This window comes from Vigna radiata, chromosome 2 (assembly GCF_000741045.1).
Source record: "Vigna radiata var. radiata cultivar VC1973A chromosome 2, Vradiata_ver6, whole genome shotgun sequence".
NCBI lineage: Eukaryota > Viridiplantae > Streptophyta > Magnoliopsida > Fabales > Fabaceae > Vigna > Vigna radiata.
In genome coordinates, this window is record NC_028352.1 from 17,887,156 (window position 1) to 17,959,244 (window position 72,089).

The 72,089-nt window shown below is 32.3% G+C and overlaps 4 protein-coding genes across 5 annotated transcripts; 3 read left to right on the forward strand and 1 right to left on the reverse strand.

Moving 5' to 3' along the window:
* The first annotated feature begins 6,719 nt into the window (after positions 1 to 6,719).
* Positions 6,720 to 14,377, forward strand: LOC106752763. The gene is made up of 5 exons (XM_014634523.1): positions 6,720 to 6,836; positions 13,496 to 13,757; positions 13,841 to 13,889; positions 13,989 to 14,115; positions 14,285 to 14,377. The coding sequence occupies exons 1-5, from the start codon at positions 6,720 to 6,722 to the stop codon at positions 14,375 to 14,377; spliced, it is 648 nt and encodes a 215-aa protein (XP_014490009.1).
* A 5,785-nt stretch (positions 14,378 to 20,162) lies between these two features.
* Positions 20,163 to 25,538, forward strand: LOC106756254 (protein IQ-DOMAIN 1). Of its 2 annotated transcripts, none has more exons than XM_014638594.2 (6): positions 20,163 to 20,179; positions 20,450 to 20,535; positions 20,795 to 20,971; positions 21,273 to 21,524; positions 21,648 to 21,761; positions 24,982 to 25,538. In XM_014638594.2, exons 2-6 carry the CDS (start codon positions 20,461 to 20,463, stop codon positions 25,249 to 25,251), a joined length of 888 nt encoding a protein of 295 aa, XP_014494080.1. In that variant the 5' UTR covers positions 20,163 to 20,179; positions 20,450 to 20,460; the 3' UTR covers positions 25,252 to 25,538. The 2 variants fall into 2 exon arrangements, with proteins under 2 accessions (XP_014494080.1, XP_014494082.1); XM_014638596.2 differs by having other exon boundaries at positions 24,994 to 25,536.
* Positions 25,539 to 27,193: 1,655 nt separating this feature from the next.
* LOC106756253 (transcription factor TCP4-like) lies at positions 27,194 to 29,909 on the reverse strand. The gene is made up of 2 exons (XM_014638593.2): positions 27,694 to 29,909; positions 27,194 to 27,599 (listed from the first exon to the last, which is right to left on the reverse strand). The coding sequence occupies exon 1, from the start codon at positions 28,885 to 28,887 to the stop codon at positions 27,736 to 27,738; it is 1,152 nt and encodes a 383-aa protein (XP_014494079.1). The 5' UTR covers positions 28,888 to 29,909; the 3' UTR covers positions 27,194 to 27,599; positions 27,694 to 27,735.
* Positions 29,910 to 66,627: 36,718 nt separating this feature from the next.
* Positions 66,628 to 67,464, forward strand: LOC106755886 (homeobox-leucine zipper protein ATHB-52). The gene has a single exon (XM_014638109.2). It carries the CDS (start codon positions 66,838 to 66,840, stop codon positions 67,414 to 67,416), a length of 579 nt encoding a protein of 192 aa, XP_014493595.1. The 5' UTR covers positions 66,628 to 66,837; the 3' UTR covers positions 67,417 to 67,464.
* Positions 67,465 to 72,089: the final 4,625 nt, after the last annotated feature.

Sequence of the window (72,089 nt, forward strand, 5' to 3'; positions counted from 1 at the left end):
ACAGAAAAACTATCGAAAACCATAAAATAAGACATGGTCTACGAAAACTAGATTTTAAGTTCGAGAATCGGTTACGTGTAAGGAAGGTGTTAGCACCCTACTATGTCTGCCCAAAGGCAGTACCTTTAATTAAATGTATAAAGTTGACGTGGTTTTCCAAAATATTTAATTTTTCCCAAAATTAAAAATATAAAGAAATTATTAGGAAACAAAAAAAAATATTTTTTGTTTTATGAACCCGACAAGGATTGACCTAACTCCTACGTATATTCATTTAATGGAAAATCAAGGATCACATAGCTCTTTATCTAGGAAATGGTTTGTGAGTTTGTTTAAAAAATATTATGAATTGTTTGAGATTTTTGAAAAGTGAACCCAACAAGAATTGACCTTGCTTCTACGTATATCCATTTGTAATGGAAAATCAGGGATCACGTAATTCTGGTAAAATGGTTTAGTTTAACAAAATTGACATTTTTAGTTTTAAATATTTTGTATTTTTATATTTCAAGAATTGTGGAAAAAAAAAAAGAAACCGGCCATAGGCCGACGTGTACTTATACCCTTTATTTTATTATTTAAAAAAATGTTAGGTTTAATTGCTTCTTTTGTCTCTAGTTTGGTTGAAGTGTGTCAAATTCGTCCCCCTTTTAGAAAAATGTCAATTTCGTCCTCATATAGAAAAAGTTTGTGTCAATCAAGTCATCTCCGTTAAAAATCATTGCTTTCAAAACTCACTTTATCCACTGCAAAATCAGGGATCGGACCCATGAAGTGGTTATTATTCAAAACTCACTTTAAGTTTTTAACACCATTAGTTTGTTTTTAATGGAGATGACTTGATTGACACAATTTTTTTCTATATGAGGACGAAATTGACATTTTTCTAAAAGGGGGACGAATTTGACACACTTCAACCAAACTGGGGACAAAAGAAGCAATTAAACCAAAATGTTATTTGTGTGTAGTAAAAAATATTCCTTGGTGGTTGCAGAACCCCTTATGTGTGAGAACTTATTTTCTTTTATACTCTCTCTTTCTATCTCATTATTTTTGCATGTCTCTCTTTATTTTTTCTGTTCTCTTTTTTCTATCACAGGGTGCGTATTTATATACACAAATTGTTGTAATATTATGGTAGTCTAACTTTAATTGTGAATTAATTGACAATGAACAAAATAGGGAAAGAAATTGTTTTGGTTGCAAGAAAACAAATTAAATAATATTCAAGACATTGATTATAATATATTTTCAAAACATTTGTCCATTTTAAAAACCATATTTTTCTCTTTAAAAAGAAACTAATGCAACAAATATATCAATATATTATTTTTAATTATTGTTTATAATTATTGCTTATAATTATTGGCATAATATTGATTCAAATTATTATCATATTAAACTAATATTTCAAAAATATTTTAATATTTGAAAATTACATATACATTTTTTTAAGGAAAATTATTTTGTTATTTTCTTCTTCCTTTTTTTTTCTTTACCCACCATTAATTATTATTCTCTTATTCTTTAATTTTAATTATTTACTTACCCCGGACGAAATTGGGTATTGACAATCTCAACCGAGAATTAACGCTTCAATAGCACAAACCAACAAACCGGTACAATAACAAAGAAAATAAAACAGTTTAAGGTTAGAACACCTCTCTTCTTACCTCAAGAGATGAAACTCATTTCCCTTGTAACCCACAAAGGATGAACAACTCTTCCAAATGCTTCATGAAAGATGACCAACTCCTTTGAATCCTCACAAAGGATGAACACCTCCTTTGAATCTTCACAAAGGATGACAGACTTTTAACTCAGCAACAATAACAACACTCAATCACACTCCCAGTGAAAGTTCTCGCTCTATGCCAACACGCAAAGTTCTTGAAGCCACAACACAAGGGTTCCACAAACCCTAGAACAATTATCATCACACACTGTAGATAAAAATTTCGAAATACACTTATTTCGTATGTTGTATATTAGAATGAGAGTCTCAATCTAATTTATAGAGATCTCACTCAAGGATACCTCCAAAAATCCATTGTAAGGTTTTTAACACGTAATAATCGATTATCCTAATATGGCAATCGATTATGCATCATTGAATGCACAACGATAAAAAACTTCCTTAAAAATGCTCACAATTGCTTGTGACAATCGATTATGGTAAGTCATAATCGATTATTGATAATCAATTATCATAAGTGGTAATCGATTATCTTGAGTATAAAATGAGGTTTCTTATTCAAAACGATTTTAAACGCTCCCTAAGGCAAACAATACACAGAATCAAGTATAAACCACATCCTATACATCAATCTACTAAAATACAAAAGCTTTAATATAAAAACCAAGTCTTCATAAGGATTTTCCTGCAATAAGAGCAATTTAGACTTTACTTAGAGACATCATCAAAATTTCTGCTCTTCAACTTTATGCTAACAATCTCCCCCTTTTTTATGATGATAAAAAAATCTTTGATTTAAAGCTTTTGGTAACCTATACTGATCTGTAACTCATACATAACTTAAAAAAGAGGGATTAATAGACAAAAGATAAATATAATTGAGCCTTTAAACATATATCTTCCCAATTTTGATCATTATAAAAAAGATTTATGTATATAAAATACTCCCCCTAAATTAAAGAACTCCCCTTAATATAAGCCATAAATAAATCAAACAACATAAGCAATATGGAAAATTTATTTTCTTATAATATAAAACATAACATAGCATATGAGAGATACAAAATGCAAATGAAATGCATGTTGGGTAACTAAAACTCATCACTATCATGGTCATCTAGAGGTTGAACTAAATCCTATAGAGCATGGACCCTATTATTTAATCTCCTAAGGAGAGAACAAACTTCCTCATGCCTAGAGGCTTGAAGAAGTGACTTATCAGATAACTGCCTAGGCAGACTCTCTACGAAATAAGAGTTACTGGCCAATGCAGAAGGTCCTGCTTCATCTTGAATATCGTCCATCTCCTGGTCATCATCTTCAGCTTCTGGATTCCCCACATCATCATGATGGATGTAGGTATTACCTTGCAAGACGAGATCCATTTGACAGAGGGTAGAACCGTCAATCTTGTTGCTTGGATGAGTGCTCTGGAATGCCTCAGTGGAGACATCTTTATACTCACAAATCCTGGAAACCAGTTAAGCATAGGGTAGAGGATAATTTATATACCTATTAGCCTTCATCATGGTGTCTTAAATGAGGCTTGGCCAATGAATCTTAATTTCATTGACTATCCCATAAATGATCATCAGGTCAGCTTCTGAACATTCGAGCAAGATTTTATGATGGAATCCCTCTTGGCACAGTCCTNTTTCATGTATTTTTTTACATTTCATTGTAATAGTAGTGTAGCTTGTAAGGAGCTTGGGTCACTATAAATACCCANCTCCTCATTGTATTCCTTACTTTTGAGATTAATGAGAATAGAATTTTCTAAATTCAGAAACTATTCTCTCTTGAAAGTCAATGGCTAGAGAGTCCAAAGACCTCTAGCCTCCTTCCAAAGCACACTTCATTATTTCATTTTTCCAATTACTCCACCGTGCTTCTCTCTCATCCACCGTTTGCCACTCCTTTGCTGCCACATATCACCTCGCTTGCGTCAGCGTGCCAGCGTCATCAGCTGAGGCCATTTCTCTCTCGCGCATCAGAGACACGAATTTCATTCTTGAGTCTTCTTCCTCGAGCCATTGGAAACTCTCNTCACAGGTTCCTCAGCCCAAACACCTTCTTCTTTGCAGATCTCACAGATTTACCACTTTCTTCACAAACTCATCACCTCTGGTCACTCTTCTTTCATTTTCACCGAACATCTTCATCCAAAACCTAGGGTTTCTTTCTTATTTTTCCATTTCNTTCCATTTTAGCCGATTAAAACCTTTGTTGAACCGATCCAAACCTTGTTCACCGATTAAACTTCGATTTCCACCGTTTAATCGGTCCAAATCCAGTTTCCCCTCTTTTCTAGGGTTTTATTGCGTTCATTTTTTCCATATTCGTCCAGTCAGCTCGATTTAGAGCTTCTTTACCGTCATTCCGCTGCGTCTTCTCATCGGAGAAGCTTCGAGGAACCTCTGGATCGAGTTCGCGTCGCGCCAATCGGTCAGTTCCTCAAGGCGTCTTCCATCATTTGAAGCATAGGGATATAGCAACCACACAATCAAATAGTGGATAAGCCTTTCATTACTCTTAAGGCCACCCACCAACAACTGCTTCCTGTTCACTTAGACATCAAGGTTCTTTAGAAAGGAGTGGAAGGCCAAGATTTTATTGAACCCGTCGAGCCCTTGAGTCAGCATCATCACATCCTCATCGAGTTGAAGTTGAGCCATAGTGGTACAAATATCATCATCCAAAATAATGTCAACTCCTTTAACTTTGGTAGAGTAGACCCCATCTTTAGCCTTCAAGTTGAATTAGAAAACATGAACCAGTTTAGGATATTATTTACCTTGTAACTCTAGTAGAGACTATATACCCTAATGACAATATGAGAGGTGGGAACTGGAATCCATAGGCATGAAACCAGTTTAGATCAAAAAAATTTGTTGATATCAACTTCCTTTCCTTCCAAAGTGCTATGAACTCACGGTGTTTTCCTCGTCGAAGATCCACCCGCTCAGATTACTAGCACGAGGTCTTGGATCTGTAGTGGTAGAAGGACATGATCTTCTTCTGGTAGGAAGTTTCCTCCGATCATCCATGTAGAAGGATGGAGTAAGGAAAATCTAAGGGGTTTAGAAAAAAATGCACAAGAAAAGACCAAGATAGCTCAAAATGCTTCAGAAATGCACACAATGCTTAAATGATGTGGAAACAATCTATTGAGATTGTTGATAAAGGGAGCACTGATTTAGATAAACCTTACAACGTCACAGTGTTTCTAGATTTTGATGATGACAACACATTATTAATAACACATGTCCTGATATGTGTTACATGTTCATTACTTTAATGTGTATGATTTCTTGAGAACATGTTTGTTTCTGTCTATGTGTGCATATTCACTGCTTTCTACATGATATATCATTTGTGATTGCATAACATATGTTTTAGAAAAGAAAACCACATGCACTTTGGTTAACCTTATATTGTGTGGCAAAACTGCAACTTTTAAGTCGACTTCATTATAAAGCAAGTTGACTAAAACTTGAGGCTTTGCACAAATTTTCAAAAACAGTGCTGTGAGTATTTTTGAAAAGAAAAGATTTTCAAAACTGCATTGAAGTGACATAGTCGAGTGTATGCGTAAGCTACTCGACTTAGTTAGTTATGTTTTGAATTTCTGTTGATGCTTCTGAACTATAACGACTATATTTTGTTTCTTTGACCAAACATTAATTACTAGTCAACTGAGTTAAATGTGCAATCAATTTAGTTGGTCTGACTGCTACTAAATGTTATAAATGTCATAATTGTCTGACTGAAGTCGACTGTATTAGTAGCATAGCCAACTTTGGGAGCTTCTGTTTGACAGAAAACTATAAATAGACGTGATTTTGTATTCTACAGAAAATTTTGGTAATTCTAACATTTTCATTCTATTGTTTCAGATCTTGATCTCTATTAGAAAGTGAAAAGCTCCAAGAACTCATTAAGAAGACCATGGTGATCATTCTTTGAAGAGTTGCTTGAAGAGCAAACATTGTGAGCGCTTAAGACTGCTTGATCATTCTGCAATGAAGGTGTTCATACGTGATCAAATTCTTCTCTCAATCTTGTGAAGATTGTGGCTGCCTTGTTGTGATTACATGAAGAGGACGTGCTACGTTCTGGGAACTTTGAGGATTGTTCAAAGTTGACAAAGACTATGGGAGAGGGGATATCTTGTTGTTCTTTGGGTGTTGTATGCCTATATTTTGGTTAGAGGGTTAGAGAGGTGTTTTATATTTTGAAGTGGAGGTCTCCATAGAAACCTTGTTGTAAAAACCTTGACCATTATAGTGCATTTGCTTCCGGGTACAAGAAGAACACTAGATGTAGGCAGTTTGGCCGAACCAGTATAGAAACTATGTTTGAATTTTCTATCCCTGAACTCTTTACTTTCAAGTTGACTTTATTTTCTGCATAGTCAACTATTTTACGCTGCACTTGATTTATCTTTTTCACCGAGATTCAAGAAACTTTTGAAAGTTTTATACTTTACGAAAAAGATTTTGAAAAGACTCTGATTTTTTATTTTCACCAATTCACCCCCCTCTTGGTGTTGAAACTAAGCTATTATATCTCCAACACAATCGATTATGGGCCCCTATATATAACAAATGGTCAAGAAATGCAAAAAAGAATCGAAATATAGCCATTACAACGACTAGAAAATGATTTCTAACAGTCAGAGTCGTCAAATAATCAATTATTACTCAAAATAATCTATTATTGTTTCAAAAACACAAAAACCCAGAAAAGTGATAATCGATTATGGCTTCAAAATAATCGATTATTGCAACCTGCCACAACTCTAAGGGACATGATAATCGATTATCAACAAGGGATAATCGATTATTGCACAAGAATTTTTGAAAACATGAAAAATGCAACAAACAAGACCCTTAAGAAATTTCTAGGATCCCAAATCGCTTCTATGGTCATAAAATCTATCCTTGGGCAATGCTTTGGTGAAAATATTTGGTAATTGGTGCTTGGTATCAACATACTCTATCTCACAATCCCCCTTTCGGATATGGTCTCTAAGAAAGTGGTGCCTGATCTCTATATGTTTGGTTCTAGAGTGCATAATGGGATTCTTAGTAAGATTTATGACATTGGTGTTATCACACTTAAGAGGTATATGGTCAAGGTAAATATCAGAATCCTCTAATTTTTGTTTGATGCATAGTATTTGGGCACAATAATTACATGCAACAATATACTCAGCCTCTATGGTGGATAGGGCTACACAACCTTGTTTCTTAGAATGCCAGGAAATAAGGAACTACCCAAGATGATGGAATCCTGTCTGACATACCTTTCTTAGTGTTCTCTTTTTGTATTTTTGTTTTTACATTTTATTGTATACGTAGCATAGCTTGTAAGGAACATGGGTTACTATAAAATACCTAACTCCTCTCTTGTAATTGGGACTTTTGAGATGAATGAGAATTGAGTTTTCTGAAACCAGACACAATTCTCTCTTGAAAGTCATAGGCTAGAAAGTCCAAAGACTCATTCTAGCCACCTTCCAACACACTACCTCCATTCTCATTTTCCAAATTGCATGGTGCATCTCCTTCACGACGTACTCCTTCCTCCAATCCGCTTAAGGCAAGCGTCAGGCTCCTTCAGCCACAGGTTCTCTTTCTTATCATCGTCAGTGCATCATTTTCCACTTTTCCACTCACGCATCCTCATTACTCACATTTTCCACTTCGAAGAAACCTCATCTGCTAGGGTTTCTCCCTCTCAAACGCATCATCATCACAGTAAACCTCTACTCCATTTCTCTCTTCACAGATTCCACATCTTTTTCACCATTTCTTCATTTTCACCGCTTGATCTAGTTTTTGGACCAATTAAAAACATCTCCTCACCTTTTTTTATCATTTTCCACCATTCAAACACTTTTCTCACTATTTAAAATCCATTTTCCAACATTTAAACATAGGTCTAGGGTTTTCTACGGTTCAAACCAAGTTTCTTTGGTTCTTCTTTGATTATGCTTCGATCTCGAGTTCTCCTCCGATTAGGTCTCGATTTTGGTTTCTCCTCCAAGTTATACATCATTCCGCTACGTCTTTGTTCGCCGAGGAAGCCTCGAGGAGTCCGAATCATGCTCGCGACATGCACATTCATCATTTCCTTGGAGCCTCTTCCATCACAAGAGGTGACATGTACCACTAGTTTTTTCTATCTATCTTACTACCGCCATAGTCTGCATCTAAAAATCCTACAAGACTAGGATTAGTCCTACAAGGATACCACAACGCAAAAGACACAATTCTCTTAAGGTACTTAAGGATACATTTAACTACGGTAGGGTGAGACTCTCTAATACTAGCTTGGTACCTACCACAAACACATACACTTTGCATGATATCTGGCCTACTAGTAGAAATATATAACAATGAACATATCATGCCTCTATACAAAGTTTGGTTTATGGGCGTACCTGATTCATCCTTGTCAAGATAACATGATGTAGCCATAAGAGTTGAAGCCTCCTTAGCTTTATCTTATTCAAACTTCTTCAGGATTTCCCTACAATGTTTAGTTTGAGAAAGAAACATACCTTTTTTTGTTTGATTGATTTGTAAACCAAGAAAGAATGTCAATTCACCCATCATTGACATTTCAAACTCACCTTGCATAGTCTTAGCAAAATCCTCGCAAAGATATTTATTAGTTGATCCAAATATAATATCATCAACATATACTTGGGTAAGCAGAATATGTTTTCCTACTCTTTTTATAAACAAAGTGGAATCAACTTTACCTCTATTAAATTTATTTTGTAGCAAAAAATTGCTAAGCCTTTCATACCAAGATCTAGGTGCTTGTTTTAAGCCATAAAGATCTTTCTTTAATTTAAAGATGTGATTTGGATATTTATAATCTTTAAAATCTGGTGGTTGTTCAACAAATACGTCTTCTTTTAGATAACCATTTAGGAAAACACTTTTAACATCCATTTGATATAATTAAATTTCATAATAGATGCATAAGCAAGAAGTGGGCGTATTGCCTCTAACTTGGCAACAAGAGCATATGTTTCATCATAATCAATACCTTCTTCTTGATAGTAACCTTTTCCAACAAGCCTAGCTTTCTTCTTTGTGATGTTTCCATCTTCATCCAGTTTTTTTTTAACACCCATTTAGTTCCTATCAGTTGATGAGTGCTTTCTCTAGGGACTAATTCCCACACTTGATTTCTTTCTAACTAGTTGAGTTCTTCTTGTATTGCAACACACCATTGATAGTCTTCTAGAGCTTCCTTTATGCTCTTATGTTCTAACTATGAAACAAAAGCCACAATCATACAATAATTTGCTAAGTTTCTACAAGTACTTACCCTTTTGAGACTTCTCCAATAACATTGTCCAACAATAATCCTCAGGGTTGCTGCCATGTCTTAGCTAAATCTTCAAGTTGAGGATTAATTGTCTCTTCAACTATTGCCTCCTGCAAGTTTTCTTCTTCACCTACATCTGATTCATATGATTCAAGAGTATCCTCAAGGTCCACAATTTCGTCAAAGACAAAATGTATAGATTCTTCAATTTCAAAAGTCTCTGATTAAAGAATTTATAAGCTTTGCTCGTTAGAGAATAACCAAGAAAAATAGCTTCATCAAATTTTGAATCAAATTTACCTAAATTTTGTTTAACATTCTTTAAAACAAAACATTTACATCCAAAAATTTTTAAATGAGAAACATTAGGCTTTCTTCCTTTAAATGATTCATATGGAGTACATTTTAAAATAGGACAAATAGGCATTATACTTAAAACATAACATGCAGTACTCACAACGTCAACCCAAAAATGTTTTGGAATGTTTGATTCATTCAATGAAGTTCTTGGAAGTTCTTCTAAAGATCTATTTTTCCTTTCTACATCCCCATTTTGTTGTGGAGTTCTAGGTGCAAAAAAATTATGAGCGATTCTAAATTCTTCACAAAAATTTCCAAATAATTCATTTTGAAATTCCCTCCCATGATCAATACGAATGGATTTAATTTTTAAATCTTTTTCATTTTGAACTTGTTTTGCAAACTTTTTGAAAACATTAAAAATTTCACTTTTTAGAGTAATAAAGAATGTCCATGTATATCTTAAATAGTCATTGTTGAGATTGTTGATAGGGGGAGCACTGGTTTAGCTGAACCCACAATCTTAGTGATATCTGTGTTTTTTATTATGACAACACATAGTTAATAAAAACTCATGTGTATGTACTTTGTTACATGCATATATGCTTAATGTGTTACATTGTTAAAGCATGTATGTGATATTATTTTGTTCAATGCATAACACTGTGATTGATATGTGATTTTACTCATGTATGCATAACATAAGGTTTTGGAAATGAAAAATCACAAGCACTATGTTTAAACTTTAAAGTGTGGCAAAACAACAGTTTTAAGTCAATTACATTATTGGTGAAATCGATTAAAATTCGTGTGTTTGCACAAGTCTTTTTCAAGTGTGTTGTGTTGAATTTTGTGAAGGAAAGTTTTAAAAAATGTGCTAACTGTTTCTACTTAATCGATTGTATGTGACTTGTATTCGACTAAGTTAGTTATTGTTTTGAAAACTGTTTAAATACTTGACATAACTGTCACAACGATCATATTTTCAAATATGTTGACCAAGCATTTATTATGAATCAATTACATTAAATGCACTTTCAATTAATGCATTTGACTTATATTTTTCTGCTATAATTGAGAAATACATTCGACTAGATTAATAGCCTAATCGATTAAATTGCGTATGTTTTGTGTAATATTATATATTGATGCATGGCTTGATTTTTGTAAGAAGAAGAATTAATCTTTACACTTTCATATCTTTCAGTGTACTTCGTGATATCTTACAGAAGAGAGAAAAAGCTCCAAGAACCAAGATCGATCGTGGTGATCGAAGTCTTGACAGTTTCTTGCGCAACAAGGTTGATTGAATTTGAACGTCTGATCACTCTGCACAAGGTGTCTATTGCTTGATCAGGAACTATTGTAATCATGAAGATTGCCTAGTATTCCCTATAGTGTTCACAGGAAGAAGAACTGTGTTCTTGACTTTTACGGTGTCTCAAAGGGTTTGACAGTAGAAGAGGGTGTCTTGTTTGTTGTATTACCTATATTAGATTAGTAGGTTAAAGAGGTACTTTACATACATTTTTATGTGAGGTCGCTATAAAAACCTTGGTGTAAAAACCTAGATCTCTATAGTGCATTTGCTTCCTGTGAGTGGAAGGACTCTATATGTAGGAAGGTTGGCCGAACCAGTATAAAAACCAGCATTTGAATTCTCTAATCCCTACACCCTACATTATACATTATTATGATGGATTTTACCCGTCATAATAGATCATCATAGTATCCTATTTTTCCACCAGTGATAGTCGATTAATTTGTTTTTGTATTTGATTAAGTGATTTGATTAAGTGAGTTGTTGCAATGCATACAATTTTACTTGCGATTCAAGAAAAGTGTAAAGACATCCTATTTTTCGAAAATATTTTGAAAACTTATATTTTTATGCATCATCAATTAACCCCCCCCCCCTTCTTAGTGTGAGAAACTAAGCCCTTCTTTTTTAATAATTGGCACCAAAGCTCGTTTTTATAAAATATTTGAAAAACAAATCGATTAATATTTTTGTTTAATCGATAAGATCTTAAAAAATGGCTTCTATTTTTGAAACAATGAGGAAAAGTGAATCTGCTTTTGAACTTTTGCATGTTATTTGTAATGCTAAGCGAAATTCAATCACTAATGGATTTTATGAGTCTTTTGAAGCAGGTTTCTTGCGGAACAAGAAAAATGGTATTGATGGGATGGAATCCATAATTGAAAGGATAAATCTCTAGGTTGAAAAGTTTACAAAATTTCTCAACAGGAAGAAAAACAACGAACATCAGAATAAAGAGAAGATCAAGAAAGAAAATGCATCTGGGAATGATCTTATAATGATGGCAAAATCCAAAACGATGAAAGCATGTTTGAACAAGGAGAGAAAGGTTCCATGTGGTATTTAGATAGTGGATGCTCAAGACACATGATGAGAGATCCATCAAAATTCACAAGCATCTCTTAGTGGACTACTGGTCACGACAATTATGGCGATAATAACAAGGTAAAATCATTGGCATTGGTAAAATTCAAACTTCTTCCTCATATGAAATTGATAATGTACTGCTTGTTGAAGGGTTGGAGCATAATCTACTTAGTATTAGTCAATTGTGTTATAGAGGATTGAAAATAACTTTTGAACCAAAATATTGTTTGATAAGAAATGGTTCAACTAGTGAATTACTATTAATAGGGAAAAGATATAACAACATATGCATAATCGATTTCAAAAAAACTTCTTTCAAGTCTGTTGTATGTCGTATGTCCAAAGAAGATGATGCATGGTTATTGCATAAGAGATTAACCCATATCAATATGAATCAATTAAACAAGCTGGTGTGTAAGGATCTTGTCATTGGTCTTCCTAACATATGCTATACTTCTGGAAGATTATGTGATGCATGCCAAAAAGGAAAACAAAAATGTCAATCATTTAAAAACAAGAGAGAAATGTCCACTAGCATGCCTCTTGAACTATTACATATGGATTTGTTTGGACCCTCAAGGGTTAGAAGCCTTGGTGGTAATTTGTATGGTTTAGTAATTGTTGATGACTATTCTCGTTATACTTGGACTTTCTTTATTTCTGCAAAGAGTGAAACTTTCAGGGTGTTCAAGAAATTTGATGTTGTTATACAAAATGAAAAACAGCTCAGAATAAAGTCCATAAGGAGTGATCATGGCAAAGAGTTCCAGAATGAAGCATTCAATGAATATTGTGCGGAAATGGGAATATCTCACAATTTCTCTGCACCAAGAACTCCTCATCAAAAAACTAAAGAACATAAGGATTTGAAAAATAATGCTCATAAAAAACTAAAGAAGAATTTTAAAGAATTAAAATCAAATCATGAAAAAAATTCTTGTAGAACATAAGGATTTGAAAAATAAAATTTTATATTGTGAAAAAGGTAAATATACCAAAATTGCATAATGTTTTTCTGTAAATAAAATAACCAACGTTGAATGTAGCAATAATTTAAAAATTAAAAAGGTTATTAAACATGTTCCTAAAAATAATTATAATTATTATGATTATAATTATGGTAATAAAATTAAAAAATTTTCTAAATATAATTATAGTTATTATGATTATAATTATAAAAATAAATATAAAAGAACCCGTAGAGTTTGGGTAGAAGAAGGAACTACTTGTAGGAACCCAAATGTTGTTACTTGTTTTTATTGCATGAAAAAGGGTCATACATTAAATAAATGTAAAATAAAACATTATGGTGTTCCATGTGGAGAATTTACTTGGGTTATAAAATAATTTAAATATTTGTCTAACTAATCCAAAGGACCCAAATAAGTATTTTTGGGTATCAAAAATTAAGGAAGAAGCTTTTGGGTGTGCACCAAAATTTGGTAAAGTATGGTTTTTAAAAGGTTTAAACCTCTTTTTGGTCCCTAAGTTATAAGTTGGTGTTCAGTTTAGTCCCCGCTTTTAAAAATGTCAACCTTTGATCTCTAAGTTATAAAAAATATTTCAAATCAGTTCCTGCCGTTAAATATCCACTAACGGAGTTAACTTTTTCTTTCTCTCTCTTCTGCTCCTCTGAATCTCTGTGAAGATAACAATTTTTTCTTTCTCTCTCTTATACTCCTCTGAATTTCTGTGAGAAAAAAACAGCTTTTTTGTAGACAATTTTTTTTTCTGCGAAGAGGGATGTGGTGATCGAGAGTCACGACAATGCGTTTTCGGTGAAGAAAGGGGAGATGCTGTTTGGGTATCAGCCGTTTGCGACTAAGGATCCGAAGATATTTGAGAATGCAGAGATGTATGTGGCTAATAGGTTCGTGGGGGAGGGAGAGAAGCTGCTGAAATACGTGCTTTGGTTGAACGGTCCTGAGACCGAGAACCCCAGCCTTCCCATGACTCCTCCTTCCGTCGTTGAATCCAACTTTGCCACTTTCTTCACCATAGGTAATCCTATTCACACTCACATTACATTCTTTTTATAAACCCTAAACTTCTATAGTTAACTATTTAGTTAATTTGAACTTCAGATTTCATGAAACCAGCTCACGATCAGTACGTTTACCGGCACGCCAATGGGTATGCTTTTCATTCCTAAGAGGTTGCTTCAAATTGGATTATGTTGGTATTTTCTTAAAAATATGTTCATTCTCTGTAATTGTTGTTGTTACCTTAAAGCTTGTGTGTGATTGGGTTGGCTCCTTCCCACGTTGCTTTCAAGGATGAAGGTGGAATCACGNCCGTNGATTTCAATGTTGGGAAGTCTGATCGCAGCGAGATGAAAGTCACTGGAAAGCGGAAGAAGGTACATTTTCCCAATTTTGAATTTTCACACTTTCTTGTTGTCTGTCTCTCGAAAGCAGTAGAAGAACAATGGCACTATTTCATGAAATTTTGTGCGTTTGAAAATGTTTTACTTTATGGAAATTTCTTCTTATTCTTCCATTATTAAATTAAGATATGTTTTCATGCAGAATGCACAACACTTTGAGTCCAACACTACTCTGTGTAAAATTTCTACTCCCAATCTACTCCCTCTCGTTGCATTCTACTACAGAAAAGAATAGAAGCTTTTGGTTCATGACTTTGCCAAACTTTAGATACAGTTCAGAGAGCTCTGTGTTGTGCGGTTCTAAAATGGAAGAGAAAAAAAATTGAATTTGGAGAATCGTTGACGACTGCAACAGGCAAAAGCAAAACATTCTTGAGTCATGACCCAACAAAATTTTAGAAAAAAAATTGTCTGCAAAAGTTGTTCTTTTCTCAGAGAAATTCAGAGGAGTATAAGAGAGAGAAAGAAAAAGTTGTTATCTTCACGGAAATTCAGAGGAGCAGAAGAGAGAGAAAGGAAAAAGTTAACTTCGTTAGTGGATATTTAACGGCAGGGACTGATTTGAAACATTTTTTATAACTTAGGGATCAAAGATTGACATTTTTAAAACCGGGGACTAAACTGAACAACAGCTTATAACTTAGGGACCAAAAAGAGGTTTAAACCTTTTTAAAATGAAAAAAGAAATTGATAATTTTTTTTAAAACTATTTCTCTTTCTTCCTTAAGTATCGAATTTTTGGGCAATTTAAATATTTTTTTAAGTTACTCAATAAGGTGTAGAGCCGTCAAAATGGGTCACAACCCGCGGACCACCCAACTCATGCGGGTTGAACCTGTGGTGAGCCGGGTTGGCCCACCAACCCACCTACCTAATTTTATTTTTTTAATTTATTATTTTATTTATGAAACACTAAAAAATAAAACACTTTCTTCACTCACTGTGTATATAAAAAAAGTAACCTCTGCTCTCAAAAATCACTCTCACGGTACTTTCTCTCATTTGACGGTGCTCTCACCCTCACTTCACTGAAATTCTTCAAGGAACAGGTAAAACACCCTTCCTTTTTTCTTCTCTTTTCTCCACATTTGCTTTCTCACTTCTCTTTTTTTCTTTTTTTTTCAAAAACCCTATAAGGATAAAAATAGAGGTTTGCAAATTTGTTTTTTGTTCTGGGGGATTTGAAGACATGGAATGATTTTTTTTCATGTTCTGACATGCTTGTATCAGATTTTTTTCATTTTATTTAAACAATTTGAGTATATATTATTTGAACAAGCTCTTTTTGATATCTTTGAATTTGGGAAATTATGTTACAGGTTAAACTATTAATTTTTTGTTCTCTTTTTTTTTTACTAATATTTTTTTATTGATTGTCGGAATTGTTCTAACATTAGGAAAATCTTTATTAGTGAATTTGGAGACAACAAGAACAAGGGTCAAGGGTTACAACAATTGATGTGATCAACTACATTCAGGTTGGTTTGACATTCAGGATGATTCAAGAGAGCATACTATTGTGGATTTATCTATTGGAGATTCTACTATCATAAATGGATAAGGAACAAAAAATGATGAATATAAGAAACTTATTTGTATGTTTTTTGTCTTTGTTTTTGGATGACATTTGGATTATATTGTACTTTTTATTATTATTTTGAATTGTCTTTAACATAATTTTTTGGGAGTGAAATTTGTTTAAATTTAAATTACAGAAAGTTTGTATTTTTTTTTATTTAAAAAAATATAATTAAATGGGCTAGTGAGCCAACTCATTTACCCACCAACCCATGGTGGGCCGGGCCAGGTCGAACCGGGTTACCCGTTTTGACAACTCTAATAAGGAGAAGTACTCGTTTATACTTTTTTTATTTATTATGACTTATAAATTTATTATATTTACTACATTTGGATTTATGCCTCCTATTTCCCTTTAATAAAAATTATGATAACTATTATTTATTTGTTTTGTCTTATTTTTTTTTATGGATTATATTCAGGGGGAGTTTTATATTAAAGGGGAGACATTTTTTAATCATACATAGCCGTTTTTAATAATGATACAAAAGAGAGGAAATATGTTTAAAAACTTAATTATATTTATCTTTTGTCTACTAATCCCTCTTCTTTAAGTCATGTATGAGTTACAGATCAATACAGGTTATAAAAAGCTTGAAACCAAAATATTTTTTATCATCATAAAAAAGGGATTGATTGTTAGCATAAAGCTAAAGAGAAAATTTTTTGATGATGTCTCAAAGTCAAGTCTCAAGTGCTCTTATTGCATGAAGATATTCATGAAGACTTGTCTTTATATTAAAACTTTTTTAACTTAGTAGATTGATAACTATTATTTATTTGTTTTGCCTTATTTTTTTATGGATTATATTCAGGGGAAGTTTTATATTAAAGGGGAGAATTTTTTTAATCATACATAACACTTTTTAATATGATACAAAAGGGGGAGAAATATGTTTAAAATCTTAATTATATTTATCTTTTGTCTACTAATCCCTCTTCTTTAAGTCATGTATGTATAAAAATCTTTAAATCAAAATATTCTTTATCATCATAAAAAAGGGAGAGACTGTTAGCATAAAGCTAAAGAGAAATTTTTTTGACGATGTCTCAAAATCAAGTCTCAAGTGTTCTTATTGTAGGAAGATCTTCATGAAGACTTGCTTTTATATTAAAACTGTTTTAATTTAGTATATTGATGTATAAGATGTGGTTTATCTTTGATTTTATGTATTGTTTGCCTTAAAATTAATTTTTAAATCAGAAAACCTCATTTTATACTCAAGATAATCAATTACCAAATTATAATAATCGATTATCAGTAATTCATTATGACACTTGTCATAATTGATTATCACGAGAAATTATGAGAATTTTTAAATGCATTCATTAAATGCATAATAAATTATCATAAGTGTATAATTGGTTATCATAATTAATTATTTGACAACGGATTTTTGAAGGTATCCAGTGAGATCTATATAAATTATATTGGGACTCTCATTCTAAAATATGATACATACAAGAAGTATATTTTCTAAATTCTTATATGCATAGTGCGGTGTTAAGTGTTCTAGGGTTTGTTGAATCCTTGTGATGTGGCTTTGAGAACTTGGCGTGTTGGCATAGAGCGAGAACTTTCACAGGGAGTGTGATTGACTGTTGTTGATGTTATCGAGTTGAAAGTTTGTCATCCCTTGTGAAGCATTTGGAGGAGGTGTTCATCCCTTGTGGGTTGTAGGGAAGTGTTTTTCATCTATTGGGGTAACAAGAGAGGTGTTCTAACCTTAAACTGTTTTATTTTCGTTGTGATTGTAATAGTTTGTTGGTTTGTGCTAGTGGAACGTTAATTCTCGGTTGAGATTAATAACTGGACATAGGATCTCTATGATCCGAACCAGTATAAAAATTATTCGTGCAATTTTCTCTCTTCCTTACTCTTTTATTTGTTTAATTTGGTATTAATGAATTTATATTTAAGAGAAAATTATTAAAAGAACGATTTGCGATAAGAAACCAATTCACCCCCTCTTGGTTTATTGAACGCTTTAACCATTCTGTTGCACCGCTCTGACAAAGAATACCGCACAACTAGAAGTGGGTAAAACTCAGAGGAAATCTCGGCGAGGTAGCTTAGTACTAAGAGTTGTACTAATACTCAAGGAAATCTCGACGGGTAGCTGAATACTAGGGTTGGTGAAAATACTCAATTAATCTAGGGTAAATAGAGGTTATTAGTTGATGAGGAATACTAGACGTGGTGAATAATACTACACAACCAGAAGTGGGGAAAACTAAACTAAACGAGTCTTAAAGGCATTCAGAGTGTTTAGGGATACTAGGAGTGGTGAACAATATTATGCAATCAGGAGTGAGTTAAACTCAACTATACTTTATTGAATATCTAAATGAACCCTCTAAGTTAATTTAAAGAGCCCCTTCATCCCTTCTAGTGTTTTAGAATATAGTGCTCAGTCGTGAAAAGAAGGTAAATAACAACGGTGAAAATGACATTGACCCCACCCCCTATTTATAGTCCAAATGAGTGCTTAGATGGACGAATCTCAACCGTCGAAACAAACAAGATCTAGTGATCCACAGTTCGCGTCCTTTCGTTTCAACGAGCACACGAATCCTGAAAAACCCTCAACTGACACGGTTAGGAAGTAACTGCTCATGTAGTTAAATTTGTAGACTGATCAGTTGCACAAAAATCCTATCATCCCATCTAAAACGCATGGAACCTTCTCTAACCCAAAAGGCCCTTCGCATATCAAGATGCCAAGATATGCTCAGGCTTGAGGGGCTTATGTATAGTGTGACCGTCTAGTCAATAGAAGACCAAACAATTTCGTTAGCTTAGAACCCCAAAAGAGTTGACCGACTAGTCAAGCGGCCGAGTTAAACGAGGATTAATGTTAAAGATGATTACATTAAATCTAAGAAAGATTATTACCAATTCGGTCATAATTAGGTTTATGTTAATCTAAAGTCCATTCCAAAATATATAAATACAGGTCTGAAGTGTTGTGGTAGGTTGATTGCATTTAATACACGTTTAACTTTAGTATCGTCAAATCATTACTAACTTTGACATTAGAGTGCAATCTGCAGATAATTCCTCATTTTGACCGAATGATAACAAATACAAAATACAAGAAAAACTTTGACCTAAACTTAAAGTTAAAAGAACAAATCAAGAAAAAAAAGTTGAACACAACCCCCACAAACCAAAACACATAATATATTCTTAACTCATTCTCTCATCTTACTACCATGAAGGTATAATAAGAAGAGTCAATACATATATATATATATATATATATATATATATATATATGAAAACATATTGAACCTTTAATTAGGTTTGACGCTAATAAGACTGAAAACGAGGAAAGACAAAAAAGAAAAATCTACTCATTTTTTACACATATATATATATTTAGTATACAAATAAAATAAAATAAAAATCTAATTTTAGCATATTTCATATATTTAATATTCCCAACAAAATTTTATATACATGTGAAAAGATTTTGACACATTCCCATATATATCTAAAGATTCGCAACTGAGACTTTGATAATATATTTCAATACTCAATATTAAACATTTAGATCAATATCAAACATTTGTATTCACATTTTTTGTTATTATTTAAGTTAAGTTTAACATTTATATCAATTTATATATTTAATAAATTTGTTTAAATACAATTATCTGTATCATTATTTTCTACATTTAATTTAGGTAATTTATAGTTTTAAGGGAAATAATGTTGGAAGAGTAATATATAGATTACAAATTGACGGGAAAGACAAAGAAAAAGCATAATTATATTATCAAGTAGTTGAAAGATGTGTAGTTACTTTTAGTGGATGGATAGTTACTGTCCACTATATTTTTTACAGTTGTTTTAAGAGATGATAATGTAATTCAAAATTATATAATATTTCAATATAATTAAAAATAAAATAAAAATATGGATATATGTACACAAAAAAGAAATATCATGTTATATAGTTGTCTTAGCAGAATTCAAATAACTTAAATGAGGAGTTATACATATTTTGTTGAAATTATCCTTTGTAAAACCTTATTTCAAAATTAAAAAGAAAAAAAGAAAGAAAAAACTCAGGATATGCCATAATGAGGTCTCATGATCGATATTAATAATTAATGAAACTAGTAGATACATGGTAATTATACTATAAAAAGAAGGAAATATGTTATTGAATAGTGACAAGGCAAGCATATATCTTTAACTTTTGTTACTTAGATATCATTGTGAGATCATTTTCAGAAAGTACACATTGAATATATGTGACTAGCTTCTGTTACCTTTCTGAAGACTCCTGATCTTCCATGAGATTAAACATCTTCTTCACTGTGGTTGATTTGTCACTTTGCTATGAACTCTCTATGGGGTTTGTCTCTTGAATGAAAAAAGTGTTATATATAAACAGCTTCCTTACCTTTCATCCTCTCTAAAGCAACCTTTTCTTTGCTTCTCTTAATGGTATGTTCTCTTTACTCTTTTTCATTATTTTGCATCTTTCTATTTAGTTCTGCATGTTCTTCTTGTGGGGTTGGATACTTCTAATTTTGAACATACATGTTCTTCAGAAAAACAATATTATCAATTTGTATAACAGGATTAGGAATTATTATAGGAAATATAACTAGCCTATGCATTTTTCTGAAAAATGATGTTGGAATAAATCGATTATAAAACCCTGTTAGTTTATGCATGAGGATGCGCAATCAATTGATAGAATGTTCTTTGCAGGTTTAGAAATTATGGGTCCAAAGAAATGGTTTAAGAGGATTGTTAAATTGAAGAAACGGAAGGAAGATAAATTGGAACAAGCTAAGGTATTTGTTTTTTGTGATCATAGTATCATCCATTATCAAATATTATTCATAAATATCGCTAGAAATGAATTTTAAACTTAATCAGGCTCACAAAATCAATTTATAAGAAAAATTTGTATCCAGTTATATACTATAAATTGGTCTTATCTATAAATTGGTCTTATCTCTAATCGTTGATGTAAAATTTTTGACAAATATTTAGTTTAATGTGTTTCTAAGATACCATTGTTGATACATACGATGGTTTTGAATTGAGTAGGTGCAATTCACCCCTGAAAAATTAGATGAGTCGTGGGAGGAAAAGCAAGATGAAACTCTTGAAGAGTCAAATAGCATTTCTAATGAAGGTTTGGTGGTGGTAGAAAGGACAGTTCCCACCAGGTTGATGGAAGACATTGCTGCTACTCGGATTCAAAATGCATTTCGTGCATTTCTGGTACATATTCTCTGCATGCTGCTTAACACCATTTGTTTTATTACTTGATCAATTTTATTTTAGATTTAAGAATGAAATACAATCTTTTATAATTTAAAGAAAAAATATATATATATTTCATTTTGTTTCTGGTATAAGTTTTCTCTATTCCTTTTACTGCTATACATACCCATGGTGACTACTGAGAAAAAATCAAATCTGCACAAAATCCTGTTCCATTAATCTTTTATAAAGATTATGGGAAAAAAAAAAAATCAATGATTGGAACCATCTACCTAGCACAATACTGCTATCTATGCAGGCAAGAAGAACGTTGCACAATCTAAGAGATACTGCACTAAACTACACGATAAACATTGCACCATGGAAGGTAGAATTGAAAGTTGAGGCTGCCAAAGAACAGGCAGTAACTGCACTGAACTATATACATACTTGGAGCAGAATACAGGAACAGATTAAAGCTCGCAGACTCTATATGCTAACAGAAGCAAGGATTAAACAAAAGAAATTAGAAAACCAGTTAAAACTTGCAGCTGAGATTCATCAGCTTCAGGTATATTACTACTGTCACCTTGATAATGTTTTTAGCTTTCAACTTTTGTTAACTAAAGTACTGAACAAACCATTGTCGAAATCATGATGAAGAAAATATGTTTTGTTGGTAAATGTATGGCAGGTGGGATGGTGTGGAGGTTCCGACACAATGGAAGAGATACTTTTCAGGATACATCAGAGAGAAGAAGCAGCAGTCAAACGAGAGCGAGCTATGGCATATGCCTTCTCTCATCAGGTACACAAATTTCAACATTTTATGGTTTCTTGAGTTGGAACTTTTGATCTAAGTATTTAAAAATTTAAAATATTATTTATTTTGGAGTTGTAATTCCTCTCATAATTTTGTTTCTAAAGAAGGATTGAAAGAATGTGGTGAATTCAAATTATTTTTATTAATGTTTTTAATGACACTATAACAGTAAACGGGTCACCCGCTCATCACGGATTGATCACTTAGTAAGTCAATTCAACCCTAATTCAACCTTACTCATTTGTTAGCGAGTCAGACAAATTTGAATTCAGTCTGACCCACCACGGGTTGGTGCGTAGATGAGTTGGCTCACTAATTCATTTAATTACAATTTTTTTAAAAAAAATACAAATCTTCTATAATTCAAATCTAAACAAATTTCAGTCTCAAATTTCACTCGCAAGGGATGTTTAATTAGTTTTGAAAATAGGAAACTTAAATAATTTTTTCAAACAAAAAAAATAATAAATATTTTTTTTATAAAATTAAAATTAAATTTTAATAAGATAAAATTAGGTTGGTGGGTTAGTAGACCAACCAGACCCATCACGGATTCAACTTGGATGAACCGTGTTTAAATGAGCCGAATTTAAATCTTACTTGTATAAAAAAAAATACAATTTTTTTAAATTCAACTCGGTTTAAACTTGTGACGGATCGGATTAACCTGACGACTGTGACTCATTTTCACCACTCTACACTTTAGTATAGAATCTAAGTTTGAAGATATGAAGCATTATTAGTACAAAAGGTTGTGTTACTAGCCAATTATATATTTGGTGTGACTTTTAAGTATTTTACAATAAAAGTAAACTAACTTGTTACTTAATTGATGACAGTATAAAGTCTTTTACACTAATAAATATAATCTACGTTAACTTTTAATGTAAAACACCTATCAAATAAAATGTATTAAATAATAATGTTAAGATTTTGTTTACCTCAAATCCATTAAAATAACATGATTAATATCAAAGTTCAAAGCGAACAATGACTATAAAACTATTGTCATGATAAACTTAAAATTGAAACATTTTTAATTTAAATTGAAATATATTATATGATTTCTAATTTTACTCATATTAATAATATGGGTATTAATTAACTCAAAATCCAACTTAATTAGATTAGATTAATTGGATCAAAATCAAATCAAAGCAACTCACTCTTGTGTAAGTTAAGCAATGAGTAATATGGATGGATTGTTTCTTCTTGCATCTTTTTTTTTTTCTTCCTATTATATAGAAAAATAAAATGAATCTCTCTCTTTTGCTTCAATTTTTTCATATTTCGATGTTACAATTTAAAATATAACTCAAAATTGAATAGTCTAGAATATAATTTTAATTTAAAAATATATTTTAAATTATACAATTCCAAATATACAATTCGAAATTTTAATGTATTTCATATTATAGAATTGAAATATATTCTTTAGATTAAAAAGTTGAAGAGGTGAAGATAAAAATTCTACCCCCACATCAAACCCTATCCTATATTTTTTTAAGTGGGCTAGATTATAGGTTTGTCCAAATCCTACCAAACTCTAGTTCCACCCTAGTCATCCAAATATGAAATTGCCATCATTTTTTAGTTTATAAATACTATATATACTTGCAAATTCTAAACATTACAAAAGAATTAATAATATTCCTAATTAAAAATTATCAATCATCACCTATCTAAACGCAATTCTTCATTTTTATTACATTTATAAATTTCAATTTTCAAAACAAAAAGGGTTAAATATGTTTTTGGTCCCTTAACTTTCAGTGAAAATTGGAATGGTCTCTCTTCAAAATTTTGACCTAATTTAATCCTCCAACTTTAGAAAGGTATGAATTTAGTTCTTTTAACTAAATTTTATTAGGTTTATTTGATGTTTTAAGCATGTTTCATGATAATATTTGAGTTTTGTTTCATTGTTAATTGAAAAATGTATTTGAAACATTAAATAAATTAAACAAAATTTGGATAAAAAGACTAAATTCAAACATTTCTAAAGTTGGAAGACTAAATTAGGTCAAAGTTTTGAAAAGAAACTTATTCTAATTTTCACAGAAAGTTAAAGAGAAAAAACCCAAAAATACTCTTCCAATAGATTATATGAAGATTTTATTAAAAGAAAAGTTTCAAAATAAATATAGATGTTCAAGTGGCCATTACTGGTTCCACTACACTACCGCTACACCACTAGCATAGCCCCTTATGTAAACCTCTTTTGTGCTAAATCTAATCAACTTTAAAGTTATCAACAGTCTGCATAAGTATTCATAAGAGAAGGAAAAAAAATTCCCATACCTATATCATTTTTATAGAAACTTTATTATAATTCTAATTTAGAATATTTTATTTTATTTTTTCTTTTATATCCTCATTTATATAAAAAAAATCTTATATCAAAATACATTTATACCTTATCTAATTTTTACTTTTTCCTAAAACTTGGTAAATACAGAAGGATCTTATAAAGCAATTTTTTAACTTGGATGAGTTCTATCGTACTCTATCGTTTTTAAACAACTCTTGTAAGTTTGCTCGTAAGATTCCAAGTTTAATATTTTTTATTTAATTTTTGAAAATTTAAACCGTTAATTTAATTACCATAATTAAATATGAATTTAATTTTGGTGTTCTAAAATGTATTATTCATTTTAAAAATTTATTTTTTATTAAGTTTTTTTATATGGACAATTCATATTTTAGAAGTAGTAAATTTTCCTAGTCTACCTCAAAAGAAAGATCCAACAGTGATTATAAATGAAAAAAAATTAAGTAACATACATAAAAAAAAAAAAAAAAAAAAAAAACTACAAAGTCTTAGATTTTTCATTGAAAAGGATGTTTAATTTATTCCTAAGAAAATCTCAACACATGCGTGTTTCTTACATGAACTAGATCTAAATTTAAATTGCTCGGAATATTTTTTTTATGTTAAACTTTTTTCTCCATTTTTGTTTTTTTTGGACAATGATATCATGACACACTTTTACATTCATTTGACACATAGCATAAGAGTAAAATAGTCATAAAAATGTAAAATTTTATATTTTTTTAAGAAAAAAAAAAGTAAAAAGTAAAAAAAAAAAGATAATGTGAAATGTAAAAAAAGACAAGTGTGTCAAAAGAATATTTTTCTTTCTCTTTATATTAAAGTGAAAGATTTTTATTTTCCTTTAAGAAAAGAAAAAATTTGACCCCACAGAGCATATTTCAGTGGAGGCCCAATTGCAGGCAGTATTTGGGCCAGGCTATCTACAGCGTTGGCAAAGAAAGCTGGGGTTGGAGCTGGAAGGAGAGGTGGGTAGCAGCTCGTCCATGGCAAATCCGGGTTCGTTTTCCTGACCCCATCACAAAGAAAACCACTGACAGCAAAGTTCCATTGTCTAATTCTGAGTTGTCAAATACAAAGGAAACTCCGAAAGGGAAAGAAAACAACATTCCAGATCTGTCTAACAACAATCTAGCCAAATAAACCACGCTGTCTCCTCTGTCATCTCTGCTCATTAATCAATTTCATCACGTCCCATTTCTCAAGCACCCTTATCACTGTAATTTTTATTTTTTTTTTCATATTACGTTATTTTATCATTAATGGATTTTGGATAATGTCTAATATGATCTTGCAGTTTTTAAAACCTTGAATTAGGTTAAAATAACATTTTCCGACCATTCTGTAAAACTTGTGTAAAGGTAACAGATGTGAATGTTGGTCATAGTAGTAGTACTGATACACGACTTAGATGAGATAAAGTTTATCTTTTTCTTAGAAGATAAAACACCCAATTGTCATATTTCAGTGAGCATCCTTTCAATTAATCAATAAACCAAAAATGAACAACAAAAGTATTATCTTTCATCTTTCATCCCATGTCAGATAGCTGTTGTTTCTCTGGTTTGGAGTGGCGTAATTAAGTCTCTTGTGCATTAATTTACTATCATGGGATGATGATTTCCAGTGGTTTAATTTAAGAAACATGGCGGTGAATCTCTGTGGTGTCATATTCATTAAATACTTGCCACTTTCCACATATAGTAACATGAGTTGTATGATGTACGATGAGTTGATGAGGCACTAGAATGTTGTTTTTGATGTAATCTGATTTATCAACCGACTAGCAGCCGCATTAACAAGGGAAAAACAATTGCACGAGAGGCGAAAGTTGTGTTTTTTTAATATGATATATTTGATTACCCCTTGAAGAAGGTGGTTAAGAAGAATAGGAAAGATCTTTTGAGGTTGTGAGATTTGCTTGGTTGCAAGGTAGGGGACCACAGACAGGTGTAGAAGTATGACAGTTTAGTGGTACCCATGAGAGTGAAGTGTTTCATAATTGAGCTTGGTTGTGCTCATCAATCACCCTCTCCTTTTCATGGCTACCCTGCAGATGTTGTTTTTTTACTTTTCCCACTTGTTCTTACCTATTGGAATTTAACTACTCAAATCATGAGTCATGATGGACTTCTGCCATTACCTCATGTTACTGTTGTAAGACTGAAAATCCAAAAGAAAACACCTGATATTTTTTTCTAGAAGGAAAGATGTGTGGTTCAAAATTGGATGGTAGAAAACCATGCTACTAGAATTTAAAGCTTCTTTTTTTTTTTTCATTTCACACTCTCTGCATTAACTAAGCTGGTAGGTGAGTGGGTCATCAAAGATGACTTGCGGATGTTTTCCTTTATCACGTTAACTTTTATATTCCTAATCAAGCTTTCAGTCGCTGTCATAGCATACTAAACTAGCTGAAGAACCACAATTATGACATGTGAAAGGAAAAGCAGCAAACCATGCTGAATTTAGGATATTTGCCTTTTTACCAAGCTCGGAATCAAAATCGGCTTCAAGCAACCCTTTCTCCTTTGTCAACAGTTTATCTACTGTTCATCGATAATGACTTCTCAGTCAAATGCTCCCAAATTCGAAGCAAGAAAGAGAAAGGTGTAATGGAGCTGTAGATTTCTTTCCAATTGTTTTTGAAGATGAGGAAGCTAGTGTCTAGTGACGGGTGGATGGTTGCACGAGAAAGTAGTAAAAAAAGGAACAAAACATCAATCATTCTAATGCAAAGACAACCCTCTTTCGTTTCCTTCATATAACAACTTAGGAATCAATGAAACAGTAATCATCTTCCTACATTTCTTTTTCACTGCACTTTCCACAACCATCAGATTAGAAGAAAGAAAAAAATAAATCTTAAAAAGTGTTGTGAGAAAATATGATTACTTCCAATAAAAGACCATCCTTTTTCTCTCATTTCAAACAACAGAACAACATTCACACTTACCATGCCAACAAATCCAAGCAAGATTCCTATGTCGGCTTATTTTGTTTTACCCTGTTTTGTCATGGAGAGAACCCATTATTCTGCATCTGGGTCTGCACTAACTAGGAAATATACAACAACAACAACTACTAAGAGCAAGCTAGTTCTTTTATTCAGTGAGAATGTTTTTCAAATCACTACAACAAAGTAGAAACGAAAGAAATACAGAGATGACGAAGTCACTAACAAAGGGAAAACATAGTAATAGCAATCATCGAACAAAGATGAAACCAAAGAAACACAGCACTGCATGTCCTAGTTATTGAGCACGAAAAACACATAAAACATCAAAATACCGATGGATGCGAAGACCTGAATATCTGTCTCAGATTTTCTTCATTCCCACGGCATAGGCCATTGACATCAACACATCTACAGATCCAAACCCAACTCTCTTGAATTCCCATTGCAGCTTGAAAATTCATTCAACCTAATATTCCAAAAGCATGTTCTCTTTATCAACCGAGTCAGTTATCTTCAATGCAACCCACAAGCCCTAAAATAACAAACAAAAAAAATACTGAGTAAGAGGAACGAAAAAGGAGGAGGAACACTATTGAGATTTTAAGAATTGGGTTGTGAGAAAGAACCTCGGGAAGAACAAAGTTGGGATCTTTTATGTGTTTTTAAAATCAATGGCGAGAATCTGAGGAAGCAGAGGACGGCTTGTCGGATACGCCGTCGTGCTCCTCTTCACCCTGAATTCGTGCTGGAATGCGAAAGCCAGAGAATCCACCGCCGTTGGAGAAGCCGCCGGCGACGGAGCCCTGGTGGATCAGCGGCGAGAAGTAGTGATGGTTGTGATGGTGGTGATCGACCGAAGGGTCTATCCAAGCACGAACCGAAGGGGTGTTACTGGACTGAAGGGGTCCCCTCTGAGAAAAAAATTGGCCAAACGCCGGCGCCGGCGTGTTGAACACAAACCCACCGCCATGGCCACTGTTGCCACCAAAGAGCAACCTGTGCTCCTCCGAGTGGTGGTTCTGGTGCTCCGACCAGGCGGAACCGCCGTCGAAGCCGAGCGCCGTTCCGGCGAATAGCACCGGCTCGTTGTGGCTCTGAGGCTGATGCTGAAGCATGATAGGGTCCTGAAAGGACTGCAACGACAAACGCAGATCTTGCTGCCTCAAATCCGGTGGCGCCGGAGGGTAACTCTGAAACGACGTCGTGGTAGCTTCGACGGGAAAGAAAGTCTTGATTGTCTCAGCAATGTTATCAGTATCCAAAGACGGTGGCAGAAAACCAGGACCACTGGTGTACTTGCTGGTGCCAATGTTAGCATTTTCACTCTCCAACTGTTGGTGAGAGAATTGCTCCGGAACTCTGGTAGCGGCGACGACAACGTTGCTCTCGCCACGGTTGCCGAACGCTGTCGGGTCTTGTTCGGCAGGGAGAGACTTGTTCTCGCGGAGGGCGATTTCCTGCTGCTGCGGCGGTTGCATTGACGTGGCCGTGGGGTTCCATGGAGGGAGCTCCGCGAGCTCGTCGATGGCGGTCTTGGCTTTTTTTATGAGCCAGTCCACCGCCTTGCTGGGGCGGTCATAGCCGAGGCGGTCCTGGACATCGTAGAATTGGATGGCCGTGTGAGCTGCAAGGCGCACACGGCGGTCTCTGGGGCCTTTGGCAGTGCAGACCTTGCTGTGACGGTCCTTCCGCCCGGTGGAGCGGACAATGTGGCCGCCTTGCACCTCGACGATCTCGCCCCCGCCGGCGCCGGCTCTCATGGCCGATCTAGACGGTGTTGGTGCTTGGTGAAGGAGATGGTGGTTCTGTGATTCCCCCATCTTTCTCGCATGTTCGGTTGAAGTAAGCGACGAAGGCGGTGGTGGAAGAGGAGGGAGGGAAGACCGTTTCTTAGGTAGTTGAAGTGGGTTTAAGAGCTCCGTGTCTAAACCTGTGTAAGATGGTTCTTCATCTTGTCGTTGTTGAAGGTGTAGAAATCGGTTTCCTCCTTCTTCTTCTTCCTCGGTTGTTACATGTCTTGTGTTGAACACAAGATTTTGATGATGAGTCTGAAGATGAAGATGATGATGATGAAGATGATGATGACGACGATGCTGATGATGATGGAAATTCCTGTGAGGATCCAGAGTCAGACCCTTGCTGGTGTTGATGCTGGTGTTGGGATTTTCCTCTTCCAGCTTTTTACGAAGCTTTGCACTTATTCCTAATGGGTTGGTGATTCTTTGCACTCCCAGCTATGTTGGTCGTGCAACTGCCACAACTCTGAAACTGGCTTCTGTTTCTTCCAAAAAAAGTTCATGCCATTGAATTTTCCCACTTCCATCACCATAAAACTAAACCAAACTTAACCAAAGCAACAATGATATACCAAGACCCGACCCTTTTCAGCCTAACCCATCTTCTCTCTCTCTCTTTGTCTTTTCTTTCTCTCTCTCTCTCTCTCTCTTTTTTGCCTTTTTGCTAATTGAATTCCTTTTTACGCTTATGTAATGTAATGTAGTAACGAGAGTGGAAGCAGAATACGGTTGGGTTGGTTAATACCCTATTGGTCTTGGGCAAACGAGCTTAGGGAAGCACCCAAGCGGTGTCGTGTTGCAAAATTTTGAACAGATTTTCCTCCATATCTCAGCTCATAGGGAGACAAGAGATAAGAGTTATAGGGAAGAGGAATTGATTCTGGCCCTATGGGAGGCCTTCTTGATGGCAGTCGTAAAGTTGACAGTGTTTGGTCGGAATGGAGGTGTTAAATATCCGTGACTGCATCCCCTGCCCCTCTTTCAGACCTTGTTCTTATACCACACTACACTACACACCCATTTTTCATTCCATCTTCCACCCTCTTCCCCCTTTTCCTTCTCTACATCCATTAAACTTATATTCATTTACTGTTTTTTATTTACCCTCGTCCAAATCACATCATCTGCAAATTACATAATTTCATGGAAATAATTTATTTTTAAAAAATTGTTAAAACATTATGATTCTAATTTTATTTATATAAATCAGTACCAACTAAATTGCAAAAATCATTTTTTTTCTTTTTTCTTTAACATAGTCTTATGTAAATTTAAACTCTATGTTTATTATTAATTGAGTGTATCATATTAATTATATATTATCGAGTTGTTATTAAATTCTTTATTAATATTTAATTTTAAATTTAAGATTTACATATCTCAATATAAAGCATATAAATAAATATAAATCATTTTTTATAAATATGGTAAAATTGAATTAAGTTTAAAATTTATTTTTTAAATACAATAAAATTTTATCATTTAATAATTCACCAGATTAAGTCTAACTTTAATGAACAATAATATAACTTTTCTACGGATGTTCTTGTAAAAGCTTATATCTTCTATAAAATAAGATTAATGGTAACTTCTTGTCTTAATTAATAAATAAAATAATTATGACGAGATTAGGATATTGAAGCAAGTATTACGATTAAGGTTAACATTAAAGTTAAAAAATGGAAATAAAAGTGATTCTCAATTTTGTAATTACAAAATTTTGAATTATGATTCTTTGAAAATATTTTTTTGACAATATTTTAATATTATTTATATATTATTATGTGATTGATTCAAAATTATTTTATAATTAATCATACTAATCATAAATACCAATATAAACTAATTACAATTAATCATAATAATTATAAACATCATTATAAACTAATTACATGTCAAACATGTAAATGACACACATAAATGATGTTAAAATATTATTAAAAATACTGTAAAAGTATGGTAATACACTAATTTTACTTAAAAAAGTTAGAAGTTAGAAGCGTTGGTTTTATTAAATATATATTATGGTATGTTTGTCTAGATGCTCTTTGAGGGATAGATCCCTTACATGCCTCCACCACACCTTTCGAAAGGGACACCCTCGCACAGCTTTTCTGGTATCTCTTTCTCCCTTCTCTCTACCTTTATTGTTTCGCTTAAAAGCAACATAACCATAACATGGATCCATAGATTTACTTCACCAAAACTACCACTCTCTTATCATTTCTTTTCTTTTGCATTATAGGATCAAACATCGCAAACTAAATAAATTAACAACAAAAATTATTTAAATTTAAATTAATTAAAACAAATAAATATCTTTTTATTACTAATAATCTATTTGTATTTAAATACTTACGTTTTAGTTCATTATATTGCAAGCATATATGTAATATGGATATTTTATGTAGTTTGTAACGTATTTCTTCATAAATATTGATGAAAATACAGGCTGTTTTTTTCTTATAAGTATTTTTTTTTTTCATATATATCAATGAAAACAAATGATTTGGGAGAGAGCATCTTTCCATATTGTTTTTCAGTTCTCTTCTTTCTTTTCTAGAACAACATTGCGTGCCAACGTTTTTGTATGTTGTCCTTTTCCTTATAAAGTTAAATAATTTCACAGTTTTCAAAAATTATTTAAACTCGGCAATCATAAATATTTTTCGATATGTATTTACAATTAATTATTTAGAATTTTATTATACATGTTTTACCAATCGCATATTGATATTTACCATTTAAATATTATTATTTTGTAAATTTATTTTTCACCTATGTTTAATTTTTAAACTTTTCAAACATTATACGGGCTAAATATATTATTATTCAATTAGTATATAATGGTTCATAAAAAAAAAAAAAAAAACTTAAATTTCATATAGTGCTTTCAGGTGTTATTATAAGGTTTTATTGAATAACTAATTAGAAGGATGAGTTTATACTATGATAAAATAATGGTTTAAATTCTTTTTTAGTCCCTAAGTTAAGTTATGATGTTCAGTTTAGTCTCCGCTTTTAAAAATGTCGACCTTTAGTTATGATATGAAAAATGTATCAAATCAGTTCTACTAGTTAACAAATCACAAGTTTTTCATTAAGTGATTTGTTGTTCATAACACCTTTCATTAACAAATTACAAAATATTGGATATCCAGGTATGAAAACTTGTGATTTATTGTTCATTAAGTGTTGTCATGGGGACTCATTTGATACATTTTTCATATCATAGGGACTAAAGGTTGACATTTTTAAAAGCGAAGACTAAACTGAACATCAGAACTTAACTTAGTGACCCAAAAAGGGTTTAAACCTAAGATAATAGATCATATATGAAATGTCGTTTAAAATAATATTACTTAATGAAAAAAAATGGGTTTTTAACGTTTAAAACAAAATTTACAAATAATGTTTTACACAAAACTTATTAAATGATTTAGAAAATCATAAATAACGCCTTAAAGATAATATCTTTCATTGAATTATTTAATAAATTATATGAATAAAAGAAATTAGTTTCTTATGTAAATATAAGTTATTTCTTATATAATACTAAGGGTCTCAAATAATTTTTTCATTCAAATACATTGTTATATTAAGCAAAACTCTTTAGAAAAAACATCGTCTGGTAACTGATCACTAAATACTTTAGCCTTTGAGAAAACATGTAAAACAGTTCAGACAAACTGAACCGAACTGTTTTTTCTTTTATAGAACTGGACTAAACTGAATTATACTAAATTGTACTAAACTACAATATAAACTGAACTACTAACTATACTAATTTCTGAATTGTACTAATATTTAAACTAAATAATATAACAATACATGTTCTTTTTAATTAAAACTTATTTTAATATTTATTTTATTTTATTCATAAGTCTCTTATAAATTAATTTTTTAATTATTTGATATTATTATTTTCTATTTTATTTATATCTCTTTTACTATTGGAAATTATTTTATTTTTTTATTTATTTTATTTTATTTTATTTTATTGATAAAAATATATAAAAAACTGTTAAGTAACATTTTAAATCTTTTTTTTCTTGCTCTTTCTCTCTTTTTTTTTCGCGTTGTTTCGAACTTCTTTTTCTATATTAAGACATATCAAATCTTTTTAAATCATTCCTTTATATATATATATATATATATATATATATAACATTCTATTTTAAATTTAACTTAATTTTAATCTTATAATTATATTAAAATGATATTAATTAAAAGGAAATAATAAGATATTAATCATTCTAAGAATTTTGTTTATATTCTAATAAATTAATATTGAAAATATTTCTTCTATTAATATTTTATTATTAAATAACGTTTTCTTGGCAAGACGAAGCAGTTGAACGGGAACTAGAGAAGAAAAAAAGAGTAGATACAGTTCTAACAGTTAACTGTACTAAAACTATTATAAGTTCAGTTTTTAAAAACTATACCATAAAATAATATACTGAACTTTTTAGTAATAGTGGATCAGTTCTTTTTAGTATAACATAGTACAGTTAACTATAGTATAGTACATATCAATTCTTTTTGCCCAACCCTATTTATATCAACTGATGAATATACATTTGTCTTATCAAAAGATGCATTTATGAATGAAATGACAAATGACAAAATCTCTTGAACATGCTACACTGCTTAACGCTTATCAATATTAAAAAAATTTAAGGTTTAAACCCTTTAGTTGTCTTTATTTTCGTTGGGTTTTCCCAATTTGATACCCTTCTTTTAAAGTTACCCAATTGAGTCCTTATAATTGCTAATTTGAAGCAATTGAGCTCCTGTCATAAAATTTCGATAACGGAGTTAAAATTCTGCATAGGTGGTGGGATGATGTGTTAAATGATTTTAACGTGGCATTGTTGGAGGTGAAACGTGGCATTGTTAAAAACGAATATTATATAAAATACAATTATATAAAATTAGGGAATTGAGAAAAGGGAATTAGGGTTTAATCAAATAGAATTTGGGATTGAATTAGATTAGAAATCTGACACGCGTTAATCGCAAGTTCATTTGAAGTCCTTAGTAGAGAGGATACAGACTTGATTAGGGCTCTCGAGGTTGGTCATTGGAGTTTGGAATTACATTTGTTCCCGATGACGCTAAAGCTAGGCCAGCTCGGTCACGACGAGGGGGATGGTCTCGTAGTCGGCGACAACGAGGGCAGTGACAACGGCGTCGACCATGATGTCGAAGAGGTTGCGGTAGCGGACGCCAGTCCCTGGAGCTTCTTGTTGGAATAAAGTACTACTTACTCAATTACACCATAGAGGAGCTCCAGAAGGGAACCAAGAATTTCAGTCAAGAAAACAACATCAGTAGCAAAGGTGACTTTGTCTATAAGGGTAGACTTTGTCTAAACTGGTACAAACGGACACATGGCTCAGTTTCTGAAAAAGTTGACATTTTTTCATTTGGGGTTGTTATGGATTACCCAAAGGTGAACCATTGTTTATAATTGATGACATTAAAGTGAAACATTTCATGTATTTAGTAAATATGTTTGAATATCCAAAGATAGCATAAATATAGACTTAAGTATGATTGATTGTTTATTAAAGTATATATGCAATTTGTCAGTTTAAGAATCACCCAAAGGTGAACTTAAATGAATGACTTAAATGATTACCTATCAGTTTAAGTATCACCAAAAAGTGAACTTGAATGTATGACTAGTGCAGTAATTTGTTTGAACCCATCAATTTTAATCAAAGCATTAATGTATGAGCTTGTGTACTATTTCCAGCTTACATGAATTTATCAGGTTTGACCAACAATGTGATCAAGTTTAATGGGCTAAATTATGCTAATTGGTCAGAATAAATCCAGTTCCAACTGAGTGTTTTAGACTTGGATATAGCTATTATGATGGATGAAATGCCCGCAGCCATTACAGAGACCAATACAAGTGATGAGAAGTCTCTTTATGAGGCTTGGAATAGGTCTAACAGGCTGTCACTAAACTTGATGCGCATGTCTATGGCAGAGAATGTAAAGCCTTCTATTCCTAAATCGGAAAACGCAAAGGAATTCATGAAAATGATCAAGGAGTACTTACAATCAGACATAACTGACAAGTCTATTGTGGGAACTCTTATGAGTGAGCTGACTACCAAAACGTTTGACTGGTCACAACCCATACATGAACATGTAACTGGAATGGCTAATAAGCAGCAAGATTGAAGTCAATGGGAATGGAGGTGAATGAGTCTTTTCTAGTACAGTTCATCATGAACTCTCTTCCTCCTGAATTTGGCCAGTTCCAAGTGAACTATAACACTCTTAAGGATAAGTGGAACTTTTAAGAAATCAAAGTCATGTTGGTAAAAGAGGAAGGGAGATTGAAGAAAATGAAAGATCATTCTATCCATCTCACAACTCATGAAGGTGCTAGCTTCAGTAAAGCCAAATCAGGAAAGAAGAACAAGAAGGACAAAGCCCCAATGAAAGTGAATAAGGGCAATATCCAGAAGGACCAGAAATTTTTCTTTTGTAAGAAAGTAGGCCACTTCAAGAAATATTGTCCAAAAAGAAAATCTTGGTTCAAAAAGAAAGGTATTTTTTATGTTTTTGTAAGTTTTGAAGCAAATATTATTGAAGTGCCTAATAATCCCTGGTGGTTGGATTCTGAAACTGAAAAGCAAATATTTTTGAAGCAAACAACATCAGTAGCAAATATTATGTTTTCTAATATTATGCAGGGATTCCTTTCAATCCAGCCCATAAAAGGAACTGAAAAGTATTTGTATATGGGAAACAAAATGAAGGCACAAATAAAAGGAATTGGGACTTACAGATTGATTCTAGACACTGGTTATTGTTTGAATCTTGACAAGTGTCTCTATGTTCTTGGTTGTGCTAGGAATTTGATTTCTATTGCAAAGTTGGATTATTTAGGTTTTAACTTTAGGATCGAAAATGGTATTTTCATTTGTATAAACTTTCGTACTATTATGGTTCTAGTACATTAGTGGATGTTTTATATCGTTTAAATCTTGATGTTAATTTTTTTGAATCCCTGTTTAATGTTGAACATGTTGCTGATAGAAATTCTAGTGCAGGAAAGGAATGTTTTGATTTCTTATGGCATAAAAGATTGGGTCACATATCCAAAGAAAGGATGTTGAGGTTAGTGAAAAATGAAATTTTACCTCGATTGGATTTTGATGACTGGGATGTATGTATTGATTGTATTAAGGGTAAACAAACAAAACACATATCAAAATATCCCGCCACAAGAANCAATCAACTTCTTGAGTTAATACACACTGATATTTGTGGTCCTTTTGACATTAAATCTTGGAGTGGTGAAAAATATTTTATCTCCTTTATTGATGATTTCTCACGTTATTGTTATATATATCTATTACATGAACATTCTCAATCAGTGAACGCCCTTGAGGTGTTCATAAATGAGGTGGAAAGACAATTAGATAGAAAAGTAAAAGTGGTGAGATCTGATAGTGGTGGTGAATATTATGGTAAAATTGATGAGAGTGGACAATGTCCAGGTCCATTTGCAAAGTATTTTCAAAGTCGGGGTATATGTGCACAATATACAATGCCCGGTACACCACAACAAAATGGTGTAGCAGAAAGGCAGAATCATACTCTTATGGATATGGTTAGGAGTATGTTAAGTTATAGTAATATTCCTTTATCTTTGTGGATGTATTCATTAAAGACTGTTGCATATCTACTTAACAAGGTTCCTAGCAAAGCAGTTTCTAAAACTCCTTATGAACTATGGATGGGAAGGAAACCCAATTTAAGACATCTTCATGTTTGGGGTTGTCCTGCAGAAGTAAGGTTATACAATCCACATGAAAAGAAGCTTGATGCAAGAACCATTAGTGGTTACTTCATCGATTGTCCTAAAAAATCAAAGGGATATAGGTTTTATTACCCTAACCATAATACAAGAATAGTTGAGTCTGGAAATGCTCGGTTCATTGAAAATGGTCAACTTAGTGGAAGTGAGGAATCACGAATAATGGACATTCAAGAGCATACTGATAGTGTTTCTACATTTAATGTCTCTTCTGAACTTTTTATCCCTCTTGTTGTATCACAGTCACACAACAAGCAGAGACATCAAGTTAATGTTCCAGTCCCACAAAATGAACATATAAATGTTAAGCCAGTTAACAATGAGCAAGTCATAAATGAACAACTGGTAGAGGAACCACAAGAAGCAGCATTAAGAAGGTCTGTAAGGCAGAAAAGACCTGTTATTTCGACTGATTATGTGGTTTACTCTGTTGAACATGAATGTGACTTAAGCATTGATGAGGATTCAGTCTTTTTCAGAAAACCCATGGAAAGTAATAATTCAGAGAATTGGTTGAATGCTATGAAAGAAGAATTGAAATCAATGGATGACAATAAAGTATGGGATCTAGTTGAATTGCCTAAGGGTTCAAAAAGAGTCGGTTGTAAATGGGTCTTTAAGACTAAACATGACTCAAAAGGCAATATTGAAAGGTATAAAACTAGATTAGTCACCAAAGGTTTCACTCAAAAGGATGTCATTGACTATAAAGAGACCTTCTCTCCTGTTTCTAAGAAGGACTCTTTGAGAATTGTTTTGGCTTTGGTGGCTCATTATGATTTAGAGCTTCACCAAATGGATGTAAAGGTCACTTTTCTGAATGTTGACTTAGAAGAGGAAGTTTATATGGACCAACCAGAAGGTTTCACAATAACAGGAAAAAAAATCTGGTGTGTAAATTGAAGAAATCAATATATGGACTAAAACAAGCTTCCCGACAATGGTATCTAAAATTTAATCATACCATAACTTCATATGGTTTTGTAGAGAACACCGTTAACCCGTGTATATACATAAAGATCAGTGGGAGTAAGTTTGTTATTTTGATTCTATATGTTGACGATATTCTTCTTGTTGCTAATGATATTGGTATGTTACATGATGTAAAGAAGTTTCTCTCTAGGAAATTTGAAATGAAAGATATGAATGAGGCATCTTATATGATAGGAATAGAAATATTTCGTGATAGATCACAAGGATTGTTATGTTTGTCTCTAAAAAGCTATATTAACAAAGTGTTAGAGAGATTCAGAATGGAAAAATGTTCTCCTGGAGTAGTTCCAATTCAAAAAGGGGACAAGTTTAGTCAAATGCAATGTCCCAAGAATGATTTGGAACGAAAGGCCATGGAGTCCATTCCTTATGCGTCAATGGTTGGGAGTTTGATGTATGCTCAAACTTGTACTAGACCAGATATCAATTTTGATGTTGGAATGTTAAGCCGATATCAAAGTAATCCTGGATTGGATCACTGGAAAGCTGCAAAGAAAGTTCTTAGGTACTTACAAGGTACCAAAGAATACATGCTCACTTGTAGAAAGTCAGATCATCTCAAAGTGATTGGCTACTCAGATTCAGACTATGCTGGATGTGTGGATTCAAGAAAATCCACATTTGGGTATGTTTTTCTATTAGCTGGAGGAGAAATTTCTTGGAAAAGTGCAAAACAATCAATCATTGCTACTTCCACCATGGAGGATGAATTCGTGGCATGCTTTGAGGCCACGGTTCATGCTTTGTGGTTACAGAACTTTGTATCGAGGCTTGGCATTATTGACAGTATTGCTAGGCCGATAAGGATTTATTGTGATAATTCCGCAGCCGTCTTCATCTCTAAAAAAGACAAGTACTCAAAGGGTGCTAAACACATGGATTTGAAGTACTTGTCGGTCAAAGAAGAAGTGCAAAAACATAGAGTGTTGATTGAGCATATTCGTACTGATTTGGTGATAGCATATCCGTTAACTAAAGGACTACCGCCCAAAACATTTATTGGCCATGTTGAAAGTATGGGCATTATGGATAAGTCAATATTAACATGATGATGTTATCTATCTATATGGATATGTATAGTTATATGTTTGTACTATCATGACACTTGTGAATTCAATTAAAGTTATGTTTCTCTTTATTCCATTGTTATCCACATTAAGTTATATACATGTATTATTGATTGTGGTGACATGATATATCTCTTTTAGAGACATGAAAGTTATAAGACTGATTAAAGTTATGTTGAGTTGTTTTGATTATGTGATACATGGAAGGAATCTTGTCGTTCATGACTTTTGCCCGCCATGATCCGATCATTTCAATTCATATAAGGATGATGACTTGATGATTCTAATGAATGGTGCACACTTAAAGTTTAGTTTTAGATCTTCAAGTCATCACATGAACCAAGTGGGAGAATGTTAAATTATATTAATATTTAACATTGGTTCATGTAATTTAAAGTATAACTTTGATGTAAAGATTCTAATGTGATGATTATTAGAATATAAGATATTAAAGTTATAGGGATTATTTTAGAGTTATTAAAATTAATCCCTCTCTTCTCACTTCAAAAAGGGCATTTCGGTATTTTATTAAAGTTAATTAAAATATCATAAAAGAGGAAAAAATTTTGACTACTGTTGACAAGGGTTATGTTTCTGAAAAGAAAAGGAGAGAACGTAATGTTCTCAGAAAAGGAAAAGAAATTGTAACTTTGACAGAGAAAAACTTAGCAATTTCTATATCATCAAGAAAGCATTAAAGAGGAGTAAGAGAAGGGAGAAACAATTGACAGGAAGAACTATACAATGGATCCAGGTAAGTTGCCTTTTACTCTGTATGAGAATAGTGAGTATCATGAAAATTCAAGATCCTGTGTGTTGTTTTCATTTAATTGAAAATTAAAGAATTGCTTACATCTCCATCTTTGCACCACCATGGCTTCCTCTAATTTCATCTTGAGACTTACCTACAAAGAAAACCAGACAAGCAGTCATTCTCGCAAGTCCATCATGCTACCATGGGCAAATCTCGCATCCTTTAGCCATTTCTCCATGGCGGTAGCACTTTCCTTGCATCAGGAACCCTAAATTTTGGGGAAGAGGGAATTACCACGTGACAGTCTCTCATTGGAAGCTCTCATCTAGGTCAACTTAGGTCAAAGTTGGTTAAATCTACTTAAATATGGTCAAAGGGGAGCCAAAGTGCAAATAGAGATATTTTCTGGGCTTTTGTGCAAATTTTGAAAAGTGAAAAAAGGCTTAAATGCAATTTTGGGGAATACTTAGTTGTTAATAATTTACAAGATAATTAAATAGGGGAATATCAATAGAAAATATCTTCTAAATAATTTTATAATTATCTAAATCTATTAATTATTTGGAATTTTATAAAATAAAAAATTTTATCAACAAAATATTCAGAATCCAAACTCAATCAAGCCCTACATAAAGTGACCTAAGGGAAGTAGAAATCATCACTCATTCATTCACTCAGACTCCTTCACTGGGAACCAATCATCTACCACTCCTCTCATTTTATTCTATCATGTATTCTACTTCATTCATAGAGGGTTAAGTTTTTAGGACTATTACACTGTAATTTCATTATGGATTATGAGATTAAGTTGAATTAATGTATTTTCTTCTTTTGATTATTGATTTGAGTTATCCTTCTTCTATTTCTTGCATCTCTCAATCTTGTTAAAAGTAATGTTTTTTGCATTATAAGGTGTTTGAATCTATATGCATATTGATTATATGAGTTCAAGGGTTTTTAAGTTTGATTGAGAATGTACTTTGATTGAGTTTAGGAAATTTCATACGACTAAACGAGTTTTTGCTACTAATTGATAATGTACTTTGATTGGTGGTTAGAATTTCAACTATAATTAATTGAGAATTTAATTTAATTAATTAACTTTTAATTTGGATAAGAGATTTAAGAATAAACATGATTAAACATAATAGGATTCGATTGAGAATATACTTTGGTTGAATTTAATGTGAATAATTTAGAAAGGTCTTGTTTTTAATTGAGAATCTACTTTGATTGATTGAAAGATCACCCTCAAATTAATTAAGAATGTACTTTAATTAATTTAAAACCCGAATAATAATCAATTGAACAATAATATGTGGATAAACGATGATGATTCTATCTTGGAAAAATAATGAAATTAGCCTATTTTATTACAATTGTTTCTAAGTTTCTTATTTGTTCTTCAATTAAACTCAAATATTCTTCAAAAATTAATTTCATTAGCATAGTTTTTCATTTTTATTTTAAGCATTGCATAACATTTACTAACCTTTTAGAATCTCCATAAGAATCAAATATTGAAAAGAAATTTCGTATTTGTTGGGAAACGACTCAGGGTTACTTTAATCCTATCTAGTTTATTGACTACTAACTTGGCAATACTAAAGTTGTCTTGTAAAATAGTATTAATTTGATAGCTTCAACGACAACATATCAATTAGTTAAGGGGACACTTAGTTTCATTTGATAGAGGCTTCTATGAAACTAAAAGTTGCTCTATCAAGAAGCTCAGCCTGAAGGAGCTCAGTATGGAAGAGCTCATCTTAGAAGAGCTCAACCTGGAGAGTTTATCCTATATGAGCTCGATCTGCAAAAGCTCACCCTGTAGAACTCGACCTAGAGAGTTTGGCTTAGAAACCTCAATAAAAAAAAACTCACCCTAAAAAACCTCAAAGGAGAAACTCGACCAAACAAACACACAATACATTTGCTTTGATAATAACAATTACAACAATACTGATTTTTATAATATCTCATTACATAATAATTTTAATATTATTTTTACATACAAAATAAAAACAATGTTAACAAATAATAAAAAAAAAAATCCGTTCTACTAGTTTGATACTAAAACGGTACCAACCCATTAATTCTTTCATGAATAATATTTATTTGTAATATTAATTACAAAAAGATAAATAAAACTTAATGATATAAAACATGTGTTGATTAAGATGGTTTACTGTTTTTTTTTTTTTTCATAATAAATACTTAAATACTACCCCAGAATTTCAGTTATAGCCCTAATAAGTTGGATCCCAATATTTCAGATCTAATTTTAAAACTAAAAAAAAGATGTTTTATCCATACTAATTGAACTTTATTTCCCAACTATAACCTTTCAGCCAACACAAATTGACACATCTTAACCAAGAACATCAAGGAAGACTATGTGACCTTCTTTATTTTTATTGTAAATATGAATTAAATAAATAATTAGTGAATAAAAAAATAAAAACTATTGAACATTAACAATTAATTATTCAATAGGAAATATTCAAAATGATTTAATAATTTGACACAATAATAAACAAAATAATAATTTGATACATAGGAAATAATAAAGTATGTTTTTAGTTTTTAAATTATTTGAAAAATTATATTTTAATAAAATTAAATTATAAAGTATTTTTTTCAAATAAAAATTGTTTAACAAATATTTAAAATTTCATTTTTCAAATAAAAAATTCTACAAGATGTTTTTACCAAAGTTTTCATAAAATGTAATGACTAAGTACCTTATAATTTAATTTTAAAATAAAACACAATTTTTTCTAAGAGTTAAATATGTTTTTAGTCCCTATACTTTGGGGCGATTTTGGTTTTAGTCTCTCTTTCAAACTAAGGTACAATTTAGTCCTTCAACCTTAGAAAACTTCGATTTTAGTCATTTTTATCAAATTTTTTTAACTTTATTTGTTGTTTCAAACACATTTCATTATAGCATTTGAATTGTTTACACTGTTTGACACATTTTTGCTTCAATGTAAACTGAGAAACGCGTTTGGAATAGCAAATAAAGTTAAAAAAATTTGGTAAAAATGACTAAAACCAGAGTTTTCTAAAATTGAAGGACTAAATTGTACCTTAGTTTGAAAGAGGGGCTAAAACCAAAATTACCCCTAAGTATAGCGACTAAAAACATATTTAATCCTTTTTTAATAATTTAATGATGGAAAATATATTTAATCTTAAAAATAATATGTATCACATACTTGAAATATGTCTGAAAATATTAATAATATCAATATTGATAAAATGTGCCACGAACTAAAGTAGTAAAGAAATTTGAATTAAATTATATTATTATAACATTTTTTTAATGTGTAATAATTTAGAACATTATTATATTTTAGCGCATTTTATTATAATACTATTCATATAAAAACTTGTTGTGTTTCAGTATAATTGAGAAGTAAATGGGCATGAATTAAATTTTATTATTATTAATGTAAAATTTTCATGTGTATTATTTTAAAGAAAACTTTATATTTTAGTGAATTTTATAAATACTTTAAATATAAAAATTATTGTATTTTCAGTATAGTTGAAAAATAAATGGAAATAAATTAAATTATATTATTACTAAAGTAAATTTTAATGTGTATTATTTTAGAAAATTATTATATTTCACCAACATTTTACCATACTTTATATTTTAAAAAGTTATTGTATTTCAGTCTAGTTGAAAAGTTAATAGGCGTGAATTAAATTATATTATTACATACACTTTTAATGCGTATTATTTTAAAAACATATTATATTTTAGTGCATTTTATAATATTTTATATTTAAAAAGTTATTGTATTTCAGTATAGTTGAAAAATAAATGGACAAACTATATTATATTATTCTTAATGTAAATTTTTAATATGTATTATTTTATAAAACTATTATATTTTAATGTATTTTATAATAAATTTAAATTTAAAAAATTATTATATTTTAGTATAGTTAATTATGTGAGCATTTGAGATTATGTCAGCAAGCCTTGTTGGATCGTACAGAGAACAGACTCTCTAAACAATTTAAGTTTTGAAGTTTAACAAAATTATTAAACGAAATATTATTGTGTACGAAAAATTGTTTTAAAACAATAGTGTCTAATAGAAAAATATTTTGCAACATTTGTTTTACACGAAATCAAACTTATGAATAATGTTTTCAAGAAAGAATTGTTTGATGAACTTCTTTTATGAACAACGTCTAAGAAAAGAAATTGTATCTCTTTTTGATCATTCAGTAGATATATGAGTAACAAGCTAGCGTCTTATGAAAAAGAAAGTCTATCTCTTACAACATTGAGGTGAAAAGAAAGTTTTATTCAATATAGTGTTTGAAATACATAGGAAAATAATAGAGGGGGTGAATAGTATTTTCTAAAACTTTTCACAAGAAGTGTCTAATGAGTCTTCAAAAGGTTACTAACTAAAAGAAATATTCTTCAAACGATGTCAATGAGAACTTAATAAAAACTTTTAAGGAAGAAAAACAAAAGGACACAATTTTTATACTAGTTCACTTAAACTTGAGGTACGTCCAATTATCTCTCAAGAGCTCTTAAGGGGTTCCATTAATCTTTTCATATTACAACGAGTTTTGCCTCTAGAGGATCTCATCAAGTATGCTCACCATTCTTGGTTAACAAGTATTATTACCACTTTTGGTCCTTTAGTCAATCCTGACTAGTTCGAGTTTAGCCACTCCTAGATCGATCCCTAGACAACATGTCATGTTCGAGTTTACCCACTCCTGGTTGAGTATTATCTGTCACTCTTGGCACTCAAGTATAACCCACTCCATGTTGAGTATTACTTGTCACTCATAGCATCCGAGTATTATCCATTACTAGTTGCAAGTGTATGATTACAAGATGAAAATAACTCTCTTAGAGAGGATGTTTAATCAATACAAAGTATTCCTAAATTCTTGTAATTCATCTCTCTTCCTTTTGGTTGAAGACATTAAACAATATGAGCTTAGAGTAAAGCACTTGACTTTTATTGGCTCTCTAGTTTTTCTCTTTTCTCTTCTTTAAGCATTCACATTAAATGTTAGGACACGAAGACAAACTTTAGAGTAGATATTAAATTAAGGCTTTCTTCTCTTGTTTTTCCTTCTTTCTCTTCCTTTCATTCTCGAAGCATCATACATTGTAGACTTAAAGATATAGTAGAAGACTTGATGTGATGATAGCTTTTTCTTCACTTTTTATATTGCTTGAGCTTGCTTTCATCATATTTATATTGGGTTGAAGAGTATCAAATGATGTAAGCTTTGAGATAAGGTGGAGATGATAAATGATGATGTATCCTACGGGTTGTTCTCTCTGTCTTAGAATCAAACAACAAATTTTCAGATTTTGTTCTACTTCTCATGTAGAACAAGCAAAGCTCATTGAATCAACCCAAGGAAATAACAAACAGAACAAAATACAACCTATCTACAAAAATTGAAAACAATGAATATATACATATAATGGAACAAAATTGAAATTGATAAGCAATGACAAATCAAAATAACAATAATAATCAAATTCCCTGGCAACGATGCCAAAAACTTAATAACTTTTTGGCAAGTATACCAAATCGTTTCAAGTAATACAATGAAATAAGTTTAGAGTATCGCTCCCCCAAAGGAATTGAGTTATGTTATCTAACAATAATTATTTACCAAAATCAATTTAATAAAAATGGAAATTTGATTTAGTGAACTAAAAGTAATGAATTAACAAAGTATTAAAATTTGAAATTAAAAGTTGAAAGAAAGCTTCGTTGGAATTGAGTTCATGACTAACATTACAATAACTTATCTGAACAATATAATTTGCGTTCAAACATTAACATCATTGTATCTTGGTTTAATCCCTTAAAACAAGTTCTAAAGAATTATGTTCAATCATTAATTCCTTAAGTAATTAACATAAGCTTTGTATTAAGATCCGATGTTTATAAATACTAGAAGAATTGAAACTATTCCTAGCATTGTTCCTTTTGGTTGTTTTCTTACGTTCATACTCAAATTTACTTTCCAGTACAACTTAAATATATAAAATACATCATACTTCCGTATAATGACAAGTAAAACAAGAAAAACATATGAACATATATATATATATATATATATATACACACACACACACACACACATATTGAAGAGGAAGATTACATCAAATATCAGTCATTACATTCAATTCCAACGAAAGAAAGAATTAGCTACTCCTAGTCATCTAGAATGTACACATTTGAAGCAATCCCTTGCAAAAATGGTGTCTTGATAACTTGAAGTAGTCTTCTGAAATTTCTGAGATGTTTTCATTTCTTTCCTTTGTCTGGAATTTCTGTCAGAAGTTACTATCTTTTTGTCTATTTTCCACTTTAAAAGCCAAAGAAAATAACTAATTCGTTGAGCGCACAGATCCCATGCGCTAAGCGAATATTCAACTGCAATTCTTTAACTGGCATTTATTGACTCAACAAATAAAACTAATTTTAGCTATGCGATTTAATTCTGACTTAGCGAGAAACGTCTGACAATACTATACTTTGATGTATAAATTTCTGTACAATTTACTACACAACTTTCCTACTTCTAATTATAACTTTTTCTATGAGGAAACATATTATTTCATGAATAAATCCGAATTTGAACTAATTAATAAGTTTGAAAACATGTATTTTTTCACCTTTATCACTTTAATATTTGATGATAGGTAGTAGTCTAAATTGCAAGGTTGCTTTTCTTTCTTCTATATTGAGTTGTAAATATGTAAATAATATAGACATATTTTATGGATAAATTACTTGGATTTCATTTGATTTCTTATTAACCACAATCTTGATTTATTTTAAGATCAATTAATATTAAGAGAACATTTCCAACATTGTTGCACTCTTATTTCCATATTTATAAAAATGTATGTATTGTAATTTGTTTGCAATCTAAGTTGTTTGCAATATTGAAGATGCATTTGAACAAATTGATTCTTAGTAAATATATGTTAATCTTGCATATAGTAGAATATTAACTCCTAATACATTTGTTACTCTTAAGTTAACCATTAATTATTTAAACATCATATAGATATCTAGCATAGTATATGATAGGAATTCTTAAAGAACTCTTATAAGACTTTAGGACATGTAATTGCAACTCTACTAAACAAAACATGAGTTAGAAGGTTTATAACCAATTTAAAAATTAATTTAAATACTTTTATATTTATTAATATAAAACATTCTCAATGGGACAGTAATATAGTGTATCTAAATAATTATTTGATTGACACCCAATTTTAACATTATCAACAACCCGTATAGCACTGGGGGATTGAGGATGCACTTGAATAAATGCATGTCTTGTTTCAAACATTAACAAATGTCATTCATCATACAGAAAAGATAGTCTACAAATTGCTGATATTTTCCCACACTATACTTTTTATAGAAAGAGTATGGACAGCTACAAATATAGTATAATTAATAATATAATAAATATAAGAAAATAAGTAAAAATCATCTTAATTTTAGTTTTTTATTACAAATTTGAAGTTATAACAATATATTTAGAATGATTTAATTGGTTAATATTCTCTCCTAGTTATTCAAGTGAGCACCCTTTCTTTCACCATTTAATTTGGCGGCTGAAACTTGAGAATTGACTTTTTGCTTTGAGTTTACCAATGTTGTGCACATAGACATAAAGGACCACATCAATTAAATACATCAACTTAATGGAACATCTATATTAATTGAAAAGTGGAAAAAAGAAACACACACTTTAGGTTTCATTGGTGATTGAATCCCAGCAATCTACCTTATTCAAGTTGATGATCTTATCCCTCTATCAGATGGACCACTTCATTTTCTGTCTTCGAACACAAATAAATACTTACAAGTTCTGTTTCTTTTGAGTAAATGTCAATTTTTAATGAAATTAAAAATACCTATTACTCTTATTATTATGACCATCCTTCATATCTAAATCTTGAATTAATTTCCCTTCTTATGTTCATTATAATATACAAATAAAAAATATTATAATTATTTTATTAAGATACAAAATGTATTATTTGCCTTAATATTCTAATGAAAACTTTATAAAAAAGATAACAAAGGAAAGAAAAGATATAATGTGCATCAACCTAAACATGAACATGAATGCACATATAAAGTCACAGAGGGAATGTTATTTGAGTGGGAAAAGTAACCAAAAAGAATAGTGATATACCATTTCGTCACTTTGGAGAATAAATATTAGTATGAAGGAGAAAGCAAATAAATAAAGCAGCTAAACCTAAGACCGAAAAACTTCTAGTGATGCAAATGGTTGACGAGTTGAAACACAAGATTCTGTGGCGGCTTATATATTCCCAACAAGCAAGTTGGTGAGTGATATATGTCTATCTTTAATACTTTTAGCTGTATAGAACTTCCCCTAAACAAAGTAGACTTTCAAGTAGACTTTCTGACTACAACATTTGAATGTTTGTGAATGTGCCTATCACTACATTGAGTCAAGGATGACAAAGTAAAGATGAAGGATCTTAATATCCTATATCTTTCGTCACTCTGGATTATATGTTAAAATATATTATATAAGGAAAAAGGTACATTTTTACTATTTTTAATAACTATCCTTTTTAACCTTTTTATAGCTTGTGTATTTGTGTTATCACCTATTGCCTAAGACTCAATATATGAACAATATAATAGAAGAATAAAAAAGATAAAAATATTTAAAAGTAAACACCATTGATAGAGGAGGACAGAGAATCAGGATTTTGACAACTTGAGGATGAGTCTTGAGTCTCTTTATGTATGTGATCAGTTTTTCTTTTTGGTTTTCTTACTGTAATGCAGTTTGGTGTTTTTTCTGATTCTTTTTGTTAGGATTTCTTTTGCATAGCAAGTGTTTGATCTCATTGCTTCTTAAGCTGCTCCGTGTCTGGTTTCTTTTTGGGGACCAATTCTTGTGCAACTGATATTTTCTGATTTGGTTTTCTTGGGATAGTTCATCTTTGGTGAGTATTTTGAAGGGATTCTTGTGGCTTTTCTTGAGCATAGCAGGTTTTGCTAATCTCGTTGCAGTTGTTTTGGGGCCTGATTCTGCATGCCTTGTCATTCCTTGGAGATGCATTCAATTCAAGATAGATGTTTCTTTTGGTCCATAAGACTTCTCAAGTGCATATGGCTCAAAATTGTACTTCTGCACATTTCTGCATAATACTTGCAATATTCTGTTTTCTTAATTGTCTGGGAGAATGTAAAATGTACATGGTAGGTGATCGTATGAGGAAATCATTTAAAGCTTTGAATCATTTAAAGCTTTGCAAGAACCTGGATGTTTCTTGGAAATCTTTAGGTTCTTGGAAGCCATACCTCTTGGAAAATAGTTTTATGAGGATTTTTCTTGGAAATCTTCAGGTTCTTGTAAGGCATATCTCTTGAAAGATAGTTTTATGAATTTGATTTTTCCTCGAGAAGGGGCAATTGGCTCTTGGAATTTATCCCTAGATTTCATCTTGTATTTGCTAGAACAAAGGATTTTTTTCATACCAGTATGAAATTGTCTAATGTAGAGTTCGGACATGTGATTTACTCTAAATATATTGACAATGGTTAAGAAGAAGACTCTAAGTCTAATTCAATCTTAAACTGGCTTGTTATCCACTTATATAGTATAAATTAAACTTATTTCTAGTTGATATGAGACTTTCAACACACCCTTCATGCTGAGACATATACATCTCAAGTATGAAACTAAACATTATTAGATGGTTTTATAGTAACCCGGTAGCAAGTGGAACAATAAGTCCAACAAACAATAAACTTTGCTAGGATAGACTTTAACTCAGTTCTGATACTATGTTAAAAAGTAGACTTTAAACTTAATTCAAACTTGTAAAACCGAGTTTTAAGATGAGATTTGCATCCACTTATATACTGTAAATTGACTTTATCTCTAATTGATGTAAGACTTCCAGCAACCAAAGACCATTTTTTCAATAACATGTGTTGGTCGTCCCCTTTATCTTGCTGACAACACTATGAACAAAAGCAAAGGCTTTTTAAGGCATGTTTTAGTGGATATTGATCTCTTATATGAGTTTCCTAATCAACTCCTTGTAGAGAGGTCGTGTTATGCTTTTGTAGTTGTTATTGAATCTGAAAACTTACTTAATTTCTGCATATCCTGCAAGATGATTGTGCACAATTTCAACAATTGAATAAGGAAAAATAAAACTGCAATCACTGAAAAAGGAGTGCAGAATGCAGAACAGAAGTTTGTTCCTAAGCAAAAGCATGATAAGGTTTTGGATTTTTCTGATGTCAATGTTGTTGTTTTCAATGTTTATGAAGCAGTTGAGGGATCTTGTAGTGAAGCTGCAAGAACCTCTGATGATCTGGCTGACATGCCAGCCTTGGAATTGATTCATACTCAGTCTGGTGGATTAATGAATAATCATGTGGATGACTTGGACAAACATACTTCAGTTTCTCCACAAACTGATAAGAGTAAATGAGGTTCTTCCCTCCTCGGTTCAGGCTTTCTCTAAGCAAATTCCAGAGGCTAATGATCATGTTAAAGGTCTTTCCGGTATGGCTCGATTTGATCTTCTACAAGCTCCCCTGTCAGAATTGATTAACAGTTTTCATAGTCTTGCTAATGATGACACTAATGAGCCTACTGAACCAACCGATCCTGCTGAACTTGACGTTCCTACTTCTATTGTTCATAATGTTGACTTATATGCTACTGAAACTGCTTACAAGAAGCTATTAAAACAACCAGGAAACCTGGCAAACCACCTAAAAACTCCTTTAAGGGTACAAGAAAAACCTCTAAAGTCGGTCAAAAACAGAAAAAGTAAATCGATCTTAGAGGTCTATCTTGGAATGTAAGAGGAATTGCTAATGATAAATCATTAAATATGCTACAGCTGTTTATTCTGGAACACAAACGTCACTTTATTTTTATTGCTGGGCCTATGATTTGTTTCTCTGATGCACATGCTCTTTTCTTTCAGAATTTGAATTTTTTCTGGTGTGCTGTTTCCTTCATCTGGTCCCTTTTTCACCTGGTGCAATGGCAGATTAGGTAGTCATAGGATTGAGAGAGCTTGATAGAGCCTTTTATAGTATTTCCTGTTTGGATCAGTAGGTTAACTGCAGGTGCAGGGTTCATCCAAGAAATTGTTCTGATCAGCATCCGCTACTGCCCTCTTTATCTCACATTAATGCTTGTTCCCAGCCCTCCTCTTTTAGATTTTTGAAAAAGTTACTTGAACATCCTGAGTGTAAGAAGTCTATTCAACAGTTCTGTTCCGAGTCAATGATTCGCTGTCCAATGTTGATCCTTCAAAAAAATTGCAAAGACTGAAATATGCCTTTAAAATCTGGAATAAGAATTTGTTTGGGAATGTTCACACTGTTACTGTTGAGTGTTGGGTTTTAACGTATAAGAGACAAAAGAATGAAGAGAAAATGATATTTTTTATTGTGCATAAACATAAATATTTATACTACATAATTTGTAACCAACTTTTAAAAAATATATACTAAACTAATTAATTTAAATAATGCCTAAAATTCTCCTAAGAAACAGAGTATGAATATTTTTATTTAACAGTTTTGACTCTTTCAACCACATGCTCTTTGAATCACAAAATTCCAATACTCCTCCTTGAGTCAAAGTCAACATACTTTAAGTCTTTTCATCCTTAACCATATTATCTAAAGTTCCTCTACTTTTAGAATTCTCGATCACTTCTGATCTCTCTATCTTTTCAAGAATTGCGTTTAACTCTGAGTTGTCATCTTTCATCTTTTCAGTATTGCCTTGTTACTCTGCATTTTCAGCTTTTGCTTCGGGAAGAGTTGTCTTAGGATGTTTTTCTTCCTCTAATTTTTCTGGTTTAATTTGACTTTCACCAACGTTAACACCCATTAGCTTTACTTTCTTGCCATTCAGAGATGGTATTCTTTTAGGTCTTCCGACATCCTGCAGCTTGTTTGTTGTTCTCCATTTGTCTTTTGGAAAATGCAACCTCGTTTGTTTTCCATATTGCAAAGTTGCACATACGAATGATTTGTCTTCCAATTTAGGCAACCCTTGTAGCTGCATTTTATCTTCAACCTTGTGCAGAGCAAACCGCTCTTCATCAATCAAATTCAAATCAAAGCTCTTGCCTTTCATTTGAACTCTGAATAATTCTTTATTATCTGAATCTTTAATCATGCAGGTTTTGTCTTCAAATAAAACTTTATAGCCTTTCTCTATAAGTTGGCCAACGCTTAACAAATTTTGGTCAATTTCAGGGAACATATAGAACATCAATAATTGATTTCGAACCTGCACAACCTTTGATCGTGATGCTTCCTTTACCCTTCATTGCTATTTTTTCCCTATTTTCAATTCTAACATTTGTGTTGTAGGTTGCATCGAGATCTTTGAATAATTCTTGATCGTAAGTCATGTGGTTCGTGCAATCACTATCAATTAGCCAACTTTATGTTGATCTTGCAATAATAAAGCAAGAAACAACAAAAAGTTCTTCGTCATCGTCTTCAACCACAGCTTGTACATTCTCTTGTTTTTCTGATGATTTCCATATTTTCTCCACATACCCTAATTGTCCACATTTATGGCATTTTACATCTGGCCTCCATCAACACTTTGTATGTGGATGATTACTTTTCTTACAAAAAGGAGATGATGGAAAAACATTAGAAGATTTGTTATTATTTTTGTGGTTGAAACTTCCTGACCTTTTTTCAGCAATTTAGTTGTCAAAGCCCCTTCAATATGACCTTCTTCTCTCATGAGTCTTCTTTGTTTTGGAGTCTTAAGTGCTACCAAAAGTTCTGCCAAGGTAATAGTAGAAAGATCTTTTGAGTTCTCCAAGGAAGTCAATGTGGCTTCATATCTTCCTGGAATTGTTACAAGTATTTTTTGAACAATTTGAGAATTAGGAATCTCAGTGCCTAGAAGACGTATTTCGTTTGCAATGTCGAGAAGCTTGTCTGCATAATCTTTGATTGTCTCTGAATCTTTCGTCCTTTGCATCTCAAGTTCTCGAACTAGATTCAAAGCTTGCATTCCTTTGACTCTCTCATTGCCTTCATACTCTTCCTTCAAAAATTTCCAGATTTCATGTGCCGTTTTCAACGTCATTATTCTGTTGAAAATGATGAGAGATAAAGTTGTGAACAGAATTGATTTGGCTTTGGACTTTCGAAGCCTGCTTTCTTTATGATTTTTCATTTGAGCAATCGTAGGATTATTTGGCAAGGGAACCACTTCATAGTCTTGTTCTACCGCTTCCCATACATCGTTAGCATCAAGATATGCTTCCATTTTGACAGCCCACATTTGATAGTTTTGTCCATCAAATACTGGTAGAACAGTAGTAAACAAGGTTTGAGATTCCATTTTATGTGTGGTGGCTATTTTGTGGTTGTAGGTGTTTATGAGTTATATCACACATCCCGTAAGATCCTTTTTGTTCTTGATACCAATTGTTGGGTTTTAACGTATAAGAGACAAAAGAATGAAAGGGAAAATAATATCTTTTATTGTGCATAAACATAAATATTTATACAACATAATTTGTAACCAACTTTGAAAAAATATATACTAAACTAATTAATTTAAATAATGTCTAAAATTCTCCTAAGAAATAGAATATGAATATTTTTATTTAACAGTTTTGACTCTTTCAAAAACATGTTGAGTCACAAAATTCCAATAAGAAACAGCAACTTTTGATTTCTATTCAGCAGAAATTGGCAGATTGTGTATGAGGACGAGGCTATTAATGATCTTAACACTGCTCTGAACCTGCAAGCTATGATGATTAGAAAAGAAGGGGTTAAAATGAACTGGTCTGTTAAAAAATGTTTCAATGCCATTGTTATTCATAAGCTGATTGAAGGTGATTTGATCTTGGAATTTTCTAAGCATTTTGAAGACTATGCTTTTGGATGTTTTTAGGAGTCTTTGAGCTGCTGATGACTCTACTTTCAATAAACCCATTAAAAATTTTACGAGGTTAAAAAACTGAAAACTCAAGCAAAACCAAAGAAAGCCAAAGAATTTAAAAGAATCTAAAAGGTACAAAATCAAGAAATATGTATAACCAAAGAGAATAAAAAACATGACAAAATTAAGAATATGACAGAGATAAGTACTTTTAAAAGGCAAGAGTAATCGAAACAAAGTACGTGAAATTAAACTATAAATGTAAAACAAAGTAAGCTAGATAATTAGGAAAGTTTAATCTCCAAGCAATATTTTCCTTATAATTCATAGCAAGAATTGACAAACTAGTTTTAGACACCAAAACAGAACCAAAAGCACCAAGAAAAGAACAAGTACTAGCACGTTTGAAGCCCAACACTGCACCACCAGCAAGGCACACCAAGTGTTTGATAAATGGCGCAAACAAGTGCACCACTAGTTCAGCCCTTATCAATTAACAAATTGTAATTAGCCCAAATATGAGTTCCAGCCGCTGATCATCAATTCTGCACATTCACTTCAATTTGGACTAGCACAACACCATCAAACAAGATATGTTTGTGCTGCCAATTGAATCAATTCAACGAAACAACCTTATCCGCTAGCTAAATTAAATTCAATCATAATAATATTCGATGCCCGATTTCGAAAGTACAAGAATCTGCTGCACACAACAATTGAAATTAAAATTTTCACCGTTGCAAGGATTCAATCAAGGAAACCAGTAGCTACATTATCCACTTGCTTCCAATCTTTCGCATCAATCTTCTGATTAATCCTTTGATTTCAATTTACGTGCAGATTCACAAAATAAAGGATTACACTGATTGGATCAACAATGCCACCAGCCGCTTGTACCAAATATATGTGATGAATTGCTACAATCAAAGAATAAAATTGCACCAAGCTGCTTGATATTTCAAGAAATCATGTAAATTTCAATTCACACCACAATTTCAATCTAATCACTGAATGAAAATCAGATTTCTTTTTAAAAAAGAAAAAATTCTGCCCCGCTTGAATATTCAGTGGCACCAAAACAAAATGGAATTGAAATTTTCAATTTCATGCTTCAGCCAATTCGTTCTCTTTCAAATTTACAAGGCACCCAAAAGAATGATTTTAAATCAATCCAAAAATAAAGTTGTCAACACACTTCGATTTATATAACAGAATTTCATAGCAAGGTGCAATTGAATTCAATTGCCAGTGAATTGCAAACAATGAATTGACATGCCTGCTTAGTTTCAAAATCCAATTCTATCCCATATATGCAAATCAGATTGCACATTAAATTTCTTTGCCACCACTACTAACACAATTCAAATTCTATCACCAAATAACAATTCAACAGTGCACAGAACCTGTTTCCAGATGCGCTGAAATTGAACTGCAACAGCGTATTATGTAATAACTCTTTATAGAGTTAGTTCTGTTAGGTTTTGAGTCTGTTTTGATAAAACAAAATGATCTGCTTTGTTTTAGAAACTGAACTTTTGGATCAAAGGGTAAGTGTATATATATATCTTCAGTGTTTCTCTAAGAAAGAATACAGGAAATTAATTCAGTTCTTGATGGACTTTAAGAGTTTATGAAAGGAGGAATAGAAATTAAATGAAATAAGATGTTATAGGCTGATAGGCTGTTAGGAGGTTTAGGAGGTCTGTTGGGACCATTGGGTGGTTAGAAGTTGGTTGTCAGGAAGGGTTAACTTTATAACAGGGCTGCGGTGTCTTGGGACAGACATGTTTTTGCTTTGTAGTATCTTAGACAGGACCATTGCATCATGTGAGAAGGGAAAGTGTTCCCTTGGAAGTGTTTGGTCTGTATACCCTGTATTCTTTGTCATCAAGAATCATATACAGATTGTTTTCAGTGTTGTTGTGTGTGACAGAGTGTTTTTGTGTCAATGCTGGATTTCTTGTGTCAAGAAATTTATCAAGTGGTTTGACCTGTCGGGTCCATTGAAGGGAGAACGAGATGGAGGGAAGAGTAAGCTCATTAGAAAGGACAATGGAAGAATTAAAGGAGGAAACCACGGAAGTTCATGAAGAACTCAAAGAATTAACCAGAATTGTAGAGAGGAGAACCAGGAACCAAGATAGGGGTTTGAAGGGAGCCAAGGGTTGGAAAATGGAGATAAACTGGGGAGGAAGGAGGATCAAGAGGAAGAACTGGAGGATGAAAGGGGAGAAATACAAAAAAGTTGGATGAAGAGGGTAGAACTACCTACCTTCAAAGGTATGGATTCGATGGGATAGATTTCCAAGGCTGAAAAATTCTTTGACATACAGAACGAACAAGGAGAGGATGAGATTTGCTTACATTAGCATGGAAGGGGGTGCAAGCTACTGGTTCAGGTTCTAGAAAAAGAAAACCGAGAACCCTTCTTGGGAAGATTTGACAGAGGCATTGATTAGGAGATTTGGACGGAGAGAGAGATGTTTTGTTTTTGAGAAGTTAGCAGTAGTAAGACAAAAGGGGACAGTGGAAGACATAAGGAGCCAAATCAGACCCTATAACCCAAGGGATCTATTGAGGGCTATGGAGATAGCCAGGGATGTGGAGGAGGCTAGCAAAGATCCAAGAATGGGCGGAGGAGCAACCAACATGAATAACTAGTCATGGGGGTGATATCAGGGGGATCTGGAGTTGTTTCCAGAAAAGAAACATTCAGAGGGAGTAAGAGTGGACAAGGAACTACGAGTACCACAAGGAAAGAAGGATCTAGCAACACGGTGGGTTCCAAAATTGGAGCAATGCAGTAGGGGAGAGTAGGAACAGAGGGGTTAGAAACCTTCCTTACCTAGAATACATAAGAAGAAGGGAATAAGGAAGATGTTTCCATTGTGGAGGTCCTTACAGCTCAGGACACAAGTGTCTAGAAAGGAGTATGAGAGTCTTGATCATGGCTGAAGATGACGAGGATGGTGAAGGAGAGATAGAAGAGATGGAACAGAAGCATATGAAGCATATGCAGGCCTCACCCAAACTAATACGATGAAATTGCAAGGATGGGTGAAGGGGAAACAGGTGTTAGTCTTAATAGACAGTGGAGCCAGTCACAACTTCATTTCAACTAGGTTGGTGGAGGAACTGGGCCTAACAGTGGAAGAAACACCTTCCTATAAAGTTTGCTTGGGGGATGGGCAGAGGAAAACCACCCAGGGGTGTTGTAGTGACATACCCTTGTAGTTGGAAGGGTTAGAAATCAAGGAGAGATTTTACCTATTCGAATTGGGAGTAGTGCATCTCATTTTGGTGGTGGCCTGGTTAGCCTCATTCGGGGAGGTCAAGATCAATTGGAGAGACCTAACCACAAAATTTGGCCAGAAAAATGAGAAGGTAGTGATCAAAGGAGATCCTACACTAATAAGAAAAGTAGCATCTTTAGAGGCATTGCTGAAGGAGACAGAAATAGAAGTTGTCACACTGGTATGTGGTTTGGGGCAATTAGAAGGAAGTAAAGGAGTGGCACAATCAACCCACGGCCAGGCAGTAGAATTAGAGGAGGTTTTGGGAGAATATGATGAGATTTTCAAAGAACCTACAAGTCTTCCTCCTAGAAGACATTTAGATCACAAGATTCCCATTAAGGAGGGGTGGATTCGGTCAATGTAAGGCCCTATAGGTACCCACACGTGTTGAAGTCGGAAATAGGAAAGCAAGTGGCAGAGATGTTGGGAATGGGAATCATCAGACCTAGTAACAGCCTCTACTCCAACCCAATTATTTTGGTGAAGAAGAGGGATGAAAGCTAGAGGTTCTGTATTGATTACAGGGCACTGAACAGAGCCACAATCCCTAATAAGTTCCTTATACCAGTAATAGAAGAACTTCTGGATGAGCTGCAAGGGCAACCTACTTTTCGAAGGTGGACTTAAGAGCTGGATACCACCGGATACAAATGAAGGAGGAAGACATCTAGAAAATAGTCTTCTGCACTCACCAAGGCCATTATGAGTTTCTGGTAATGCCTTTGGTTTATCCAATGTCCCAGCCACATTCCAATGCATGATGAACATAATTCTAAGGCCTTCTATGAGGAAGTACATCTTAGTCTTCTTTGATGACATATTGATATATAGTAAGACATGGGAAGACCATAAAGAGCATCTCAAACAAGTGTTGACTGTACTATGGTAGCAACAGTTCTTTGCTAACAAGAAGAAGTGCGAATTTGGGAGGAAACAAATTAGGTATTTGGGCCATATGATATCAGGAATCGAGGTGGAAATGGATAGTGACAAGGTGGAAGTCATGCTAGAGTGGCCAATACCGAAAAACATCAAGGCCTTGAGAGGGTTTTTAGGCCTTACAGGCTATTATAGGAGATTTATTCGAAATTACGGGAAGATAGCACGAACTGACTTACTGAAGAAAGAGCAGTTCAGTTGGACTCCACATAGCACAAAAGCCATCAGGCCTTAAAAAAGGTTATCACTAGGCCTTAAAAGAACCCATGAAGGTGACTATTATTTTTTAAACCATGTGTTGTTATCAAAACTGATCATAAGGCCCAAAAGCATCTGTTAGAGTAACCTCCAACAACTATTTAGCAAAAGGGAGGACTTCCAAATTGAATATAAAAAAGGGAAAAACAATGGTAACTGATGTGTTGTCAAGAAAGGAATATCAAGGTACATTAGCTTCAAATTTCTTGACATCATAATTGATTCAGAGGGTTATGGATTCTTGGAAGGAGGATCACAAATTACAAAAGATTGTGGATACTATTAGTATGACCCAACATCCATGTAAACGTTATACTTTTGATATTGAGGTTCTTAAACTGAAAGGAAAATTAGTGGTTACTAGTGTACAAGAATTGAAAACTGAAACCCTTTAACAGTTTCATGTCCGTTACAGGAGGTCATTCGGGATAAGAATTAACTTATAAAAGGATTAGAGATCACTTCTACTGGAAAGGTATGCAAAAAAGAAGTCAAAAGGTGGCTCCAACAGTGTCATATATGTTAACAATATAAACCTTTACTTCAATTGCTTCTTATTATTTTCAACCATTATCTATTCCTGATAGGGCTAGGAAATCTATATGTGGATTTTATTACTGCTCTTCCAAAATCAAATTTTATGACTGTTATTTCTGTTATCCTTGATTGACTAACTGAGTATGCTCATTTTTTTTTTCCTTTATCACATGCCTATGGAGTGGTGAAAGTGTCACAACTCTTTATGGATAACGTTGCTAAGCTTCCTGGATGTCTGGAAGAGATTATTTAAGATAAAGATTCAATTTCCACGAGTCCGTTTTGGAGTAAAATCCTCATACAAATGGACAAACTGAAGCTTTGAATCTATTGAAGTTTATCTAAGATGTGTTTCAAGAGATTCACCTCACAAATTGTTGTAATTAGAGGAAAATCTTCCTAATTAGAGAAAATATCCATAGAATCTTCCTAATTAGAGAAAATATTTGTAGGATCTTCTAGATTAATTTTCAGTATATTGTTTTCTTATTTCCCCTTTTTAGAAGATTAGATTGTTACAAATAGAGGTAAGGAGAATGTATTAGATATGAATGATAATAATAAAATTCATTCTCTTTTCAAGTTGGTATTAGAGCTGCCGATCTTGGGAGCTCCATTTCCACCACCATTGTGCAATATCCTATCATTTATGACTCTTGATATGAAAGCTTATAAGAAAGAACTCGAGCGCTTGAAAGCAATGGTAATTTGGATTCCTGATTTAGGAGTAACTGATCATATGATACCTTTTCGCGTGTCCTTTAACTCATACGGTAAAACAAATAGAGAACAATTTATTACAGTTGTGAATGGCCAGGATATACCTATATGTGGCTCTGAGTATAATTTTGGACTCATCTATTGTATTAAAGGATGTTTTACATGTTTCACAATTAGCCAATAGTTTTATCTCTGTGCAAAAAATCAAAGAATTGAGATTGTTTAGTAACATTTTTCTCAACTTATTGTGATTTTCAGGACCTTACCATAGGGAAGACGATTTTAACTGCTAAGGAACAAAGTGAATTGTATCTATTGGAGTTTGATGACAGCAAAACAAAATCATGAGTCAACAAGCTATATCTTAGACGTGGGCAAATTCCCAAATATGGTTACATCATAAAAAGCATGGGCATCCTTCATTCAATCTTAGTCCTTCTTTCCCATTTGTTTACCAAGGAGTTTGTTGAGTCTTTTAAATGTGATATTTTTCAGTTGTCAAAACACCATTGTGCATCTTATCCTATTAGTAATAAAAAGAGTAATTCTCCATTTGATTTAATTCATTATAACGTTTAGGGACTTGTCCTAGAATTTATTTTCGGAGCCAAATGGTTTGTTACCTTTAATGACGATTGTACCTGTGTCACGTGGACATAGATTATGAAAAATAAATACAAAATTTTCCAAATCTTTGTTAATTTTTTCCTTCTTGTCCAAAATCAATTTGGAAAAAATGTCAAAAGAATAAGGTCTGATAATGGTGCTAAATATATGAATCATGAATTTCTCAATTTTTTGTCATAAATGATATTGTTCATGAACTTTCCAAAAAATTTCTGATGTTGTGTTAACTACCATATATCTCATCAACAAGTTACCCACCCGTATCTTAAATGGCATTAGTCCTATAGAGTTTCTATTATCTTTTGTTCCTTCTTATACCCTAATAACGAGTCTACCTAGTCAAATATTTGGATGTATTGTTTATGTTCACTCTCATCATCCTAAGCATAATAAATTAGATCCCAAAGCTCTTAAATGTGTCTTTCTTCGGTATCCTTCTAATAAAAAGGGTACAAATGTTATCATTCTCAGACTCGTCGCGTCTCTATCACCATGGATGTCACCTTTCATGAATCACAATCCTTTTATGTCAGTCCACCACTTTAGGGGGAGAAAGCACTCAAAGTGGATGAACTCTCCTTCTTGTCATTACCATGTTTGTCTTTGCAAGATGTCCAAGACCTTAGCAATGAAGCTACCATAGTCCACACTGAGGAAAAAGAGGAAAAAGACAATTTTTTTGGAAAAAAATATGAAAGAAGAAAGCAACCCACTTCGACTCCCGAGCAAGAAAAATTGTCTAATCCGGAGGTAAGGATCCTTGAAGATAACAATGAAAAGGTAAGTATTACTAAGGATTTATCCATTACATTGAGAAAGGAAAGAAGATCATGTGCTAAATATCATATTTCTCAATATGTTTGCACTAATAATATCTTTGATATGCATAAAAGCTTTATTGTTGCCATTAATGCCACAAAAATTCCTACCTCAATCTAGGAGGCCATGAAACTTCAACATTGGAATCAAGCCATGAAAGAAGAGATGATGCATTAGCATGAAATTCAACTTGGGAGATTGTTGATGAGTCAAGAGACAAGAAAGCAGTAGGGTGTAGATGGATATTCACAGTGAAACATGAGACAGATGGGACAATAGAAAGATATAAAGCTAGATTGGTGGCAAAAGAATATACCCAAACTTATGGGATTGACTATGAGGAGACATTTGTCCCAGTGGCAAAGATGAATACAGTTCGAGTTGTTCTCGCTTTAGCTGCTCATTTTGGATGGAACTTACACCAATTGGATGTGAAAAATGCCTTCCTTCATGAAATCTAGAAGAGGAAGTGTACATGGAGATTCCCCCAGGTTTTGAAATGAAAAATGAAAGAAACAAAGTATGTCTCCTAAAGAAAGCATTGTATGGTCTTAAGTAATCCCCAAGAGCATGGTTTGGAAGATTTACGGTTCCTTGGGATACATACAAAGCCAAGGAGATCATACTCTATTTATAAAACACTCTTATACGGATAAACTCACTCTATTGCTTGTCTATGTGGATGATATGATTATTGCAGGAGATGATGAAACAAAAAAATTACTGTTACAAGAAAAATTGGCAACCAAATTTGAAATGAAGACCTAGGAAAACTCAAATATTTTCTTGGAATAGAGGTTGCTCACTCCAAGAACGAAATTGTCATCTCCCAAAGGAAATATGTACTTGATCTCCTCAAAGAAACAGGAAAGTTGGGATGTAGAACCTCAACCTTTCTTATAGAACAAAATCACAAAATTGGAAGTGAAGAGCCCCAATATCAAAGACTGGTAGGAAAACTGATTTATCTATCACATACATTGCTTATACAGTTAGTGTAGTGAGCCAATTTATGCATGATCCAAGAGAGAGTAAAATGCAAGCAGTTGATAAATTCTTCAATACTTGAAGTCAAGTCCAGGAAAAGGGCTATTATTCAAAAGGGAGGACATTGACTATGAAAATATATACTAATGCTGACTATGCAAGTTTTATTACTGACAGAAAATCTACTTTTGAATATTGTGTATTTCTTGGAAATAGTTTGGTAACATGGAGGAGCAAAAAGCAAGATAGAGAATATCGTTCTAGTGCAGAAGTTAAATTCCGAGCTCTTACTCAAGGAATGTGTGAATGACTCTGGATGAAAATAATTTTTGATGACCTTAAAGTCAAGGTCGACAATCCTATGCAACTACACTGTGACAATAAGTCTTCCATGAGCATTGCCCATAATCTAGTATAACATGACAGGACCAAATACATTGAGATTAACATACATTTCATCAAAGATAATTCAGACAAAAGTTTTATGATTACAACATTCCTACATAACTCCAGATAGCATATATTTTTACAAAAGGGCTCCCTCTGGGTAGATTTCAAGATCTTGTAGGTAAGTTAGGAATAATTGATATTCATTTAACAACTTGAGGGGGAATGTTGTAATTAGAGTAAAATCTTCTTAATTAGAGAAAATATTTGTAGGATGTTCTAGATTATTTTTCAGTATATTGTTTCCTTATTTCTCTTTTTTAGAAGATTAGATTGTTATAAATAGAGATAGATTATTTTTCAGTATATTATTTTCTTATTTCCCTTTTTTAGAAGATTAGATTGTTATACATAGAGGTAACGAGAATGTAATAGATATGAAAGATAATAATGAAATTCATTCTCTTTTCAAGTCAAATGATCTTAAATTTTATCCTTGGTAGAACTTTAGTATATTACTGAATTTCATACAGCCACTCAGTTGACTCCTTTAGAGCCCTCTATAGTTATCCTCCTTCCCTACAAACGGTTATACCACAGAATGACTCTGGTGGAAGCTGCCAGACATACGATTAACACGAGGGAGGAGATTTCACATATTTTGCAAACAAATCTGGTCAAGGCTCAGGCACGAATGAAGTGGTATGCTGATTTCAAGAGAATGAATAAACAATATCAAGTGGGGGATTTGGCATATTTGAAGATTCAACCCTTCCAAGAAAAATTCCTCATCTAATACTAACTTCGATAAATTAGCTGCAAAGTTTTATGGTCCTTACAGAGTTTTAGAAATGAATGGAAATGTTGCTTTTAAACTCGACTTGCCTCCTAAAGCTAAAATTCACAATGTTATCCATGTGTCCGTACTAAAAGAACCATGGGAACAAACCTGTCTCCACACAACTACCGTTCGTTGAAAGTGAAGGCCAATTTGTTTCTCAACCTTTGCTGTTTTCGCAAGAAGAATGAAGGAGAACAATAAACAGGAACAGAAGTGGAAAGAAACTAATCCGGAAGAAGCCGTATGGAGAGAGCTACACAAAAGACAGCTCCAATTTCCAGACTTTCAGTGGTTGCAGTCGTATAGGGCCATGAGGGGTCAAGTCCCGGTTCGATGGGCGGGACATTTGTAATAATAGAGTTAGTTCTGTAAGGTTTTAAGTCTGTTTGATAAAACAGAAACTGAACCCTTGGATGAAAGGGTTAGAATGTATATATCTTCAGTGTTTCTCTCAGAAAGAATATAGGAAATTAATTCAGTTCTTTGTAGTCAGGGAGTTGTGAGTGAGTACCTGCGTGTGGCGGTAAGTCACCGGAGTGAGGAATCCATAAGAGAAACGAAAGGGGAGTGCATTAGGGACAGGGACGACCGGAGAACCACAGTTAACCCTAACATATTATTGTTAATTGATTCAAATAATGGATTGAACAAGCTGCCCAAATATATTAATAACAATATGAACTTAATATAAGATAATAACAATATAAATAAATAATGATAATTTAATATATTAATGAATTTAGGTTGGGAAAATATGAACTTTATGCTTAAAAATTAAACCTCTTCTAGATGATTTTTTTGAATCTTCACTATTTTGGATTGAGTGCTTACAAATAATATAATCAACAAATTTTCGAAATTAAATCTAAAATAAAGGAATATATATATATAGAAAAACCTAAACCAAAGAAATACAAAAGAAATTATGAAATCCAAAATAAATAAAAAATATAAAAATCTATATTTAACTCAAGGTCTTGTCGTCGCATCGATCACATATTAGAAATATTACGTGACCGAATTTAGCGGAAGAGTATAGTTTTTATAGTGTCCAGCAAGGTCAAAATTTAATTGCATCAAAGTAAGAACATGAAAAAAGAAAAAACTTTTTCTCTCACTAATATGATTACGAGTAACAGTAGAATGGTACATTTATTTATTTTACACAATTTAAAAAGTAAAATGATTATAAAAAAATTATATTTTTTAAGAAAAAAAAAGGAAAAGATAATATCTAATGAATAAAAATTTTATTATTAAAGCATATTCTTTTATGATTATCTAAGAAAACATGTAACCGTAGCACACAATTTAGTATCTTTAGAGTGTAAATCTTTTTATAATTAATAAGAAAATATTGATTCTATTTTATTTCAATTTTATTCAAAACTTTACTTTAAGATAATAAGTTAATGAGTTTTTTATCTTTATATATTATTTTACTTTTTTATTTCTATTTAATGTGGGATTTAGATTTATACTTAGATTTTCAACCATATGTTATCGAAGAAATTTTGTTGGAGTGTAAAGAAAGTCGCATATCGAGTAAAAGAAAGACTGATCAAAGGTTTGTATACACATAAATACCTTCAATGATAAGAGATTTTTTGAAGTGGCACCAAAAGCAAACCCGTGAGGGCTTGATCTAAAACGAACAATATCTTATTATCTGTGAAGGTTTATGTGTGTTAAACCTTCCAATAGAGATATATAAAAGTATAACAGGATAAGGTAACTGAGGACACTGCCAAATAAAAAGTTTATAGTTGGGACAAGATACTATTGTAAAATGTGTAATAAGGCCCTTGGAAAGTTATTATAATTTTCACTTTCACTATCAATGCAACTGGCATTGGCGTGGCATGTTCACTTGCATGAGGGCAAGAGCTATAAGTTCATGCACTTAGGATAGGAAGTGAGGCTATGAGGCATCCACTTCTTCAAACAGATTCAGTGAAGGGTTGGAAGTTCATGATTGTGTGTAAAGCAGTGTGAGATCCAAGGATGCATGAACTTAGGCCTCACCCACAATTCTTTTATGCATGGGTGGGGAATATCTTGTCACCTTCCAAACGACACACCCTCTCATAATTCACTTAACATATACAGTATCTCATTAATCATTCCCATCTTTCCAATTAAATTTAAGATTAGCTTTGTTTAAGTTCAACCAGACAACCTCTATATCACAACTTCATGCAAATAAATCATTAATAATCACTATTTCTACCTTTGTCTCATCCAATCTTATCAGACATATATACTGTTCTAAAGATTACCTAGGATCTTTAGCAGGATTCGATAATATGTTTAAATTTTTAATTTTAAATTAATAGGAAAAGTTACTATTGAAACTTGGGAAAAAAACATATATAAAAGTAATTTCTGCTCTTTCCTTTCTTTTTTATATTTTTATATATAGAAAAAAAAAGAAAAATTTAGTATAAAGAAAACAAATTATTTCTATATTTACTTTTTCTTTGGTAGCACTTATAATTACCTAACTTTTTAATGTATTTCTGTTTGCTTTTCTTTAACTCAAAATTTGGTCAACCTTTAATATTTTTTTATGTGATTGATCAAATCACTTATTTCTACTTTTTTTTTACTATAAAATCATTAAATAACAATAAATTTTAAAAATTAAAAATAATTTAATTTAGATATCAATTTATAAAAAAAATTATAAATTTTAAAATAATCTCTATTATGAATAAAAAATTATAATTAATTTATGAATTAAAGTCTAAATTAGTCTCCAACATTCCTAATTTAATCATTAATTTTTTGGTAGTCATGTGTTAACTAATTTTAGAAACCAATTTATATTATTATTTACGAATTAATTATAATTTTTATTTATAATATAAATTATTTTAAATACTAATAATTTTTAGTTTATAAAATAGTACTAATTTAGTTAATATAGTGATTAAATATTTTGATCTCTAAAATTTGTTTTTTTTTTTTAGGATGACTGGTGACTTACTTTCCCTTCACAAACATTTATTATTTAGCATTGTTCTTTTATTTTTATTATCACATTATATGTATATTTTGTGGTAGAGCTTCTTATTAGAGGATAGGGTAACATTGCCCCAATCCTGTCACCAGATTCATCCTTTTTCAATTTTTTTTTTAAATAAAGTCAAATGTTAATGGTGTTAGCAACTAAAATAATATACAATTCTTTTATATTATTTGATGACATGTAAAGTGATGGTGCAAACTTTTATTTACATTATTAAAATTGTACTTAATTATTTCTTATGTTCACTTGGTAGTGACTAGGAGAGAGTGATTGAGTGGATTTGAGAAGATTTTAGAATAATTTTTTTTTGTTATTTATTTGAGTGAATTTGAAAGTTATTTATTTGAATGAATTTAGAGATAAATGAGTGTGAATTTTGAAGTAAATTTTTTTAATTTGTCATATAAACTAAATCCTACACCAATTCTCACAAACTTTACTTCAAAATTCACTCTCGTTTATCTCCAAATTCACTTAAATAAACAACAAAAAAAATTACCCTAAAATTCCCTCAAATCCACTCAATCACTCTCCCCCAATCACCCCAAGTAAACACACCTTTAGACGTCAAGTAACGTGACATAAACACACTTGAATGAAAAAAACTATTACTCATGGGATGTCTTTTTTTTTTTTATCGGAGGGAAAAACAAGGGAACAAGAAACGGGACAAGTGGTTTTAATCCTATATATGCATGTAGACAATTCATGTTTGCCAGCCATAGCGTAGTATATGCAAAGACTAAAAGCTCTGTGTCACTGAGTTCAGTGGGGCTCTTGATGTGTCTCAAGCTAAAAAGCCTTATAAAACAACCAGCACTCTACTTTCCCTTACGAAGAACACACCAATTGATCTCATTGTTCCAAAGTTTCACGGAATCAAATGGGGGATCTCATCTTCTCCTTCAAGACCCAGCAGGAACATGGTCACCAGAGAGCAAAACACAACAAGAAGAGGTTAACCGAGGAGCAGGTTACCATCCTTGAGAAATGCTTTGCTTCCAACATGAAGCTTGAGCCGGAGCAGAAGTTCCACCTTGCAAACCAACTTGCTGTTCCTCCAAGACAAGTTGCCATTTGGTACCAGAACAAAAGGGCACGCTGGAAGACTCAGAGCCTTGAGATGGACCATGGTGTGCTTCAGGCAAAGCTTGAGAATGTCATGGCCGAAAAGAAGCAGCTCGAGAAAGATGTCGAAAGGCTCAAATCTGAGCTCAAGAAAGCCCAAGAGATGCTGCTAATTGGTGATGTTGTCAAAGGTGGAAAAAATAGCAATAATAATAATAATAATAATGGTTCTTGCTGTGAGTTTTCGACTTCTTTGGAAGAGGGAGGGAGTTCTGGTGTGGTGCTTGATGATCATGAGTGTTGGCAAAGTGGTGAGGTTATGCAGGTTGAGGAGCTGTATGCTTACTTCATGGGTGCAAATTATGGGTCAGGCTTGCATGAGAAAAGGGCATAAAATATGGGAGAATGATATTTTGACAACACTTTTTGACAACTTTTTTGACAACGGGACACGTGTTATCATTTTATTGGTCTATTTGAATTTATGTTTAAAAAATATTTAAAACGGACCAATCACAAATTGTCACGTATACGTTGTCAAAAAATTATTAAAAAAATGTTATTAAAAGAAATTTTTCCTAAAATATGACAAACTTTTTGTGGTTTGTACATTTTTCTTTTTCTTATGCGCCAGAATCCAAAAAAGTATTAGAATTCGTTAATTTACATTTTTGTTTAAGTCAAGAAATGTTGTATAAAATCCATGTGCATGTGTCACATTGTGACATGCAGACCAAGATTGCCTTTTTCCAAGAGAAAAAAAAAACTGAAACAGAAAAGCAATTTGATAACCTTCCCTTAACCATCTCTGCGTTGCTTTTGTTACCTTCTTACCCTTTTTTTGTCAGAAAAATTATATAAATATAAAAATACTTGACGTACTATAATTCATATTGGTAGCAAAAAAAAAGTCGAACTAAAGAAATCGAAAGAAATAAAATCCATGAATGGATGGTTACATAGAAAGAATATCGAAAAATTGTAAGTTAAGGAGAGGTAGTTCAGGACTTAGGAGATGATAGAGAAAGATGAAAACTAAAAGTTTATTAAAAGAAGCATTCACAGAACAAGATCAAACGAAAAGTTACATGAATACAAGGAGATGTTGAATGATATTGGATTAGGCTCTCAATATGTATCTAAATAGTCTAATCTAGTTAAGTCCACTTTGTCTTACTATTAATCTTAATTGAAGAGACTTTTTTAAGGTAAAACAAAAAGTAAGAACAAAAAAGGAGAGAGTGTGTAAGTGGAAACCTTTTGGAAGAAGATTGTCAATTTGAAGTTTATAGTAAGAACAATTAGTTTCGAACGATTGCTTTATTTTAGGTTTCTTTTTCTTTGCTTTTCATATTTGAGAGTATTATTACTTTGTTGTATTGAATGGTTATAGGTATTTGTTTGTGTTTTTTTATTTGACTCTCTTGTGCTTATATTTGATTTTAATGGAGTTTGATTTATTGGTTTGTGGGAGTGAGTTTTCACTTCTTACATTGAAAGGGTTATCCCACGACAAAAATATTCTCTTGTGTTATTATTTTTTCTATTATTGTTACTCATAGATTTTCGCAAGTATTGGGAATCACGTACTTTGGTATTTTTGGTTGTTATTGTTTTTCCCATCAAGTAGAAGTAATTGTTGTAAGCGTGAGCTTAACTGATGTGAACGTAGGCGATTTTAGATAGTTATTGTAATCATTATGTAACTTTTTTTAAAATTTTTATTTTGGAATAAATTTCAAAAGGAATGAGAAATATAAATAGGTGATTTGTGTTTGAAAAAGACGTACCAAATTGTATTTTAAAAAAAAACATTATTATGAACACCACAAATAGGATAATGACAACTTTAGTGAAAATTGTATAGTCGGTTCTAAAACCAACATAGATATAGTCGGTAAGCTTCATGTTTTAGCCCAACCTCATGCCCAACACTGTTGCCATTCATTCTCTTATTTGCTTCCTCTGCCTCTTCATTCATATATGTGATGTTTGCGTTCTTATTACCCCTTTGTTCACCTCCAATAACACTCTTGTCGTAAGCACTTCTTTGTGAAGGAGGTAATTTCGACATTGCTCGCGTTGGTGTTACAACTCAAATTATACTAGCAAGTATATTTATTGGGTTGTTTTAGTAAATAAGAGTTGTATCCAAAGGATTTGACAAAAATAACAAAGTTTTAACTAGTTTGATATGTGATAAACCCATTATGTGTAAGAAATGTGAGTGTGGAAATTGAGAGTGTTGTAAAATGAATTTTAGAATATGATTTAAGTTATCAAAAGAGTAATTTTTGTGATTGAACTGTGTTGAAGCTTGACTTCACAAATTTCTCCTCTCTTGTACCAAATCCACCTCTAAATATGAAGCCTCAGATGATCAAGTTATCGGAGTACTCTTTATGGTAACTTTAGATCAATTCCTGATACTTAGAGCCTACTATGTTGCCTACTGTCTAGTGTGAAACCTGTTAGTAATTGCATACAATTGACCTGCATTACGATTAAGACTCCATTAGTTGCACACTCTAGATCTATTGCTAGCATCCAGAAGCCCATAAGAAAACTGATTGAACCACAAATTAAGACTAGCTTCCACTTAATCTTAATAAGCTAGTTAGATAAGATGATTGATCAAGTCATCAAACAACAAGCATAAATCAATTAACAAACTTTAAACCAAAGGAAACATTCATAAATGAAAAGTTTTATCGAATACAAGAGAGTTTAAATCTGTTACATCATGCTCCAACACAAGGGAGATTTAGCTCCTCATGAATGATGGAAGAAGTACAAACAAAGAAGAAGAAAACATCTCCTACTAATATAAAGATATGTCTCTAAATTACAGAGGATATATGTGAGAAGACTCACTAGTGTCTCTCTCTAAAATCACTCTAGACCGAAGTCTTTCACTTTCTATTTTTCCACACGCTCCAAATCTGTCCAAGGTGCTTGTAATTTATATACTTTCGCAGGATGGCTCAAGCGGTGATCCACAACTCTAGCGTTGAGGTTTCCTCCCTTAGTGAATTTCCTCTATGGCTTAAGCTGTGAAGTTGTGGGCTAGAACTGCCTGAAGTTACTTAATTGTGAATAACTCTTTCATGGCTTGAGCTTCAGGTTAGAGCTTGAGGAAACCTTCTTGAGTGAGTTTTCTTCATGGCTCAAGTACTCAAGTGGTGCTAAAAAACACTAGAAAACACTAGAGGGGAGGCGAGTAGTGTTTTTAAAACTTTTTGTAAATGGAATTTAATATGGGTTTTCATAAGATTAACAAACAAAGATATGTTTTTTTATGATGTTTCAAAAAGGCTTTATAAAAGCTTTTAAAGAAAGAAAACAATAAAGCACAATTTTTATATTGGTTCACTCAATCTAAGCTATGTTTAGTTCTCCCTTAAGAACTCCTAGAAGGGTTTTACTAATCTTTTACAAAGATTACACGAGTTTTACCTTTCTAGGTTTACAACAACTATTTTTACTACTTCTAGTTCACCTAGTCAACACGACTAGTCTAAGTTTAACCACTCCTGGTTTAAAAGTATTCTAACCACTTCTGGTCATGCTTAGACAATACGTCTAGATAAGTGTTTTAATTCTCTCAGAATTTATAACACAAATAGTTTTAAGAGTAAAGGTACAAATGTCAACTCTCAAACACAGGATATAAGCAATAGAAATAATATTTTGATTTGCTAAGATTTTTCTCTCAAAAGAAATATATCTTCAGGCAATATATGAGCACAATTCACTATTATATTCTTCTTATGTTATCCTTATCTTGTGTTCTCATTCTCCTAGTCTTCTCTACAAGCTTTCATTTGTATAGATTTTCTTGAAAGATGATCGTTAGACAAGAAAGTTGACTTCAATAGAGTAGGTACGCCTTTAGGTGGAAAGTCAACCTTTATTATACTTTGTAGGGGTCATAATTTGTCATAGCCTTAAGCGAAAATGAACTTACACGATGTGACTGAGCAAAAAGGCTTCAAGGGAAACACTTTCATAGTGTTTTTCTTCTCTCACAATGTCTTTTTCTTAGGTGCAGTAATTATGATCATATCTTTCTACTTTAGTGATCTACACAAATATCAAGTATAAAGTATACAAACATCGAAGTACTTTATCATACATGCATTAAATGTTTTGAACGTAGATAACCGTTAGATTATATTGTGTTCAAGACATTTTATCATTTTTCATGTCATTCATTTATGCATCGTTTGGTAAAACATAGAGCATGTATAATCATCATATGCTATAGACATTAGATGTTTTTTCAAAGGCTGTATCATTTAGCAGTCATTGATTAGGCAATGTATTCTTTAAAAAAGGCTTTGCTTGAGATAACACGAATAAAAAATCATAGGTAAAATAGTTGTAGGTAAGTTACATACGAAAAAATTTATAGATAATTACATACGAAAAAATCTATAGATAATTATATACGCAAAAATCTATATATTAAATCGGTAAGTAATTACATATAAAAAAAATCGTAATTAAAATCTATAGGTAATTACATAAAAAATTCGTAGATAATTAGATATGAAAAATCAACGTAGGTAACAGTGCTATCAATTTGATGAAAACGGGTTTAGAAACATCAAAGAAAACTAAAATAATTGATGAACCATCACACATGTTACAATAAACAAGTTGAGAAGATTAGTAATGGATTATCAACTTAGAGAATACACCATTAGTAATTTCCATAATATTTTAAGTTTCTTAAAAACATTCACCACTACATACAAAACAAAAATACAACAAAAATAATAACTTTCACCCAAGTTACCAAGAAAATGGAGTACAATAATTGAATATCATCCCTCTAAACCTCATCCCTACGAACCTCCTTACACAAGCCTATTGAGGAAGGTAACAGAACACTAGCTACTGCAAGCCTAATGAATTAAATTGTGATTTTTTTACCAGTTAAACAAAAAACTGTAACGCAATGTCACTACAATTCAATAGTTGTGCATTTGTGATGAAACATTTGTGGAAGAAACGCTTTCTCTACATTATAATTATGAAAAATAGAATAAAAGCATAGAAATA

What these genes read in the sequence shown, in the direction of transcription:
- LOC106756254 (XM_014638594.2), top strand. Translation starts at nt 20,461, where the DNA reads ATGGGTCCAAAGAAATGGTTTAAGAGGATTGTTAAATTGAAGAAACGG. An exon ending in CTGAGATTCATCAGCTTCAG is followed by an intron (nt 21,525 to 21,647) that starts GTATATTACTAC and finishes AATGTATGGCAG; the next exon opens with GTGGGATGGTGTGGAGGTTC. An exon ending in CATATGCCTTCTCTCATCAG is followed by an intron (nt 21,762 to 24,981) that starts GTACACAAATTT and finishes TTGACCCCACAG; the next exon opens with AGCATATTTCAGTGGAGGCC.
- LOC106756253 (XM_014638593.2), bottom strand. Translation starts at nt 28,887, where the DNA reads ATGGGGGAATCACAGAACCACCATCTCCTTCACCAAGCACCAACACCG.
- LOC106755886 (XM_014638109.2), top strand. Translation starts at nt 66,838, where the DNA reads ATGGGGGATCTCATCTTCTCCTTCAAGACCCAGCAGGAACATGGTCAC.